We start from the raw sequence: 72,089 nt of genomic DNA on the forward strand, positions 1-72,089 counted from the left end.
TGTCCAATTTGTCCTGAGTACGCTGATACCCCATATGTGGGGGGGAACCACTGTTTGGACGCATGGCAGGGCTCAGAAGGAAAGGAGCGCCCTTTGACATTTTCAAGCTAAAATTGGCTGGAATTGAGATCGGATGCCATGTCGTGTTTGGCGAGCCCCTGATGTGCCTAAACAGTGGAAACCCCCCATAAGTGACCCCATTTTGGAAACTAGACCCCCTAAGGAACTTATCTAGATGTGTCGTGAGCACTTTTATCCCCCAAGTGCTTCACGAAAGTTTATAACGCCTGGACGTGAAAATAAAAAATCCTATTTTTTCCCCACAAAAATGATCTTTCAGTCCCCAATTTTTTATTTTCCCAAGGGTAACAGGAGAAATTGGACCCCAAAAGTTGTTGTCCAATTTGTCCTGGGTACGCTGGTACCACATATGTGGGAGAAAACTACTGTTTGGGCACACTTCGGGGCTCGGAAGGGAAGTAGTGACGTTTTTGGAATCCAGACTTTGATGGAATTGTCTGCGGGCATCATGTTCCATTTGGTGAGCCCCTGATGTGCCTAAACAGTAGAAACTCCCCACAAGTGACCCCATTTTGGAAACTTGACCCCCTAAGGAACTTATCTAGATGTGTCGTGAGCACTTTTATCCCCCAAGTGCTTCACGAAAGTTTATAACGCCTGGACGTGAAAATAAAAAATCCTATTTTTTCCCCACAAAAATGATCTTTCAGTCCCCAATTTTTTATTTTCCCAAGGGTAACAAGAGAAATTGGACCCCAAAAGTTGCTGTCCATTTTGTTCTGAGTACGCTGGTACCCCATATGTGGGAAAAAACTGTTTGGGCACTTCGGGACTCAGAAGGGAAGCAGTGACGATTTGGAATGCAGACTTTGATGGACTGGTTCTGAGGGCGTCATGTTCCGTTTGCAGAGCCCCTGATGTGCCTAAACAGTAAAAAAAAACCACAAGTGACATCATTTTGGAACCTAGACCCCCATGGAACTTACTTAGATGTGCCCCCTCTTTGGAACTAATCTACTGGTTCCTAATTAGTAGTGCATGGAGGTGTGGTACAATTTGAAGCAGTCCTTCATACACAGGCCAGGTTTGTCGGGGCAGGTGTCGCATTGGTAGATGGTGTCCTTGCGTACTCCTCGTTTGTAGCACACTCGGCACCTTTTTTGTGGCTTACCTTTTCTACCAGTTGGCGGGACCACCCCCGGAAAATGCTGACCTGGTACAATACGAGCACCCTCAGTTCCGGAAGTACTGGGGCCCGCTCCTTCCCTCGTGCCAAACATCAGGGCCTTAACCACTACCTCCTGCAACTGAAGGTACGTCGTATCGGTGTGGCGTGCACATCGTGACAGCAGGAAAGCGTTAAGCATTGCCATTTGTACGATGTACACCGACAGCTTTTTGTACCACACCTTGGCCTTCCTCAAAGCACTGTACGGTTGGAGTTGATCGGAGAGATCAACGCCCCCCATGTTTTTGTTGTACCCCAGTACACAGTCCGGTTTGCAGACCTGTGTAGAGGTACCCCGTACAGTGCTGAGGGCGCTGCCATCACCGTGTATGGTGGTCAACAGAAGGACATCCCTCTTGTCCTTGTACTTGACCACCAGCAGGTGGTCGCTACATTGGGCTTTGCTCTCACCTTTTCTGAGCATCTGCCCAAGTAGCGTCTTCGGGAGGCCTCTCTGATTTTTGCGGACAGTACCGCAGGCTGCGGTACCTCGCGCAGAGAGGGATTTGTAGAGTGGGATGCTGGAATAAAAGTTATCGGTGTAGAGGTGATAACCTTTATCCAGCAGTGGGTGCACCAAATCCCACACTATTTTCCCACTCACTCCCAAGACAGGGGGACACTCAGGCGGTTCAATCCTGCTGTCCTTCCCTTCGTAAACTCTAAAGCTGTGGGTGTACCCTGAGGTACTCTCACACAGCTTGTAGAGTTTGATTCCGTACCTGGCCCTTTTGTTGGGCAGGTATTGACGGAATCTGAGCCGCCCCTTAAAATGAACCAAGGACTCATCCACACAGATGTCCCTTTTGGGCACGTACACTTCAGCAAACTTTTTGCTGAAGTGTTCGATGACCGGCCAAACTTTGAACAGACGGTCAAAATTGGGGTCATCTCGTGCGGGACACTGTGCATTATCGGAATAATGCAGGAATTTGTGGATGGCCTCAAAACGCGTCCGAGCCATGACCATTCGGCACACTGGAGTGTTATATAAAATATCCACACTCCAATATTGCCGAAGTTCTGGCTTCTTCACGATCCCCATGTGGAGGACCAGGCCCCAAAACTGCATCATTTCAACTGCGTCTACAGGAGACCAGTTAGAAAATGATGAACCGGGGTTTTGCTCCAAAAATTGCCAAGCATATAAATTAGTTTGCTCCACCATGAGGTTAACAAAATCCAAAGAGAAAAAGACTTTGAAAAAGTCTATTTCTGTGAGGCCGGTGGTGTCAAACCTGATTCCTGATTCTGCCACAAAATCAGGAATCAGTGGCTCGTAATTTTCGGGGGGCGAGGTCCATATGGGGTCCGAAGAAGGGCGCGCTGGTTCATCTTCAGGAGTGGGTGCTGCGTCATCTTCTCTCCTGGGGCATCTGTGAGGCGGTTCCGCAGGACCCGAGGAGGAAGATGAGGAGGAGGAGGAGGAGGATGAAGAATCTGAAGAGTAAAGGAATGTGGGATCCTCTCCCTCGCTATCAGTGTCGGAGGCAAGAAAAGAATATGCCCCCTCTGCTGAATAGCGCTGCTGGGACGAACGGGACATTTTTTGCGTGAGTATGGTGCTTGGGTGCAATTTATTGGAACTATGTGTACGTGTGTGGGGGGGGGGGGGATAGTGTTTGGTGCAAACTTCTGAAAAGTAAAAGCTAAAAGAAAAAAAGCAAATAGGGAAAAAAAATACCTGTGAAAGGAAAAGTCTAAAACAGCAGGCCCTAGCTCTGATAAGTGAACTGCGTCACTTATCAAAGTTCGGCGCCTGCTGGGTGTGTGAATGGGGATGTGGAAAAAACGGCAGGCACGAGAGCTCTGATAAGTGAACCGAGTCACTTATCAAAGTTCGGCGGCGGCGGCTGGGTGCGCGGATGGGGATGTGGAAAAAAAAAAAAGAAACGAAAGGCACGGGTTCAGATGCAGCGGCGGGGTGCGCGCAAGGGGATGTGGAAAAAAAAAAAAAAAGAAACGAAAGGCACGGGCTCAGAAGCAGCGGCGGGGTGCGCGCAAGGGGATGTGGAAAAAAAAAAAGAAACGAAAGGCACGGGCTCAGACGCAGCGGCGGGGTGCGCGCAAGGGGATGTGGAAAAAAAAAAGAAACGAAAGGCACGGGTTCAGACGCAGCGGCGGGGTGCGCGCAAGGGGATGTGGAAAAAAAAAAAAGAAACAAAAGGCACGGGTTCAGACGCAGCGGCGGGGTGCGCGCAAGGGGATGTGAAAAAAAAAAAAGAAACGAAAGGCACGGGTTCAGACGCAGTGGCGGGGTGCGCGCAAGGGGATGTGGAAAAAAAAAAAGAAACGAAAGGCACGGGTTCAGACGCAGCGGCGGGGTGCGCGCAAGGGGATGTGGAAAAAAAAAAAAAGAAACAAAAGGCACGGGTTCAGACGCAGCGGCAGGGTGCGCACAAGGGAATGTGAAAAAAAAAAAAAAGAAACGAAAGGCACGGGTTCAGACGCAGCGGCGGGGTGCGCGCAAGGGGATGTGGAAAAAAAAAAAGAAACGAAAGGCACGGGTTCAGACGCAGCGGCGGGGTGCGTGGACGGGGATGTGGAGGAGAAAAGTGAGCACGAGTGTTGATCGGTGAACTGCGTCACCAATCAACGCTCGGTGGCACTAAGGGGGGTGAAAAAGAAAAGCGAGCACGAGTGTTGATCGGTGAACTGCATCACCAATCAACGCTCGGCGGCTGGTAAATTTGGGCACGGACGGATGTGGCGCAAAGTGAGGGTGGAGGGGGAAGGGGGGATGGGGGGATGGGGGGGGTAAGGGGGGTTGGGCCGGGATCGGGGTATCAACACTTACGGTTGTAGTCTCTCTTCTTTCTTCTGTCTTCTTTCTTCTGTCTTCTGTCTTCTTTCTTTTGTTTTTTTAGCGAGAATTATGGTGTCACAGGCTACTGTGGCACCACAAGTCTCAGCACAGGAGGGGGATCTGACAGCGTGACCGCTCTGCAGGAACCCTCACCAAGTGTGAGGATTCCTGCAGAGCAGTCAGACAGGTCAGGGACAGGTGAGACAGGTCACAGAGCGGTCACACCGCTGCTGTGACCTGTGATTGGTGGGATCGATGATCACATCGATCCCACCAATCAGGGGAGGCCCTGGTGACGCCGGTGTTGCTAGGCACCAGCAAGTGACCGGCAAGTGACCGGCAGGTCACCATCAGGGCACAGCGCGGTCATACCGCTGCTGTGCCCTGTGATTGGCGCGATCGACGATCACATCGATCGCGCCAATCAGCAGGAGCAGGCAGAGGAGGCGAGGCAGGGCACCGGAGCGCAGTTAGAAGCAGGGCACAGCGCGGTAATATCGCCGCTGTGCCCTGCGATTGGCGCGATCGATGTGATCGTCGATCGCGCCAATCCGGGGGGTTTTGGCCGGTGCCTGGCGTTGCCAGGCACCAGCCCCAGGATCGAGTACATCGGTACTCGATCCTAGCCTGGGACCTCACTGTTTCAGCCAATCTGATTGGCTGAAACAGTGAGAAAGGCTGTGATTCGCTGTTCAGAATTGAACAGCCAATCACAGCGATCGGGAGGCCGGGGGGCGGCGCCATACCCCGAAATGCCGAGGCCATCTTCCGTAAGGTAAGATGGCGTCGGAATTTTAATGCGATCACCGCGACTTAAGTCGCGGTGTCGCATTAAAGGGCATGACGTACTATCCCGTCGGTGGTCATACGGGCCCACCCCACCTCGACGGGATAGTACGTCCGATGTCAGGAAGGGGTTAAATACATAAAATCTAAGATTTATGATGGTCAGGAATGATGAGAAATAATTATGGAGTAAATACGGTTTCCACATAACATGACAAAGACGTTTGATCATAATAGTATAGACTTTACAGAGTATAATATTACAATGATGGTATACAGTGGGTACGGAAAGTATTCAGACCACTAAATTTTTCACTCTATGTTTCATTGCAGCCATTTGATAAATTCAAAAAAGTTACTTTTTCTCATTAATGTACACTCTGCACCCCATCTTGAATGAAAAAAACAGAAATGTAGAAAATTAGCAAATTTATTAAAAAAGAAAAACTGAAATATCACATGGTCATAAGTATTCAGACCCTTGGCTCAGACACTCATATTTAAGTCACATGCTGTCCATTTCCTTGTGATGTTCCTTGAGATGGTTCTACTCCTTCATTAGAGTCCAGTTGTGTTTAATTAAACTGATAGGACTTGATTTGGAAAGGCACATACAGTGGGGCAAAAAAGTATTTAGTCAGTCAGCAATAGTGCAAGTTCCACCACTTAAAAAGATGAGAGGCGTCTGTAATTTACATCATAGGTAGACCTCAACTATGGGAGACAAACTGAGAAAAAAAAATCCAGAAAATCACATTGTCTGTTTTTTTATCATTTTATTTGCATATTATGGTGGAAAATAAGTATTTGGTCAGAAACAAACAATCAAGATTTCTGGCTCTCACAGACCTGTAACTTCTTCTTTAAGAGTCTCCTCTTTCCTCCGCTCATTACCTGTAGTAATGGCACCTGTTTAAACTTATTATCAGTATAAAAAGACACCTGTGCACACCCTCAAACAGTCTGACTCCAAACTCCACTATGGTGAAGACCAAAGAGCTGTCTAAGGACACCAGAAACAAAATTGTAGCCCTGCACCAGGCTGGGAAGACTGAATCTGCAATAGCCAACCAGCTTGGAGTGAAGAAATCAACAGTGGGAGCAATAATTAGAAAATGGAAGACATTCAAGACCACTGATAATCTCCCTCGATCTGGGGCTCCACGCAAAATCCCACCCCGTGGGGTCAGAATGATCATCAGAACGGTGAGCAAAAATCCCAGAACCACGCGGGGGGACCTAGTGAATGAACTGCAGAGAGCTGGGACCAATGTAACAAGGCCTACCATAAGTAACACACTACGCCACCATGGACTCAGATCCTGCAGTGCCAGACGTGTCCCACTGCTTAAGCCAGTACATGTCCGAGCCCGTCTGAAGTTTGCTAGAGAGCATTTGGATGATCCAGAGGAGTTTTGGGAGAATGTCCTATGGTCTGATGAAACCAAACTGGAACTGTTTGGTAGAAACACAACTTGTCGTGTTTGGAGGAAAAAGAATACTGAGTTGCATCCATCAAACACCATACCTACTGTAAAGCATGGTGGTGGAAACATCATGCTTTGGGGCTGTTTCTCTGCAAAGGGGCCAGGACGACTGATCCGGGTACATGAAAGAATGAATGGCGCCATGTATCGTGAGATTTTGAGTGCAAACCTCCTTCCATCAGCAAGGGCATTGAAGATGAAACGTGGCTGGGTCTTTCAACATGACAATGATCCAAAGCACACCGCCAGGGCAACGAAGGAGTGGCTTCGTAAGAAGCATTTCAAGGTCCTGGAGTGGCCTAGCCAGTCTCCAGATCTCAACCCTATAGAAAACCTTTGGAGGGAGTTGAAAGTCTGTGTTGCCAAGCGAAAAGCCAAAAACATCACTGCTCTAGAGGAGATCTGCATGGAGGAATGGGCAAACATACCAACAACAGTGTGTGGCAACCTTGTGAAGACTTACAGAAAACGTGTGACCTCTGTCATTGCCAACAAAGGATATATTACAAAGTATTGAGATGAAATTTTGTTTCTGACCAAATACTTATTTTCCACCATAATATGCAAATAAAATGATAAAAAAACAGACAATGTGATTTTCTGGATTTTTTTTTCTCAGTTTGTCTCCCATAGTTGAGGTCTACCTATGATGTAAATTACAGACGCCTCTCATCTTTTTAAGTGGTGGAACTTGCACTATTGCTGACTGACTAAATACTTTTTTGCCCCACTGTACCTGTCTATATAAGACCTCACAGCTCACAGTGCATGTCAGACCAAATGAGAATCGTGAGGTCAAAGGAACTGACCAAGGAGCTCAGAGACAGAATTGTGGCAAGGCACAGATCTGGCCAAGGTTACAACAGAATTTTTGCAGTACTCAAGGTTCCTAATTGCACAGTGACCTCCATAATCCTTAAATGGACAAAGTTTGGGACCACCAGAAGTCTCCCTAGACCTGGCCGTCCAGCCAAACTGAGCAATCGTGGGAGAAGAGCCTTGGTGACAGAGGTAAAGAAGAACCCAAAGATCACTGTGGCTGAGCTCCAGAGATGCAGTGGGGCGATGGGAGAAAGTTCCACAAAGTCAACCATCACTGCAGCCCTTCACCAGCCGGGCTTATATGGCAGAGTGGCCCGACGGAAACCTCTCCTCAGTGCAAGACATACGAAAGCCTGCATAGAGTTTGCTAAAAAACACATGAAGGACTCCCAGACTATGAGAGATAAGATTCTCTGGTCTCATGAGAAGAAGATAGACCTTTTTGGTGATAATTCTAAGCGGTGTGTGTGGAGAAAACCAGGCACTGCTCATCATCTGCCAATACAATCCCAACAGTGAAACATTTTAGCTGCAGGGACAGAATGACTGGTTGTCATTGAAGGAAACATGAATGCGGCCAAGTACAGAGATATCCTGGATGATAACCTCTTCGAGTGCTCTGGACCTCAGACATGGCTGAAGGTTCGCCTTCCTACAAGACAATGACCCTAAGCACACAGTTAAATAACAAAATGAGTAGCTTCAGAACAACTCCATGACTATTCTTGACTGGCCCAGCCAGAGCCCTGACCTAAACCAAATTCAGCATCTCTGGAAAGACCTAAAAATGGCAGTCCACCAATGTTCACCATCCAACCTCATGGAACTGGAGAGGATCTGCAAGGAAGAATGGCATAGGATCCCCAAATCCAGGTGTAAAAAACTTGTTGCATCATTCCCAAGAAGACTCATGGCTGTACTAACTCAAAAGGGTGCTTCTACTCAATACCAAGCAAAGGGTCTGAATACTTATGACCATGTGATATTTCAGTTTTTCTTTTTTAATAAATTTGCAAAAATTACTATATTTCTGTGTTTTTTTCAGTCAAGATGGGTTGCAGAGTGTACATTAATGAGAAAAAAAATGAATGTTTCTGAATTTACCAAATGGCTGCAATGAAACAAAGAGTGAAAAATTTAAAGGAGTATGAATACTTTCCTTACCCACTGTATAGTAAGGTACATGTAATAGCATAGTAGGCTGTCCAGAATATAGTCACAATATTACAGACGGATACCAATATATAAAGTATCTATAGTATCATAAAACATATATATATATATATATATATATATATACACACTCACTGGCCACTTTATTAGGTACACCTGTCCAACTTCTTGTTAACACTTGATTTCTAATCAGCCAATCACATGGCGGCAACTCAGTGCATTTAGGCATGTAGACATGGTCAAGACAATCTCCTGCAGTTCAAACCGAGCATCAGTATGGGGAAGAAAGGTGATTTGAGTGCCTTTGAACGTGGCATGGTTGTTGGTGCCAGAAGGGCTGGTCTGAGTATTTCAGAAACTGCTGATCTACTGGGATTTTCACGCACAACCATCTCTAGGGTTTACAGAGAATGGTCCGAAAAAGAAAAAAAATCCAGTGAGCGGCACTTCTGTGGGTGGAAATGCCTTGTTGATGCCAGAGGTCAGAGGAGAATGGGCAGACTGGTTCGAGATGATAGAAAGGCAACAGTGACTCAAATCGCCACCCGTTACAACCAAGGTAGGCCTAAGAGCATCTCTGAATGCACAGTGCGTTGAACTTTGAGGCAGATGGGCTACAGCAGCAGAAGACCACACCGGGTACCACTCCTTTCAGCTAAGAACAGGAAACTGAGGCTAAAATTTGTACAAGCTCATCGAAATTGGACAGTAGAAGATTGGAAAAACGTTGCTTGGTCTGATGAGTCTCGATTTCTGCTGCGACGTTCGGATGGTAGGGTCAGAATTTGGCGTAAACAACATGAAAGCATGGATCCATCCTGCCTTGTATGGAGCATCTTTGGGATGTGCAGCCGACAAATCTGCGGCAACTGTGTGATGCCATCATGTCAATATGGACCAAAATCTCTGAGGAATGCTTCCAGCACCTTGTTGAATCTATGCCACGAAGAATTGAGGCAGTTCTGAAGGCAAAAGGGGGTCCAACCCGTTACTAGCATGGTGTACCTAATAAAGTGGCCGGTGAGTGTATATATACTATATATACAGTAGGGGAAATAAGTATTTGATCCGTTGCTGATTTTGTAAGTGTGCCCACTAACAAAGACAGGAACAGTCTGTAATTTTAAAGGTAGGGTAATTTTAACACTGAGAAACAGAATATCAAAAATAAAATCTAGAAAATCACATTGTATACATTTATTTGCATTTAGCAGTGAGAATTAAGTACCGTATGTATATACTGGAGTATAAGCCAACCCCAGTATAAGTCAAGGCACCAAACTTTACCACAAAAAACTGGGAAAACTTATTGACTCAAGTATAAGCCTAGGGTGGGAAATGCAGCAGCTACTGGTAAATTTCAAAAATAAAAATAGATACCAATAAATTTAATTAATTGAGACATGGGCGCCATAAGATGCTCAATGCAAAATACGCCCCATATAATGCTGCATAAAAATGATGATGGGCCCCATAAGATGCTCCATACAAAAATATGCCCATATAATGCTCCATAAAGTTGATTGTGGGCCCCATAAGATGCTCATATAATGGTCAATAATGCAGTTTATGCTGATCATATACCCTATATTGCTGCTGCTGCTATAAAAAAATAAAAGACTAGATACTCACCTCTCGTCGCTGGCCGGTGCTCCTCAGTGTTGCTGGCTCTCTGCAGTGACTGTTCAGGCAGAGGGCGTACACTAGTCACGTCATCGTGCCCTCTGACCTGAACGTCACAGCCAAAGGACGCAGAAGACACAGCGCAGCAGTAAAAGGGGACAGGTGAATATCGCAAGTGCCGGGGGCCTGAGCAAGCGGCAGAACAGGCACCTGGCCCCCATAGCGCAGTGTCCCTGCCTGCTCAGGACCCGACACTCGTCTCGGTGCCAACGCCAACTGCCGGCCCTGTTAGCAGTCACCGGAATACTTACCGAGGCTGCTGGGAAGCGCGCAGATGATCTATAGACACCGGGGAACTCTGCACAGCATCGTAGAACAGGGAAGTGGGACCGTAACTCGAGTATAAGCCGAGGGGGTCTTTTTCAGCAAAAAAAGGTGCTAAAAAACTCGGCTTATACACGAGTACTTACAGTATTTGATTCCCTCTGGCAAACAAGACTTAATACTTGTTGGCAAAACCCTTGATGGCAAGCACAGCAGTCAGATTTTTTTTGTAGTTGATGATGTTTGCGCACATGTCAGGAGGAATTTTGTTCCTCTTTGCAGATCATCTCTAAATCATTAAGATTTTGAGGCTGTCGCTTGGCAACTCGGAGCTTCAACTCCCTCCATAAATATTCTATGGGATTAAGGTCTGGAGACTGGCTAGGCCACACCACTCCTTTGTAACCTTGGTTGCATGTTTTGGGTCATTGTCTTGCTGGAAGACTCAGTCATGACCCATTTTTAATATCCTGGCGGAGGGAAGGAGGTTCTCACTCAGGATTTTACGGTACATGGATCCATTCATTCTCCCACTGATGCAGTGAAGTAGTCTTCTGCCTTTAGCAGAGAAACACCCCCAAAACATAATATTTCCACCTCCATTCTTGACAGTGGGGATGGTGTTCTTTGGGTCATAGGCAGCATTTCTCTTCCTCCAAACACGGCGAGTTGAGTTAAAGGGAATCTGTCACCCCCAAAATCGCGGGTGAGGTAAGCCCACCAGCATCACGTCCTCTTCTGGTCTTCACGCTGTGGCTCCTGCGCAGGCGTACTTTGAGTGCCCTGTTGAGGGCAGAGCAAAGTACTGCAGTGTGCAGGTGCCGGGCCTCTCTGACCTTTCCCGGCGCCTGCGCACTGCAGTACTTTGCTCTGCCCTCAACAGGGCAAAGTACGCCTGCGCAGGAGCCGCAGCGTGAAGACAAGAAGAGGAAGTCATCTGATGAAGATTGGAGGCGCCGGACCTGGACCAGCAGCAGGACTGCCCCTGGATGAGTATAATCTAGTGTCTTTTTCTCATCTTTTAAGATACATCGGAGGCTTATCTACAGCATTCCAGAATGCTTTCTGTGCCGAATACTTTCGTAAGGCACTGTACAATGTTGCTATGAAGTAAAAATAATATAGCTTATTTATCTACCACACTATGTCATTTTTTTCTGTGAGTTGGCAATCTTCCTTGCCCTCTCCATGTCTCCAGTGTCTTGACCACCCCACCACGCAATTATCTCTGACGACACAAGGAATAATTCTGTGATAACACAATCTCTAAATGTTAATTTTCACTGATGTCAACAATGCACATACCACAAATCATTCCTTCTTACAGATAGAACTAAATCTGTGGCTACTTGCACTATCCTCCTAATTTAAATTATTTCCGAAAGTTTTAGTGCCCAGCACATGTCCCTGATTTTTTGCCAATGGATATCGGTTGTCTGGAATCCACGGTGTCTCCCACCCAAACAACATTCATTATGTTGGGCCGCCCAAAATATGTATGAGTGCCTTCCACCCATATGGCTGGCCTGTCTGTAAAACAGAGAGTATAAATTAAGTAATACTGGGTGCACATATTGCCAGACCTTCAGCCACTGCTGCGCACAGTAAGGCATCCCTAGCACTGCTCCAAAGCCCCTGAACCCCACCGTATCAGTAGACATCGCAATATCTAAGTTATTCACTTCTGCCTCCTGGCAACATATCCTACCATTGTACACCTGCAAAAAATATTTCCATACTAATAGATCTTCCTTCATAGACTTTGTCAAGTGAACCCTGTGGCCCAGATCCATTATGTCCAGATATCGAAGAAAGACATCAGGAAAAAAATACTGTCCATGGGCATGATCTGACACACAACAACCAACAGGCCAAGCAGCGATTGCATTTGGTGTTGGGTTACTTACTTATTGGCGCAAAAACCACCCACCATAGAAAGCAAATGAGAAAATTTGTCTTAGTTTTTAGACTTTTTCCATCTCTACATCAGTGAACAAAAGGGCCAAAACAGTGGTTGGAAATTAAATTTTTTCCTCCAAAAAAGAAATGCCAAAGTGAGCCACCATGGACGGAATGTATTCAACATGAATCGGCATTGACGCCCTCTCAACAGGACCCACAATTAGGAAATAATCAACATAATGTAATACTGTAGGTAGGACTGCCTCACAACGTACCACCCGCTCAAAGAAGGAACTAAACATGGACAGTCACATATCATAAGAGGGGCATTCAACAACCATGCAACCCAGTAACTGGATGTACCGGTAACAGTCTGAAGACTGATTCAATGTCAGACTTTGCTAGTAGCGATCCAGGCCACAGGCTCAGACAAAGGCTGCGATCACACTATCAATATTTAAGAATTTGTAAGTGAAAATCAGGAGTGGAACAATCAGATGAAAAGTACATTGGAAACACGTCATCACTTCAGAATTTTACAACCACTCCTGATTTTGACTCACAAATACTGAAGTGAAATACTGACCAAATACTGAACTTCTGACTGTAGCCTAACCTTACCACTCTGTGAAAAGACACACAAGAGACTGAGGCCTCGTGTTTTTCAATAACGTCATTTACCAACTGTATATTTGGATAAGACAGTAAAATTTTCATAGTTACTTTTATAGCACAAGATCCAAAAAGGAGACATGGATATCGGAAAGGTGTGGTTCTGAAAAGGCTCGGCAATCCTACCCAATTCAATGTCCTTCATTATTTTTGTTCTTAACATCAAAGGGTTCTCCCTTAAAAATTTCAGTTTTTGTGAGAAACTGGGGGACCACGTCTAGTGAAACGGTATGAGAAATCCACCTGTAAATCCAGAGCTCAGGATTGTGGCCTCCTTTTCCTTAGGATACATTTTGAGCCAAGGCTGCATTGCATGTGTGGCGCCCCTGAGGGTCCAGGTGCCACAGAGGTACTGCAGCTCAGCCAGAGGTGTGGTATCCCACTCTCGGATGAGGAGGGGGCACTACCCAGTACCCGCACACTAGCATCCAACACCACACCACTCCAGGCGATCTGGGCGGATGCTACTTAGGGAGGACCCATCTCAGGCTGGAATGGGAACTAGGTAGAGGGTGTGGGTGGATGAGGTAGAGTGACAGTTGGAAGTGAGTTGTCATGCGAACGGGAGGAAGAGTTAGTTAGTCTCAGAAGAGAGAGGAGTGAAAGAGAAGGGCTCCAGACAGAAGGGGTCCTAGGGGCCAGGGAAGTGAAGAATCCACCCGTGGCGCCCAAATCTACACCGATCATAGTTGGGTGGAAGGACCAGGTTGCAGTGGGGGACCGACCCTAGACTAGTGGAGAGACTGAAAGGCTCAGCTAGCAAACCTGAGGCTGTAGTAACTGTATGTGCGACAGCCAAATCAACACACAATCGCTGAAAAGGCAGCCACATAGGATCAAGGGGACCAGTAGGATGTCGCCTGACAGGATCTGAGGCTGCTGGCTTGAGACACTGTGTGTGAGGTGCAGGGCAGGAGGGCAAGAGCCAATGCAGAGAGACGACCCGGGAAGGTACACATGAAGGGGGTCCCAGAGAAGTGCACCCCAAACTACCCGAGAGCTGGCTGGACCACCGACCCAGAAAACACAGCACCCGGGTAGTAATTGTAACCAACAGACAGTGAGTAAAGTGAAAAAACTGCACCACGCTGTATCCTCAGAATTATTACTGTGTCACCTGTCCGGCAAGACAACAGTTTATCATTGACTTTAACTGCCCTAGGGCCTAGCTCTACCCGTGGAGAGCAGTAACATCTCAGCTGCGTCACCAACCGCCCCACTGGACCTGAATCGCAGCGTCTGCCAATTTCTTATTACCGAACACCACGGATGGCGTCACGACCTAATCCCCTATAAACTATCCCAAATAAATCCCATATAACTTTTCCCCTTGCATCATTTTTATTGCATGCCCAGAGCCAGGGAGTTGTGTCACGGCCCCGCGACTTCCCCAAAAAATTGTCCGACCCGGTTCCCAGTACTTCACGGCCCTGGTGGGCGTCGCAACTGTGTGTTTGTAAGGGACACAAGGAGCTGTCCGTAAATATTACTTGTAATGTCTTTCTAAGTGTCAATGTTGTGCATTTCCTTGCTATGTATAATTACTGTTATAGGTGTAGGGAAAGTGTAGTACCCTAATTTGGCCACTAGATGGGGGCGCAGAGTTATTCAGCTTGTAAATAGTTAAATGGGAGGAGCTAACGGTAGTTAATCTGGGAAACATTTGTAAATTTGAATCAGTTGGGCCGGAGCACCCTGTCAGGGCAGTCAGCTCTGCAGCAGCCCAAGATCCAGTCAGGCAGCATCAGGGCCAGGAAGACCGGTCAAGAGAGAAGGAAGGCATATAAAGGGTCACTGACAGCGTAGTATAAGTGGGACTGTGGCTGTAGGTGCTAGAAAAGAATTAAGCAGTACGGACAGGTCACTCAGAATGTGTCAGCTTGCTAAGTGGATGGATGTACTCGGGACCAGGGCAAAATGGTTTAGAGGAATCCCTACTAAAGTAAGACTGGGCATAGAGCAGTGATTTTCAACCTTTTTTGAGCCGCGGCACACTTTTTATACTTAAAAAATCCCGGGGCACACCACCAACCAAAATGGCACAAAATGACACTAAAACAGTACATATTCTACATATAGTTAATAATATAGATTCTAAATGTATTTATACTCACTCAGTGTGAATATACAGCGTTTCTGCGCTGTATTTTCCGCACCATGTTCACAGCGGATTTGGTTTTCCATAGATTTACGTGGTACTGTAAACGTGATGGAAAACTGATACGAATCCGCAGCGACCAATCCGCTGCGGATCTGCAGCCAAATCCGCACCGTGTGCACATAGCCTAATTCTAACCCTAATTCCAACCCTAACCCTAATTGCAACCCTAATTCTAACCCTAATTCTAACCCTAATTCTAACCCTAGCCCTAAGTGCAACCCTAGCCCTAAGTGCAACCCTAAGTGCAACCCTAGCCCTAAGTGCAACCCTAGCCCTAAGTGCAACCCTAAGTGCAACCCTAGCCCTAAGTGCAACCCTAGCCCTAAGTGCAACCCTAAGTGCAACCCTAGCCCTAAGTGCAACCCTAAGTGCAACCCTAACCCTAAGTGCAACCCTAACCCTACCCCTAACCCTACCCCTAACCCTAATGGAAAAACAAAAATAATTATATTTTCTGTATTTTATTATTGTCCATACCTATGGGGGTGATAAAGGGGGGGGGTTATTTACTATTTTTTTTATTTTGATCGCTGTGATAGAACTTATCACAGCGACCAAAATGTATAGGAACGAATCTGCCGGCCGGCAGATTCGGCGGGCGCACTGCGCATGCGCCCGCCATTTTCCAAGATGGCGGCGCCCATGGAGAAGACGGCCGGACACCGGGAGGGACATCGGAGCTAGGTAAGTATGGGGGGGTGGGATGGGAACACGGGGGGTAATCGGAGGACCGGGGGAGCGGACAGGAGGACCGGGGGAGCGGACAGGAGGGAAGCGGACAGGAGATCGGGGCAGAAAGGAGGGGGCACCATAGTTTGGGGAACTTTCCCCGCGGCACACCCGACCATGTGTCGCGGCACACTAGTGTGCCGCGGAACACTGGTTGAAAATCACTGGCATAGAGGACGCTGGAGGACCGGCAAGCACGGTCCGTTCCAGAAGCAAGCTCAGTAAAGATGAATGAAAGACAGAGAAAGAGGAGAAGCTTTGTAATGCAAAGTCTGATGTAAATGCTGACAAGGAAAGAGAGGAGACAGGGACAGAGAAGAAACTGTGTATTGTAAAGCCTGCTGAAAATGTGCCTGGTTAAAGTAAAGTTCATTGTTCAAGCATTCAACAGGACTATGACTCTGATTATTCTGCTTCGGCTGATGAAAACGTGCAGTGTTGTGAATTTGGATTCTGGGCTACCCCGGTGGCCGCTTGTGGAATTGGACTTGTCATCCTCTTTCCTGTTTCACCTGTTTCCATCAGTAGTGGGTGTCGCTATTTAAGCTCATTTCTCTGGTGGTTTCTTGCCGGTCAACAATGTTATCTGATGCCTCTCAGTGCTTGTTCCTGCTTCTGACAACTACTAGATAAGTTGGACTTTTGTCCATGTTTCGTTTTGCCTATTTGTTCCAGTTCACAGCTGAAGTTTTGTTACTGTGTCTGGAAAGCTCTCGTTGATCAGGGATTGCTACTCTGGTGTTATGAGTTAATGCCAGAGTTTAAGGTAATCTCTGGATGGTGTTTTGTTAGTGTTTTTCTGCTGACCATGAAAGTATACTATCTGTCTTCTGCTATCTAGTAAGCGGACCTCAAATTTGCTAAAGACTATTTTCCTGCTGCGTTTGTTGTTTCATCTGAACTCACCGTCATTATATGTGGGGGGCTACTGTCTTCTTTGGAATATTTCTCTAGAGGTGAGCCAGGTCTTATATTTCCCTCTGCTAGCTATTTAGGTCTTAGGCCAGAGCTGGGCATCTAGCAATAAATAGGAAATGCTACCTGGCTATTTCTAGTTGCGCGGCAGGCTTAGTTCATGGTCAGTATAGTTCCGTCTTCCGAGAGCTTGTCCCTCTATAGGCTTGCTATGATCTCTGCCTGCAGAGATCATGACAGTTTGACCGGCCATTAAAGTGTTAAAGACCCAGGTTGAGAAAGGAGAGTTATAAGAAGTCTGCTGGAATTTTTTTTTTTTTTTTTTTTTTTTTTTTTTTCCTCCAGTTTGCCTTGCTGCAGTCTTTTTTCTCTCTCTCCTCCTAATCTCTGTATGGCTCTGTGTGCACCTGACAATAATGGATCTTCAGAGTGTAACTGCGGGTTTGAATAATCTCATCACGAAAGTACAAAATTTACAAGATTTTGTGGTACATGCTCCAGTATCTGAGCCGAGAATTCCTTTGCCGGAGTTCTTCACAGGGAATAGAGCTAGCTTCCAGAATTTCCGAAATAATTGTAAGCTTTATTTGTCCCTGAAGTCTCGTTCAGCTGGAGACCCTGCTCAGCAGGTTAGGATTGTGATTTCCTTGCTCAGGGGTGACCCTCAAGATTGGGCCTTCTCATTGCCAGCAGGGGATCCTGCGTTGCGCGATGTGGATGCGTTTTTTCTGGCCTTGGGCTTGCTTTATGAGGAACCTCATTTGGAACTTCAGGCAGAAAAAACTTTGATGGCACTATCTCAGGGGCAAGACGAAGCTGAGGTTTACTGCCAAAAATTCCGTAAATGGTCTGTGCTTACTCAGTGGAATGAGTGCGCCTTGGCGGCAACTTTCAGAGAAGGTCTCTCTGATGCCGTTAAGGATGTTATGGTGGGGTTCCCTGTGCCTGCAGGTCTGAATGAGTCCATGACAATGGCTATTCAGATTGATAGGCGTCTGCGGGAGCGCAAACCGGTGCACCATCTGGCGGTGTCTATGGAAAAGACGCCAGAAAGTATGCAGTGTGATAGAATTCTGTCCAGGAGCGAGCGACAGAATTTTAGACGGAAGAATGGATTGTGCTTCTATTGTGGGGATTCTACTCATGTTATATCAGCATGCTCTAGGCGTACAAAGAAGCTTGATAAGTCTGTTTCCATTGGCACCATTCAGTCTAAGTTTATTTTGTCTGTAACCCTGATTTGCTCTTTGTCATCCATTGCCACGGACGCCTATGTTGACTCTGGCGCCGCTCTGAGTCTTATGGATTGGTCCTTTGCCAATCGTTGTGGTTTTGATTTAGAGCCTTTGGAGACTCTTATACCTCTGAAGGGGATTGACTCCACCCCATTGGCTAATAATAAACCACAATACTGGACACAAGTAACCATGCGTATCAATCCGGATCACCAGGAGATTATTCGTTTCCTGGTGCTGTATAATTTACATGACGATTTGGTACTGGGATTGCCATGGTTGCAGTCTCACAATCCAGTCTTGGACTGGAGAGCTATGTCTGTGTTGAGCTGGGGATGTAAGGGTATTCATGGGGACTTACCTTTGGTTTCTATTTCGTCGTCCATTCCCTCTGAAGTCCCTGAGTTCCTCTCTGATTATCAAGACGTCTTTGACGAACCCAAGCTTGGGTCGTTACCTCCGCACCGTGAGTGCGATTGTGCCATAGATTTGATACCGGGTTGCAAATATCCAAAGGGTCGTTTGTTTAATCTGTCTGTGCCGGAACATGCTGCTATGCGGGAATATATAAAGGAGTCTTTGGAAAAGGGACATATTCGTCCATCTTCTTCTCCCTTGGGAGCTGGGTTTTTCTTTGTCTCAAAAAAGGACGGCTCTTTGAGACCATGTATTGATTATCGGCTTCTGAATAAGATCACTGTTAAGTACCAATACCCTTTGCCATTGCTTACTGATTTGTTTGCTCGTATAGAGGGTGCTAAGTGGTTCTCTAAAATTGATCTTCGTGGGGCGTATAATTTGGTGCGGATCAGGCAGGGGGATGAGTGGAAGACCGCATTTAATACGCCCGAGGGCCACTTTGAGTATTTGGTCATGCCTTTTGGTCTTTCTAATGCCCCTTCAGTTTTCCAGTCTTTTATGCATGATATTTTCCGCGATTTTCTGGATAAATTTATGATAATATATCTGGATGATATTCTGATTTTTTCTGATGACTGGGACTCTCATGTCCAGCAGGTCAGGAGAGTTTTTCAGGTTCTGCGGTCTAATTCTTTATGTGTGAAGGGGTCTAAGTGCGTTTTTGGGGTCCAGAAAATTTCCTTTTTGGGGTATATTTTTTCTCCCTCTTCCATTGAGATGGATCCCGTCAAGGTGCAAGCTATTTGTGACTGGACTCAGCCCTCCTCTCTTAAGGGTCTTCAGAGATTTTTGGGCTTTGCCAACTTTTACCGCCGATTTATTGCTGGTTTTTCGGATGTCGTTAAACCACTGACTGATTTGACCAGACATGGCGCTGATGTTGCTAATTGGTCCCCTCATGCTGTAGAGGCCTTTCAGGAGCTTAAGCACCGTTTTGCCTCTGCCCCTGTGTTACGTCAGCCTGATGTGAATCTGCCTTTTCAGGTTGAGGTTGACGCTTCGGAGATCGGAGCTGGGGCAGTGTTGTCGCAGAAAGGTTCCGACTGCTCCGTCATTAGGCCTTGTGCCTTCTTTTCTCGCAAATTTTCGCCCGCAGAGCGGAATTATGATGTTGGGAATAGGGAGCTTTTGGCCATGAAGTGGGCGTTTGAGGAGTGGCGCCATTGGCTAGAGGGGGCTAAGCATCAGGTGGTGGTATTGACTGACCACAAAAATTTGATTTATCTTGAGACTGCCAGGCGCCTGAATCCTAGACAGGCGCGCTGGTCTTTATTTTTTTCTCGCTTTAATTTTGTGGTGTCATACCTACCGGGTTCTAAGAATGTTAAGGCAGATGCCCTTTCTAGGAGTTTTGACCCGGACTCTCCTGGTAATGCTGAACCCACAGGTATCCTTAGGGAGGGAGTAATTTTGTCGGCCGTTTCTCCTGATCTGCGGCGGTCCTTGCAAGAGTTTCAGGCGGATAGACCGGATCGTTGTCCGCCTGATAGACTGTTTGTTCCGGATGATTGGACCAGTAGAGTCATCTCTGAGGTACATTCTTCTGCATTGGCAGGTCATCCCGGAATTTTTGGTACCAGGGATTTGGTGGCAAGATCCTTCTGGTGGCCTTCCCTGTCACGAGATGTGCGAGTCTTTGTGCAGTCATGTGACATTTGTGCTCGGGCCAAGTCTTGTAGTTCTCGGGCTAGCGGACTGCTGTTGCCCTTGCCTATTCCTAAGAGGCCTTGGACACACATCTCGATGGATTTTATTTCAGATCTGCCTGTTTCCCAGAAGATGTCTGTCATCTGGGTGGTCTGTGACCGTTTCTCTAAAATGGTCCATTTGGTTCCTCTGCCCAAGTTGCCTTCTTCTTCTGAGTTGGTTCCTCTGTTTTTTCAGAATGTTGTCCGATTGCACGGTATTCCTGAGAATATTGTTTCTGACAGAGGTACCCAATTTGTGTCTAGATTTTGGCGGGCATTCTGTGCTAGGATGGGCATAGATTTGTCTTTTTCATCTGCTTTTCACCCTCAGACTAATGGCCAGACCGAGCGGACTAATCAGACCCTGGAGACATATCTGAGGTGTTTTGTCTCTGCTGACCAGGATGATTGGGTTGCTTTTTTGCCATTGGCAGAGTTCGCCCTCAATAATCGGGCCAGCTCTTCCACCTTGGTGTCCCCGTTTTTCTGTAATTCGGGGTTTCACCCTCGATTTTCCTCCGGTCAGGTGGAGTCCTCGGATTGTCCTGGAGTGGATGCGGTGGTGGAGAGATTGCATCACATCTGGGGGCAGGTTATGGACAATTTGAAGTTGTCCCAGGAGAAGACTCAGCGTTTTGCCAACCGTCATCGTCGTGTTGGTTCTCGGCTTTGTGTTGGAGATTTGGTGTGGTTGTCTTCTCGTTTTGTCCCTATGAGGGTCTCTTCTCCTAAGTTTAAACCTCGGTTCATCGGCCCTTATAGAATATTGGAGATTCTTAATCCTGTTTCTTTCCGTTTGGACCTCCCTGCGTCCTTTTCCATTCATAACGTTTTTCATCGGTCGTTATTGCGCAGGTATGAGGTACCTGTTGTACCTTCAGTTGAGCCTCCTGCTCCGGTGTTGGTGGAGGGTGAGTTGGAGTACGTTGTGGAGAAAATTTTGGACTCTCGTGTTTCCAGACGGAGACTCCAGTATCTGGTCAATTGGAAGGGTTACGGCCAGGAGGATAATTCTTGGGTCAATGCATCTGATGTTCATGCTTCTGATCTTGTTCGTGCCTTCCATAGGGCTCATCCTGGTCGCCCTGGTGGATCTGGTGAGGGTTCGGTGCCCCCTCCTTGAGGGGGGGGTACTGTTGTGAATTTGGATTCTGGGCTCCCCCGGTGGCCGCTTGTGGAATTGGACTTGTCATCCTCTTTCCTGTTTCACCTGTTTCCATCAGTAGTGGGTGTCGCTATTTAAGCTCATTTCTCTGGTGGTTTCTTGCCGGTCAACAATGTTATCTGATGCCTCTCAGTGCTTGTTCCTGCTTCTGACAACTACTAGATAAGTTGGACTTTTGTCCATGTTTCGTTTTGCCTATTTGTTCCAGTTCACAGCTGAAGTTTTGTTACTGTGTCTGGAAAGCTCTCGTTGATCAGGGATTGCTACTCTGGTGTTATGAGTTAATGCCAGAGTTTAAGGTAATCTCTGGATGGTGTTTTGTTAGTGTTTTTCTGCTGACCATGAAAGTATACTATCTGTCTTCTGCTATCTAGTAAGCGGACCTCAAATTTGCTAAAGACTATTTTCCTGCTGCGTTTGTTGTTTCATCTGAACTCACCGTCATTATATGTGGGGGGCTACTGTCTTCTTTGGAATATTTCTCTAGAGGTGAGCCAGGTCTTATATTTCCCTCTGCTAGCTATTTAGGTCTTAGGCCAGAGCTGGGCATCTAGCAATAAATAGGAAATGCTACCTGGCTATTTCTAGTTGCGCGGCAGGCTTAGTTCATGGTCAGTATAGTTCCGTCTTCCGAGAGCTTGTCCCTCTATAGGCTTGCTATGATCTCTGCCTGCAGAGATCATGACAGTGCAGATCTTTATAGGAAGCCCCAAGGGAAAAGGAGCTGCAGGTATGCTGACTGAGAGTCGTGGAGTGTATGTGAGGGGAGGTCAGGGTGTGCAAGAGACTTTTACCTCAGTCATGACTACCACCCTGTCTGACCCTTACATGTTCACTAGAGCTGGGTATCTGCTGGTGCTTGTGGTGTGTTAGCTGGTTTTAGGGGCTAGAAACATTTCAAGGCTGAATAGTTTCTGCCACTCATGGTTCATTCATGTTTAAATCAGTAGATCCTTCTTGACTAAGCCACCAAGTCCCTTAAAGGGAACCTGTCACCCCCAAAATTGAAGGTGAGCTAAGCCCACCGGCATCGGGGGCTTATCTACAGCATTCCAGAAAAAGAGGTTAGATTATAGTCACCCAGGGGCGTTCCCGCTGCGGTCCGGTCCAATGGGTGTCGTGGTCCGGTCTGGGGCCTCCCATCTTCATAGGATGACGTACTCTTCTTGTCTTCACGCTGCGGCTCCGGCGCAGGCGTACTTTGTCTGCCTTGTTGAGGACAGAGCAAAGTACTGCAGTTTGCAGGTGCAGGGAAAGGTCAGAGAGGCTCGGCGCCTGCGCACTGCAGTACTTTACTCTGCCCTCAACAGGGCAGGCAAAGTACGCCTGCGCCGGAGCCGCAGCACGAAGACCAGAAAAGGACATCATCCTATGAAGATAGGAGGCCCCGCACCGGACCGCGACGCCCATCAGAGTTGAGTATAATATAACCTCTTTTTCTCATCTTTCAAGATACATCGGGGGCTTAGGCCTCTTTCACACTTGCGTCGGTACGGGGCCGTCACAATGTGTCGGCGCGACGTACGCTGTGAAAATTCGGCACAACGTGGCCAGCGGATGCAGTTTTTCATCGCATCCGCTGCCCATTCTAAGTCACGGGGAGGAGGGGGCAGAGTTCCAGCCACCCATGCGCGGTAGGAAATGGCGGATGCGATGTACAAAAAAATGTTACATTGAAGATTTTTTCGTGACGACAGTCCGCCAAAACACGACGCATCCAGTGCACGACGGACGCGACATATGGCCATACGTCGTGATCCGTCAGCAATACAAGTCTATGGGGAAAAACGCATCCTGCAGGCACATTTGCAGGATGCGTTTTTTTCCTAAAATGACGCATTGCGACGGATCTAAAACGACGCAAGTGTGAAAGTAGCCTTATCTACAGCATTACAGAATGCTGTAGATAAGCCCCTGATGCCGGTGGGCTTAGCTCACCTTCGATTTTGGGGGTGACAGGTTCCCTTTAACTGCCACTGAAGCTCCTGGAGCCAATGCTCATAAAGTTTCACCCCCTGGAAAGATGGAAGCTGCAGAACCATCCTGAGTCGCAACCATACGTTGGTAGCCTCAACGTTCCAAACCACTTGAGGCTGCAAGGCCAATCAGCCATGAGATTCCTCCAAATATTTCCATCATGCCAATCCTCCATGCATTGTACAGTACATCCATGTAAATAAACTACCTGGAGCCGCTTTCGGGATGTTTTTGCCCTGTTAAGTAACTCAGGACCGCAAAGGCATGCATCCAATTGTCAACAGGAAACCAAAAGTGTCAAGAACGATTTAATGGTTTCTGCGTTTTCAATTCCTTATCAATGGACTCCTGATTCGTGTGACTAAGGACCAAATATCCACATAATCATTAACACAAATCTTTTTTGGCCACATGCACCGCTTAATGACTCACACCACAAAAGAACATCTGCTGGGATCGGGGGCATGGGGCGAGAGGGGGGATGGGAGGCATGAGTCTCTAATTTTTCAACCAAGGATTTTATCATAGCAAGTAGACCACTGTCATCTGAGCCACTAGATCCCCAAACCCCAGCATAATTTTGCTCACATTTTCCAGTAGGGGTAGGTGCTGAACTGATGATGGGGGAAGAAATGATGGTCCTACCAATGGTACCGTTTCTTCTCACCACGCCTCTGTGGGCTGTCATTCATCTAGCCTCCACTGTTTGAAGGAATGTCTGAGTGTAATGAAGTGACAAACCAACTGGGACTGAAATTGTTGGCAAGGATTTAGGGACATCATGGAAAAGCTGATCTTTATCGGCTAAAGCTGGAACATCAATAGTTCGGAGTAAAACTTTCTCTTTGCACTTGGGCTGCAGCCATTAGGAGCAGCAGAAGCCTCACTATGGCCAATCGGAGCAGTTGCCGGCCTTACTATGGCCAGTGGAAGCAGTAACAGGTCTCACTATGGCCAGTGGGCACAGTAACCAGCCTAACTATAGCCAGTGGGAGCAGTAGCCGACCTCACTATAGCCTGGCCACTCACTATGCCAATGGGAGCAGTAGCCGACCTCACTGTGGCCAGTGGGAGCAGTAGCTGACCTCACTATGGCCAGTGGGAGCAGTAGCCGACCTCACTACGGCCAGTGAGAGTAGGAGCCGGCTCACCACAGCCAGTGGAAGCAGTTTACGGCTCACTATGGCCAGTGGGAGCAGTAGACGGCTCACAACGACCAATAGGAGCAGTAGCCGGCTCACTATGGCCAGTTAGAGCAGTAGCAGGCCTCACTACGGCCAGTGGGAGCAGTAGTCGGCCTCACTGCGACCAGTGGGAGCAGTTTCCGGCTCACTATGGCCAGCGGGAGAAGTAGCCGGCCTCACTGCGGCCAGTGGGATCAGTAGCCGCCCTCACTACGGCCAGTGAGAGTAGTAGCTGGCTCACTACAGCCAATGGAAGCAGTAGCCAGCTCACTACGACCAGTTAGAGCAGTAGCTGGCCTCACTAAAGCCAGTGGGAGCAGTAGTCGGCCTCACTAAAGCCAGTGGGAACCTCACTAAAGCAGTAGCCAACTTACTGTGGCCAGTGAGAGCAGTAGCCAACTCACTAGGGCTAGAGGGAGCAGTAGCCGGCCTCACTAGGGCCAGTGGGAGCAGTAGCCGGCCTCACTATGGCCAGTGGGAGCAGTAGCTGGCCTCACTAGGGCTAGTGGGAGTAGTAGCAGGTCTCACTAGGGCCAGTGGGAGCAGTAGCCAGCCTCACTAAGGCCAGTGGGAGCAGTAGCCAGATCACTATGGCAAGTGGGAGCAGGAGTTGACCTCATTATGGCCAGTGGGAGCAGTAGCCAGATCACTATGGCAAGTGGTAGCAGGAGTTGACCTCATTATGGCCAGTGGGAGCAGTAGTCAGATCACTATGGCAAGTGGGAGCAGGATTTGACCTCATTATCGCCAGCGGGAGCAGTAGCCAGCTCACTATGGCCAGTGGGAGCAGTAGCTGGCTTACTATGACCAGTGGGAACAGTAGCCGGCTCACTATGGCCAGTGAGAGCAGTAGCCGGCTCACTATGGCCAGTGAGAGCAGTAGCCGGCTCACTATGGCCAGTGGGATCAGTAGCCGCCCTCACTACGGCCAGTGAGAGTAGTAGCTGGCTCACTACAGCCAATGGAAGCAGTAGCCAGCTCACTACGACCAGTTAGAGCAGTAGCTGGCCTCACTAAAGCCAGTGGGAGCAGTAGTCGGCCTCACTAAAGCCAGTGGGAACCTCACTAAAGCAGTAGCCAACTTACTGTGGCCAGTGAGAGCAGTAGCCAACTCACTAGGGCTAGAGGGAGCAGTAGCCGGCCTCACTAGGGCCAGTGGGAGCAGTAGCCGGCCTCACTATGGCCAGTGGGAGCAGTAGCTGGCCTCACTAGGGCTAGTGGGAGTAGTAGCAGGTCTCACTAGGGCCAGTGGGAGCAGTAGCCAGCCTCACTAAGGCCAGTGGGAGCAGTAGCCAGATCACTATGGCAAGTGGGAGCAGGAGTTGACCTCATTATGGCCAGTGGGAGCAGTAGCCAGATCACTATGGCAAGTGGTAGCAGGAGTTGACCTCATTATGGCCAGTGGGAGCAGTAGTCAGATCACTATGGCAAGTGGGAGCAGGATTTGACCTCATTATCGCCAGCGGGAGCAGTAGCCAGCTCACTATGGCCAGTGGGAGCAGTAGCTGGCTTACTATGACCAGTGGGAACAGTAGCCGGCTCACTATGGCCAGTGAGAGCAGTAGCCGGCTCACTATGGCCAGTGGGAACAGTAGCCGACTCACTATGGCCAGTGGGATTAGCAGCCGGCTCACTATGGCCAGTGAGAGTAGTAGCCGGCTCACTATGGCCAGTTAGAGCAGTAGCAGGCCTCACTACGGCCAGTGGGAGCAGTAGTCGGCCTCACTACGACCAGTGGGAGCAGTTTCCGGCTCACTATGGCCAGCGGGAGAAGTAGCCGGCCTCACTGCGGCCAGTGGGATCAGTAGCCGCCCTCACTACGGCCAGTGAGAGTAGTAGCTGGCTCACTACAGCCAATGGAAGCAGTAGCCAGCTCACTACGACCAGTTAGAGCAGTAGCTGGCCTCACTAAAGCCAGTGGGAGCAGTAGTCGGCCTCACTAAAGCCAGTGGGAACCTCACTAAAGCAGTAGCCAACTTACTATGGCCAGTGAGAGCAGTAGCCAACTCACTAGGGCTAGAGGGAGCAGTAGCCGGCCTCACTAGGGCCAGTGGGAGCAGTAGCCGGCCTCACTATGGCCAGTGGGAGCAGTAGCTGGCCTCACTAGGGCTAGTGGGAGTAGTAGCAGGTCTCACTAGGGCCAGTGGGAGCAGTAGCCGGCCTCACTAAGGCCAGTGGGAGCAGTAGCCAGATCACTATGGCAAGTGGGAGCAGGAGTTGACCTCATTATGGCCAGTGGGAGCAGTAGCCAGATCACTATGGCAAGTGGTAGCAGGAGTTGACCTCATTATGGCCAGTGGGAGCAGTAGTCAGATCACTATGGCAAGTGGGAGCAGGAGTTGACCTCATTATCGCCAGCGGGAGCAGTAGCCAGCTCACTATGGCCAGTGGGAGCAGTAGCTGGCTCACTATGACCAGTGGGAACAGTAGCTGGCTCACTATGGCCAGTGAGAGCAGTAGCCGGCTCACTATGGCCAGTGGGAACAGTAGCCGACTCACTATGGCCAGTGGGATTAGCAGCCGGCTCACTATGGCCAATGAGAGCAGTAGCCGGCTCACTATGGCCAGTGGGAACAGTAGCCAACTCACTATGGCCAGTGGGATTAGCAGACGGCTCACTATGGCCAGTGAGAGCAGTAGCCGGCTCACTATGGCCAGTGGGATTAGCAGACGGCTCACTATGGCCAGTGAGAGCAGTAGCCGGCTTACTATGGCCAGTGGGATTAGCAGCCGGCTCACTATGGCCAGTGAGAGCAGTAGCCGGCTTACTATGGCCAGTGGGATTAGCAACCGGCTCACTATGGCCAGTGAGAGCAGTAGCCGGCTCACTATGGACAGTGGGATTAGCAGCCGGCTCACTATGGCCAGTGGGAGCAGTAGCCAGCTCACTATGGCCAGTGGGAGCAGTAGCTGGCTCACTACGACCAGTGGGATTAGCAGCCGGCTCACTATGGCCAGTGGGATTAGCAGCCGGCTCACTATGGCCAGTGAGAGCAGTAGCCGGCTCACTATGGCCAGTGGGAACAGTAGGCAACTCACTATGGCCAGTGGGATTAGCAGACGGCTCACTATGGCCAGTGGGATTAGCAGACGGCTCACTATGGCCAGTGGGATTAGCAGACGGCTCACTATGGCCAGTGAGAGCAGTAGCCGGCTCACTATGGACAGTGGGATTAGCAGCCGGCTCACTATGGCCAGTGAGAGCAGTAGCCGGCTCACTATGGCCAGTGAGAGCAGTAGCCGGCTCACTATGGCCAGTGGGATTAGCAGACGGCTCACTATGGCCAGTGAGAGCAGTAGCCGGCTCACTATGGACAGTGGGATTAGCAGCCGGCTCACTATGGCCAGTGAGAGCAGTAGCCGGCTCACTATGGCCAGTGAGAGCAGTAGCCGGCTCACTATGGCCAGTGGGATTAGCAGACGGCTCACTATGGCCAGTGAGAGCAGTAGCCGGCTCACTATGGCCAGTGGGATTAGCAGACGGCTCACTATGGCCAGTGAGAGCAGTAGCCGGCTCACTATGGACAGTGGGATTCGCAGCCGGCTCACTATGGCCAGTGAGAGCAGTAGCCGGCTCACTATGGCCAGTGAGAGCAGTAGCCGGCTCACTACACACCTGTGCTCCCATTATAACACTTTCACTCTGTGCCCTGGAATCTGGCACTAATGAATTCCTTCCCGCGCTCCCTACAGTGGGGGCAGGGCAGCTCCTAGCTCTTCTGCACACACACACTCTGCACTCTAGCGTGGTGGCTGAGCAAGTCTTTACTAACCGATGTCTGAACGAAGAGACACATTGCTCAGTGCCCCAGAGAAGAAGCAGCTGCTGCCGGTGACTGGGGAGACCAGGACGTAGGTGTCCTCCCACGTGTCCCAGGTACCGAACCGCTGCCACCAATGAACCAGAGGAGGATGGAGCAGCAGCGCCCCGGAGGGCCCTGGTAAGACCCCTGTGCCCGCTCACTGTCACTCTGCAGCAACTTCATCTGGGCAAGCACTGCACTGTAACGCCCCCTACACATGGTAGCATAGGCAATAACCTGACCCATCATACTCACACCACTGATAGGAGCCCATGTCTGACAGTAACCCCTCATCTCCTACAGTCAGCACTGACCTATTTATGCCCAGTAACAATATAGCATGTACTTGTACTATTCCTCCTGGCAGAGCTGATGGACCAGTAATAATATATAATGCATTTGTAGTACCGTCCCTCCTGTCAGTGACAATATAACGCACCGTGTGTACTGTCCCTCCTGTCAGTGACAATATAACGCACCGTGTACTGTCCCTCCTGTCAGTGACAATATAACGCACCGTGTGTACTGTCCCTCCTGTCAGTGACAATATAACGCACCGTGTGCACTGTCCCTACTGTCAGTAATAATATAACGCACCGTGTGTACTGTCCCTCCTGTCGGTGACAATATAACGCACCGTGTGTACTGTCCCTCCTGTCAATGACAATATAACGCACCGTGTGTACTGTCCCTCCTGTCAGTGACAATATAACGCACCGTGTGTACTGTCCCTACTGTCAGTAATAATATAACGCACCGTGTGTACTGTCCCTCCTGTCGGTGACAATATAACGCACCGTGTGTACTGTCCCTCCTGTCAATGACAATATAACGCACCGTGTGTACTGTCCCTCCTGTCAGTGATAATTATTATTATTATTATTATTATTTATATAGCACCATTGAATCCATGGTGCTGTACATGAGAAGGGGTTGCATACAGGTTACAGATATCACTTACAGTAAACAAACTTACAATGACAGACTGATACAGAGGGGCGAGGACCCTGCCCTTGCGGCTTACACTCTACAGGATGGTGGGGAAGGAGACAGTAGGTTGGGGGTTGCAGGAGCTCCAGTGTTGGTGAGGCGGTAGCTTCAGTAGTGATGAGGAGGCAGCGGGGTCAGTGCAGGCTGTAGGCTTTCCTGAAGAGATGAGTTTTCAGGTTCCGTCTGAAGGATCCGAATGTGGATGATAGTCGGACGTGTTGGTGATAATATAATGCACCGTGTACTGTCCCTACTGTCAGTAATAATATAACGCACCGTGTGTACTGTCCCTACTCTCAGTAATAATATAACGCACCATGTGTACTGTCCCCCCAGTAAGTAATAATATAACGCACCGTGTGTACTCTCCCTCCTGTCAGTGACAATATAGTGATGGCTCAGTAATAATAATGTACTTCTAGTACTGTTCTTCCTGGCAAAGCTGATGGCACAGTAATAATTTATAATGTGCTTGTAGTAGTAGTGACAATATAACACACCATGTGCACTGTCGTTACTGTCAGTGATAATATAACGCACCATGTGTACTGTCCCTACTGTCAGTAATAATATAACGCACCATGTGTACTGTCCCTACTGTCAGTAATATAACGCACCATGTGTACTGTCCCTACTGTCAGTAATAATATAACGCACCATGTGTACTGTCCCCCACAGTAAGTAATAATATAACGCACCATGTGTACTGTCCCCCACAGTAAGTAATAATATAACGCACCATGTGTACTGTCCCCTCAGTAAGTAATAATATAACGCACCGTGTGTACTGTCTCTCCTGTCAGTGACAATATAGTGATGGCTCAGTAATAATATTGTACTTGTAGTACTGTTCTTCCTGGCAAAGCTGATGGCACAGTAATAATTTATAATGTGCTTGTAGTAGTAGTGACAATATAACACACCATGTGCACTGTCGTTACTGTCAGTGACAATATAACGCACCGTGTGTACTGTCCCTCCTGTCAGTGACAATATAACGCACCGTGTGCACTGTCCCTCCTGTTGGTGACAATATAACGCACCGTGTGCACTGTCCCTCCTGTCGGTGACAATATAACGCACCGTGTGCACTGTCCCTCCTGTCGGTGACAATATAATGCACTGTGTGTACTGTCCCTCCTAATATAACGCACCGTGTGCACTGTCCCTTCTGTCAGTGATAATATAATGCACCGTGTGTACCGTCCCTCCGGTCAGTGACAATATAACGCACCGTGTGTACTGTCCCTCCTAATATAACGCACCGTGTGCACTGTCCCTTCTGTCGGTGACAATATAACGCACCGTGTGCACTGTCCCTCCTGTCGGTGATAATATAACGCACCATGTGCACTGTCCCTCCTGTCGGTGACAATATAACGCACCGTGTGCACTGTCCCTCCTGTCGGTGACAGTATAACGCACTGTGTGCACTGTCCCTCCTGTCGGTGACAATATAACGCACCGTGTGCACTGTCCCTCCTGTCGGTGACAATATAACGCACCGTGTGTACTGTCCCTCCTGTCGGTGACAATATAACGCTCCGTGTGCACTGTCCCTCCTGTTGGTGACAACATAACGCACCGTGTGCACTGTCCCTCCTGTCGGTGACAATATAACGCACCGTGTGTACTGTCCCTCCTGTCGGTGACAATATAACGCTCCGTGTGCACTGTCCCTCCTGTCGGTGACAACATAACGCACCGTGTGCACTGTCCCTCCTGTCGGTGACAACATAACGCTCCGTGTGCACTGTCCCTCCTGTCGGTGACAACATAACGCACCGTGTGCACTGTCCCTCCTGTCGGTGACAACATAACGCACCGTGTGCACTGTCCCTCCTGTCGGTGACAACATAACGCACCGTGTGCACTGTCCCTCCTGTCGGTGACAATATAACGCACCGTGTGCACTGTCCCTCCTGTCGGTGACAATATAACGTACCGTGTGCACTGTCCCTCCTGTCGGTGACAATATAACGCACCGTGTGCACTGTCCCTCCTGTCGGTGACAATATAACGCACCGTGTGCACTGTCCCTCCTGTCGGTGACAATATAACGCACCGTGTGCACTGTCCCTCCTGTCGGTGACAACATAACGCTCCGTGTGCACTGTCCCTCCTGTCGGTGACAACATAACGCACCGTGTGCACTGTCCCTCCTGTCGGTGACAATATAACGCACCGTGTGTACTGTCCCTCCTGTCGGTGACAATATAACGCACCGTGTGTACTGTCCCTCCTGTCGGTGACAATATAACGCTCCGTGTGCACTGTCCCTCCTGTCGGTGACAACATAACGCTCCGTGTGCACTGTCCCTCCTGTCGGTGACAACATAACGCACCGTGTGCACTGTCCCTCCTAATATAACGCACCGTGTGCACTGTCCCTCCTGTCAGTGATAAGATAACGCACCGTGTGCACTGTCCCTCCTGTCGGTGACAATATAACGCTCCGTGTGCACTGTCCCTCCTGTCGGTGACAATATAACGCTCCGTGTGCACTGTCCCTCCTGTCGGTGACAATATAACGCTCCGTGTGCACTGTCCCTCCTAATATAACGCACCGTGTGCACTGTCCCTCCTGTCAGTGATAAGATAACGCACCGTGTGCACTAGTGACAGTACAGGGGCAGGCACAGCCGGTTCCTCCCCTGCACTGTGGTGCTGGAGCAGAGGCCATTGCCCCGTGAGCTCCCTCCTGCGGCTCAGTGCTGGGAGTGTGAGTGAATGTTTCCCTGCAGAGCCAATGAGCAGGCACCGGATGCGATATATCCTCTGGGACAACAACTGCTCTGTTCCTCCTCAGTTCCACATGACGCCATTTACTGCCCTACCTCCTCCTCCTCCTCGCCCAGAGCACAACAACGCTGAGGCGGCGGCGGCGCCCTGTCACACCGCTGTGCCGGATCTCCTGTGACTGGCCCTCACGTCTCCGGTCCCGGCCACTGTGTGGACTCTGCGGCCGGACTCGGATGTTCCCTTGGAACCTATTTAGACTTTGCCTCATGTGGGGACTTTTTCCCGGACTGTGCGACTCTGAGCGGATTATTTAGCAGAACTTCCAGAGTTGCAGACCATGCGAGTCTCGGGGCAGCTGCGGTGAGTGTGGGGGGCTTCATGCCTGGTTAACCCTTGCAGGCGAGAGGTGGAATAGCCCCTGTGCTGCCTGCGGGGAGGCCCTGGACATGGGGGACCCCCGGTCAGTGCAGGAGCGGAAACGTGGCTTGTTGTGGAAAGTTCAGGGCTTTATCCGAGCACACATGTCAGCTGCTGCTCTCTGGTGTCTGCAGCCTGTGGCCTCCGAGTTTCCACTTGTGGTTTGCCTTGAGCCCTGTTTAGAATGCAGGGGAGGACACATCTGATGGTGTTGAGCAGCTTCGGAAATGTTGTGGTCTAGTTTAAAGAGCTATTCCTGTCTGTCCCCACAGTCCACTCCTTCCCCCTCCTCTAATCCTCAGTCTGATCACACACTCTGCTCCTAATGGGGTTTCCAGGGAAGGGGGAGAGGAAACCTAGAGACACACTAGATCTCACCCAGCAGATCCCAGGACACAGTCCAGCCTGTCCTCCTCTTCTGCAGCCTCTGCAATGGAGGCTGGCACTTGGAGAAAGTTTCCTGTAAGTTTGGGATGTGGCTGAAGGAGCCCTTCTGCAGTCTTCATCCTGGAAGTGTTTACGGATTGTTCACCTTTATTTGTTTACTTGTATTGTTACATTGTATCATCACCATAGACCGGATCCACTTCTTTCTGACAGTGCTTTTTTTGATACTTTGGGTAGAGGCCTGTGCACAAACTGAGAAAGCTGGATTTATCTGTTACCTGGATTATCGCAATCTGCTGGTTGATTCTTCTTGAGAAATGTAACTGCATTGCTTGTATTCAGTTGGCTTTGGAGACGTGTATCGTTGTCCTGTATATGACAGCATCGGCAAGTTTATAACGAGTGAATTAATAGCAATAATATAAACCTTAGTGTGCGTCATATATGAGGAAGGAACCACATTTCCGATTTTAGGAAATATTTTGCTTTCAATGTTAGACATGAAAACTTTAGTGAAAAGTAAAAGAACTAGACATCAGTAGTAAATGTCGGGGCTTTCGCTGCCTGGAAAATGTGGATGTGTAACGCTTATGTATATGTGTAATTTGTATCTACATATGCAGTGTACAAAATACCCCAAAAATGTATCCCTTCATATTTCTGCATGTATGTCTTCACTGCAACTGTTGATATAACTTATAAAAAGTTCTTTATCGGTTAGCATCAATTTCTCCTTTTTTTTTTTTCTTTTTTTTATTGATCTTGTTGCATTGTTTTATTATTCTTAAGTTCCATTTTGCTTTTGTAACTGTGTAATCTGTACTTTTCTCAAGTTGACACAACAGTAGTTTCTATATTGAACCACAGTGAAAAGAGAGAATGATCTCTGACAGTAGATTCCATCTGCTCCCGTGAAGATGGATATCAATTTACTTTTCAATTCCAGTTTTGGAGTAAAGCTTTGCTTGACTAGTCTGCAGCGAGGACGGTTTTGTCATAAATGGTGCACAGAGGATTGTTGCGTTTGGTTCCTGGGTTGTACAATTTCTTTGAGACTTTTGATAAATGGGGATTGTCTGCCGTGATGACAGGCTTTACATGATTTGACGTTTCATTGGGTTGAGACTTCTACAGTGATTGTTATGAATTATTAGGCCTAAGATCAGAGTTTGATTTTTATTTTTTTTTGCATAAGTTAAAGAAGAACTTTCCACACATGAGAAAAGTAACTATACTGAGAAGTCATCTTGTCTGTATATTGCATTGATGAGCATTGACTTGCGTCCCATTGCTTAGGTTTTCTTACTAGATGCCTGTGCGCTATTTACATTGGGAATACGTAGGGAAGATGACATCTTCAGTTTAGACATTCTGAGAGGTACAGTTGTGTAACTTGGGCGTGAAACACTGCTGACTTTAGGGAGACCAGGTAATTCCCAGTAGAGTCATGGAAAGAAATTTCCGATTTGGTTGAAACAAACATTTCCGTTAAAGAAAAGCTAATTTGGGAGGGATGTATCTCCAGCCATTACATCAGTGTTGTTGAGTAACTTGTGCTCTTATGCCTTAGGGTACTGTCACACAGTACCATTTTGATCGCTACGACGGTACGATTCGTGACGTTCTAGCGATATCGTTACGATATCGCAGTGTCTGACACGCAGCAGCGATCAGGGATCCTGCTGAGAATCGTACGTCGTAGCAGATCGTGTGGAACTTTCTTTCGTCGCTTGATCACCCGCTGACATCGCTGGATCGTTGTGTGTGACAGCGATCCAGCGATGTGTTCGCTTGTAACCAGGGTAAACATCGGGTAACTAAGCGCAGGGCCGCGCTTAGTAACCCGATGTTTACCCTGGTTACCAGCGTTAACGTAAAAAAAACAAACAGTACATACTTACATTCCGGTGTCTGTCCTCCAGCGTCTCAGCTTCTCTCCACTGTGTGAGCGTCTGCCAGCCGGAAAGCGAGCACAGCGGTGACGTCTGACGTCACCGCTGTGCTTGCCGGCTATGGCGCTTACACAGTGGAGAGAAGGAGAACGCCGGGGACAGACACCGGAATGTAAGTATGTACTGTTTGTTTTTTTTACGTTTACGCTGGTAACCACGGTAAACATCGGGTTACTAAGCGCGGCCCTGCGCTTAGTTACCCGATGTTTACCCTGGTTACCGGGGACTTCGGCATCGCTCCAGCGCCGTGATTGCAACGTGTGACCGCAGTCTACGACGCTGGAGCGATAATCATACGATCGCTGCGACGTCACGGATCGTGCCGTCGTAGCGATCAAAATGGTACTGTGTGACAGTACCTTTAGCGTTCCCCCATAAGGTGCGTATGAGCAGAAGCCTTTGTGAGATACTTCTGTACAATGGTGTAGATATAGCAAAGAGGAGATTGTCACAATGTGCTGTTTGCACTGCAGGGTTATCAAGGGGCACAAACATTGTAGTCCCTCATATTATTGGACATGTTTATTGCTCAAGTTCTCAAATTGTCGAGATTGTGATCTGTCAAGTGGCTTTTTTAACCAGTAGTTAGTCCGAACCCCAAGTTTATGGTGTAAGGTTGTGTGCTTGTTTTTGTTCTATTTTCTACTGCATCTAACACTTTTTTTTTTTTCTTGGCATATCTGTAAATGTTTGCAATGCTATCCATCATAGATACAGTCAGAGGACTGATTAGTTGTTCATCCAAAAACCAGTTTGTCTAAGGTCAGTTTCACACATCCCTTTTTTCTTTTTAATCATGCAGGTTTTTGGGGTTTTTTTTCAGTTTGCTGGACTCATTTTTGGTTTGTATGTCAGTGTTTACAATCATTGTCGCATCCATTTTTAAGGAAAAAAAAGAATCTTACCTTATTCTACTCATTAAACAGTAAAACACGGACCGCAGATTAACAAAATCCGTGTTTCTTTTTTCACTGGGCCATGGACTTGCATCGGTGTGTTTGATCTACAACATGGATCAAAGTAGGACGTTTCAGTTGTTTACGTTTTTTTAGGACCAAAAAAAATCATTGATCTGGAACAGTCAATCTGTAAAAATAATGAATATGGAATACACATCCCAAAAAACTGGGTTTTGAAATCTGCCTGATGTGATGAGCTTTATCAGGCAGATGGGGCTCTGCCGTATCCGAATCTACTTTGACGGTTTTCTAGATTATAAGTGTCCGATCTTGCAGCAAGTTATGAAATGTTGATGTAACAACGCACTCCTTGTGAGAAAGATATACATTTTCCATTAATTATCGGATAAAGTTATATGGGTGAATAAGCTGCACAAGGTACCATAACCGTGGCCATTATCTGTTCACCTTTAGTTTCAGATAGGCCCGGGATAGTGTTTACACAGCAATGATCTCAATCCCCTCATTGTCAAGAAAGTTAACAGAGAATGTGCTGTTTGTGGGGAAGCTGTGGAGTTAAGCAGACCTGATTCAGTAGATCTCAGCAATTAAAAGGGCTCCACATCCAGAAATGCTGTAAGGGTGATTGCATCCTGTTTCTGAGACTTGCAGTAAATTCCATGAATAATGTGCATTATTCGGCCCATCCTCATGGAGTTTAGTTAACAGCTCTTTTGGCAAATGTATCAAAGCCATCAGGCTTTAAAAAGGGAGGCTGTAAAATGCAGGTAGTGTTTGTTATGCGAATAGCAGTGTTTGGGGCATTGTCATTCACATTGGGGTGACCAGAGGAGAGAGGAGACTGTCTCCATAATGGCAGCTGGTTTCCTGTTACTTGAATAGCTTTTACTGTGGTAAGAGGAACCTGATTTCCCTACACCTGTTGTGACACGTTCACAATGAGAGGAAGTAATAAGCCACTGTTCCATTACATGCGAGTTGTGCAGCAGCGTCTGGTGCGTCCTGTGATCAGCGTACCTATATACAGAGCGAGAAATGTTTGTCCTTAGCTGCATTTCCTAGTGATGCCTTAATGTGGTGTCTGCTGGCAGAAACTCTGCATATCTATAAGATTTTGCAAGGTTCCATCACCAAATGACAGTATTGGCCCTGCTACAACTACTTTTGTATTACTGCCCCAGATACAGAATTTTATAGTGGTTTCCTTCTATTTTTGGAGTGTTCTGGTTTGGTCGAGATGTAGCTAATGGCTTTCTTCTTCTGTTGCTGCCTGTGGCATTTTAAAGGAAATACTAGAAATAGAATGTGTGGCTTGCTTTTCTTAGAAGTACAGCAGAGGAAATTGTAGATGAGAAGATTAGCTTACAACTTATTGTCCAGCCTGGACTTGGTAGACATTTTTTTTCATAAGTGTCTGGGCATGCAGCTTAACATTGGGCTGAGATTTGTTTTCCTAGTATGCATACGCTCACTTTCTGATTATAGTAAGCTAGTATAATTGACAGCTTTGTCCCAGCTATCTCTGGCTTCTTTTTATGTTGTGTAGGATGTAATTTTCATTTCTTTTTTTTCTTGAAGACTGTCCTTTCTTTTTTTTTTTTGCAAACAATAATGGTTGTTCTTTTCTTTCTCCGCTTGCAGGATTTCAGATGTGTTCTCGGCCTACTGGAGTGAAAACTCTTCAGAGTACTGATGGAGGCCAGAGTACAAAATGGCAGTGGATCCCAGCCTTTACTCCAGACTCGGCGTGACAGCGGGAGACCACATGGTGATATTGACCCAAGGGATATTTTAACGCAACAAGTTCATGTTTTGTCATTGGAACAGATAAGATCCATAAGGAACACTAATGAGTATACTGAAGGGCCTACTGTGGCTCCCCGACCTTGGGTTAAACCTGCTCCTCGTCAAACTCTCCAGCACAAAAATGAAAGAATACATATGGTAACTGACCAGAGGCAATTTAGCCGGAGCCCTCTTCCACCAATGCATCCCTCATCGCGGGCATCGTTGTCTCGGTCCATTAGTACAGTGAGTACTGGATCACGAAGTAGCACGAGGACAAGCACAAGTAGCAGCTCATCAGAGCAGAGACTTTTAGATCCTTCTTATTCATCTTCGGGGCTGGGTGCTGACAGGATAATTTGCGTACAACCCAAAGGTGAGCTGAAACCAGAGGAGTTAAAGCCTTCCAGTAAAGAAGACTTGGGCTTACATGCGTACAGGTGTGAGAGCTGCGGGAAATGTAAGTGCCAAGAATGCACTTATCCAAGAACTCTTCCCTCCTGCTGGATATGTGACAAGCAGTGCCTTTGCTCAGCACAGGAGGTGATCGACTATGGAACTTGTGTTTGCTGTGTGAAGTGCCTATTCTATCACTGCTCAAACGACGATGAGGACAATTGTGCCGATAACCCCTGTTCCTGTAGCCAGTCACATTGCTGCACTCGCTGGTCTGCCATTGGTGTTATGTCAGTGTTTTTGCCTTGTTTATGGTGTTACCTTCCAGCCAAGGGTTGCCTTAAATTATGCCAAGGCTGCTATGACCGGGCAAAGAGGCCAGGATGCCGGTGTAAAAGGTCAAATACAGTATGTTGTAAAGCTCCACAGTTACAGCCCAGAAGTTTGGGGAAGCCAACATAGCACCGGTTGACTTCAACGAAAGCTAAAGTAATTGGACTTACTTTTAACACACTTATGCAATCATGTAAACTAATTTGGTACAGTTGGTAGAAAGCAGAAGGATTTTTTTTTTTTCTGTTTGCAGTGGATTTTTTTTTTTCCCCTAAGTGCCATCTTAATTAATGTGCTTGTTAGAAAACCTTTAATCAAGCTGCAATTAGGACCCAGTGTTCTGTGCCACATACAATATAAGCTAAAGCAACACAGACACTCCTACGTAAATGTGCATCATTTTGTGACGAATACTTGCAGAATTTGTAAACTAGCAAATTACTTTTTCAGTCTTTTTATTTTTTTTTTCTGCCAGAGATAATGTGCTATATTTTTGTACATAAAGAATAATATTTACAACTGTGAATTTGGCGTCACTGTAATGGCGCAATCACGAAATGTACTAATATACATTCAGAGGAATGTGAATCTATCCACATGGTTAGATTGTACTTCAACTTATTGAAAATTAATATTTCTACTCTTGGACTTTTTCTGTATATTGTACAGTTACAGTCAGCCTTTATTTTCTAATTTTTCAACATATTGTTTAGTGTAAAGTATATTTATTTGAAGTTTTATTATTTTATAAAAGATAAATATTTATTTTAAGAGGCATCTTACAAATGTTTCCCCTTTTTTTATGTCAGTTTCTGCAGATGGGGGTAACTGATGCATATGTTCACTATAAAATAGAAAATATATTAACGTTTGAAATTAAACCTGGCAAGTGTGGATTCTCTTCTTTGTAGGAGTAAGCAGTGGTATCGAGTGGTGAAAGTGTGTGATTGAGTTTTCCATATGTACAGTCATGGCCAAAAGTATTGACACCCCTGCAATTCTGTCAGATAATACTCAGTTTCTTCCTGAAAATGATTGCAAACACAAATTCTTCGGTATTATTATCTTCATTTAATTTGTCTTAAATGAAAAAACACAAAAGAGAATGAAGCAAAAAGCAAAACATTGATCATTTCACACAAAACTCCAAAAATGGGCCAGACAAAAGTATTGGCACCCTCAGCCTAATACTTGGTTGCACAACCTTCAGCCAAATTAACTGCGACCAACCGCTTCCGGTAACCATCAATTAGTTTCTTACAATGCTCTGCTGGAATTTTAGACCATTCTTCTTTGGCAAACTGCTCCAGGTCCCTGATATTTGAAGGGTGCCTTCTCCAAACTGCCATTTTTAGATCTCTCCACAGGTGTTCTATGGGATTCAGGTCGGGATTCAGGTCTGGACTCATTGCTGGCCACCTTAGAAGTCTCCAGTGCTTTCTCTCAAACCATTTTCTAGTGCTTTTTGAAGTGTGTTTTGGGTCATTGTCCTGCTGGAAGACCCATGACCTCTGAGGGAGACCCAGCTTTCTCACACTGGGCCCTACATTATGCTGAAAAATTTGTTGGTAGTCCTCAGACTTCATAATGCCATGCGCACAGTCAAGCAATCCAGTGCCAGAGGCAGCAAAGCAACCCCAAAACATCAGGGAACCTCCGCCATGTTTGACTGTAGGGACCGTGTTCTTTTCTTTGAATGCCTCTTTTTTTCTCCTGTAAACTCTATGTTAATGCCTTTGCCCAAAAAGCTCTACTTTTGTCTCATCTGACAGAGAACATTCTTTCAAAACGTTGTAGGCTTTTTCAGGTAAGTTTTGGCAAATTCCAGCCTGTCTTTTTTATGTCTCGGGGTAAGAAGTGGGGTCTTCCTGGGTCTCCTACCATACAATGCCTTTTCATTCAGATGCCGACGGATAGTGCGGGTTGACACTGTTGTACCCTCGGACTGCAGGGCAGCTTGAACTTGTTTGGATGTTAGTCGAGGTTCTTTATCCAACATCCGCACAATCTTGCATTGAAATCTCTTGTCAATTTTTCTTTTCCGTCCACATCTAGGGAGGTTAGCCACAGTGCCATGGGCTTTAAACTTCTTGATGACACTGCGCACCGTAGACACAGGAACATTCAGGTCTTTGGAGATGGACTTGTAGCCTTGAGATTGCTCATGGTTCCTCACAATTTGGTTTCTCAAGTCCTCAGACAGTTCTTTGGTCTTCTTTCTTTTCTCCATGCTCAATGTGGTACACACAAGGACACAGGACAGAGGTTGAGTCAACTGTAATCCATGTCAACTGGCTGCAAGTGTGATTTAGTTATTGCCAACACCTGTTAGGTGCCACAGGTAAGTTACAGGTGCTGTTAATAACACAAATTAGAGAAACATCACATGATTTTTCAAACGGTGCCAATACTTTTGTCCACCCCGTTTTTTATGTTTGGTGTGGAATTATATCCAATTTGGCTTTAGGACAATTCTTTTTGTGTTTTTTCATTTAAGACAAATTATATGAAGGTAATAATACCAAAGAATTTGTGTTTGCAATCATTTTCAGGAAGAAACTGAGTATTATCTGACAGAATTGCAGGGGTGTCAATACTTTTGGCCATGACTGTATATGCGCCTGGCATAAAGAGTAATTTGCAGTTATAGAGGTTGCTTCCTTTAGGGTGGGGCTAGATGGCGGCTTTAATCACGGCCCAAATCCTGCGGTCAGTGATTGCTATAAGTCCCTGCTATATCGCAGCACAGTGTTGGTCCATGGGGTTGCATAACCAACCAATAGGGTACTGCTTTTCTGACAAGCGAGTTCCAAAAAGTTGGAACCAATTGGATTTTTTGGCAACTTGCTTGTTGCAATTCTTTGCTTGTTGTATTGTGACCACATTCATCTGTGTAAGGCTGCCGTCACACTATCAGTATTTGGTCAGTATTTTACATCAGTATTTGCAAGCCAAAACCAGGAGTGGGTGATAAATGCAGAAGTGGTGCAAATGTTTATATTATACTTTTTCTCTAATTGTTCCACTCCTGGTTTTGGCTAATAAATACTGATGTATAATACTAACCAAATACTGCTAGTGTGACGGCAGCCTTAGGCTGAGATGTAGCAGCAGTATATATCGATCTTTGGCCACAGAACAAATGTTTGACTTCTTATTGGGTTAACATGAAAGGCGTGTTCAGTTTGGCTTTCTTTCTATGGAGGACTGCATATCTGTCATGAGAAACCCATTTTAATCCCTTGTTGAATTGTGATTTTATGTAAAAGGACATCATGAAAACATCTGGTCATTGGAAGCTCTTAAAATTTAGGTAAATGCAACCTTAGATGAACAAGGACACCTAACAAATTACCCTGTGCCCTTATAATATGCAAATTGCCTCTTCAGGGAAAAAGATGACTTAAAGGGAACCTGTCACCCCCAAAATCAAAGATGAGCTAAGCCCACCGGCATCAGGGGCTTATCTACAGCATTCTGGAATGCTGTAGATAAGCCCCCAATGTATCCTGAAAGATGAGAAAAAGAGGTTAGATTATACTCCCCCAGGGGCGTTCCTGCTGCGGTCCGGTCCGATGGGCGTTGCGGTCCGGGGCTTCCTATCTTCATAGGATGACGTCCTCATCTTCACTCTGCGGCTCTGGTGCAGGCGTACTTTTTCTGCCCTGTTGAGGGCAGAGCAAGTACTGCAGTGTGCAGGCGCCGGGCCTCTGACCTTTCCTGCCGGAGCCACAGCGTGAAGACAAGAAGAGGACACCATAGGAGACCACGGCGCCCATCGAATCGGACCGCCCCCCCCCCCCCCAGGTGAGTATAATCTAACCTCTTTTTCTCATCTTTCATGTTACATCAGGGGCTTATCTACAGCATTCCAGAATGCTGTAGATAAGCCCCTGATGCCGGTGGGCTTAGCTCAACTTCGATTTTGGGGGTGACAGGTTCCCTTTATACTCCATAGCGCCACCTGTTGGAAGTAGCGATCCTACAAGTCACAATCAAACCTTTAACGAGTCGTGCAATATGACTTGGGATAAAAGCCAAATCAGTATCTCAATTCGCAGACATGGTGTTTCGGGCTGTTGGCCCTCGTCAGTGCGAAGCATGAAAACTAATGTGGCTAGATGAGAGGCTCTGGACTGGGGTCTAAGGGGCAACGTTTCTCCTTACCTTGACAAGCCAGAGCTGGTATGTCACTCTCCATAAGGAGAAACGTTGCTCCATAGACCCCTGTGCCCTTACTAATTTAACAAAATCTAGGATAAAAGACAGAAGCAGTGTGTGAAAAACTAAGTACTCACTTACCGCTTGCATAGTCATTGAGAGGGTAAGAAGTTGACAAATGCTGTTAATCAGATGCCCTTGAGCTAACATTCATCATCAAGTGTGGCCATCTTTGTAAAAGCAGAGGTTTTGTCATTTTCTGGTCTGGAGAGTTCAGGCATGTATTAACGCAATACCAAGAAGCATAGGCATAAGTAATCTTAGTAGACAAATTATTGCTGCTCGTCATTCAGGCAAAGGTTATAATGCCATTTCCCGAGAGTGGATATTCAGAAAATTCCACCCCAATGTCAGTTGTGCAATGCTCGGATAAATTGCAAATTGAAAAAAAAAAAAGTCACAGCTCAGTCTCTAAAGGCCTCATTTAGCATGTTAAATGTTCAAGTTCATAACAGTAAAATTAGAGAAGGACTGAAGGCTCACTCGGAGAAAGGTTCTCTCTAAAAAGAACATGCCAGTATAGCTAAAGTTCGCCAAGTTATATCTGAATAAACCATAAGACTTCTGGAACATTGTCCTTGTAGAGTGGAGAAGTTTGACCAAAATGCCTTGTGCCATATGTGGCAAAAAGCAACCGCAAGAAATTGACAAACGCCTCATATCACTGCCATGCACTCTGCTGAAAGGGTATTGATTTAGACTTGTTTTGCAGTCACTGAATCTGGACACTTTGCAGTCATTTAACAGACTCCCATGAACTCCTTTGTAAAAACTCCTTTCCAAAGCATTCTAAAGTCAAATGTGTAAGGACTTCTACCGAAAAGCTAAAGCTTGGCCTAAAATAGATCATGCAAAAAGACAAGGATCCCAAGTACATGAAAAAAAAATCGGTATTTGACTGGGCCACTTAATTCTTTTTTAGTTTAAACATCAACTCAATTAGAAATATGGCGAGGCCTTAAGAGAACTTTGCATAAACTACTGCCCACAAACCTCGAAGAACTTCAGCAACCTTGTAAAGAAGAGTGTGCAAAAATTCTTCCAGAACGATGTGGAAGATACAGAATACAATTGCTTTCAAGTTACTGCTGCGAAAGGGGGTTCTACAAGCTGTTGATTCATGGGGTGAACTTAATTTTTCAAATACTGTTTCTCCATTTAGGCCTAGTTTTTGTTAAATAAGGACAGGGTGTAACTTGTCATATGCTGTTGATCATCTTGGGTTTTTCTTGCCTAATTCCAAGACCTTCTAAGATGTTTCTTTTTATTATGATTCTGTCCTGATATTTAAAACCATATAATTCAATGAAAGTGTACTTAGTTGTTTTTCTCTTGACTGTATATATTGAAAAGGATGGAGGACAATTGCAATACTAGGCAACTCCTTTAATTCTAAATAGTTTTCACATTTTCTGTTTGTGTGGAAACCGCATAGATCCCAAACCAGGACTGTGTTCCACAGTGATAAGAGGAAGCCTTTCCCAGCATAACACGAGTAAATGTTATCTTGCATTCTACCTAGTGGGCTTGATCCAAGGACATGTATGAACTGAGCCGTGATACCATCATGTGAATAAGGCCATACATGCAGTAATTGTGGTGTTGGATTCCTTTAAACCTTCCGTCTATAGCATGAGAAGTGTCGGCATTATGAGGCAAAGCTTTCACCCAAACACTTGAGCTGAAATAATCTCACGAAAAAAAGGAAAAAATAATTTTGGAGCAATTACAGGCACAAATGTTGTAGAGTGAGTATAGGATGTGGTTTTACAGCATCCGCATTCCCTCCTGATGACCACTTTACTGCTGACATTATTACTGTGACCCATTTTATAATATCAGTCCGATTTAGGAAGAAGCTTAGTGTAAATCTGTCCGAGGCTATGCTGGGTCAATTACAGAGAAAAATCAATGTGTTTTAAAAAATGTATCAAGGGGTATGAAAAATAATCGAATATGAATGAAATATTACCTATAAGAATACATACATGACATGATAAGCAAATGGAGAAATAACATCGTTATAAGATGTTTTAAATGATTGGAAATTAGGTACCAAGATCTTAATATTAAAGATTGCTAGTCCTCAGTGGTTGATACATTTTAATGGCTAACTGAAAAGATGGTAACAGCAAGCTTTCGAGACTATTCAGGTCTCTTCATCTAGTCTTGAAAGCTTGCGATTTGTTACCATCTTTTCAGTTATTAAAATGTATCAACCACTGAGGCCTCTCAGATGTTAATATTTTTCTATCAACTGGATAATATGGTACAAAGATATAGGTAGATTTTTTCCATTTTCAGTTGTACATCAGGAATTCATCCAATTGCTGTAGACACTTAAGTGTGTCATGAATGGCTCCTAGGATGTTAAGATATTCCATTTACAAGTATTAATAAGAAAGCACCATTGGAAAGTAAGTGATGCTATCCACAATTTGACATATATTTTTTTAATCTAAAATCCGTGACTACCATTTCTGGTATACTATACTTTCTGTAGTTGCTTGTACCAGTATATTATTAAGTTTAGCACTTGACGCACCATCACTTTCGCATGCAGGAACTGTGGAACTGCCTTAAATGCATATTGTCACCCTAGAAGTAAACACTGTGGGTATTTGTAATAAATATATAATATATATATTGCCAATAGCAAGAACTCTCCTGCTTCTCCAGAGCCATTTTCATCTATTAGAAAATATAATAGGGGAGTGACCCCCACAAATCAGACTCTCCGAGTCTGTATCTGCTTTTGTGCATTTAGTGGATATTTTTGCAGATATTTCTGTGACTAAATCCATTCCGCAAGTGAAATGATCTCTTCTGCAGCATGTGCATGGATTTCTGAATGTTCATTCAAATCAAAGGTACAGAAAATGTTCTCTATTCTACACATATTCCTGCAGAGGCCCCAAGTAGTAGTTTTTAACGAAGCTCTTAATAGGAGGGGGTAACCCCATTTGTTTAGTTGTCCATGGTAGGATATATAGGAGCGAGATTAGCTATAGCAGCAGATACCCAAAAAAATTAATCATATAGACTGCATGTCATATTTCTAATTTCCTTTTAAATATATTTTATTTTTTACCATTTTTCATAAACTTTGTCAAATTCACTTATCACATTCATCTATCTGTGTACATAGCTTGATTGATGTAAAATCTTCATATGAATGTCGACATATTTTTTCTTTCCCCTTCCTGACGGAGTGAACCACTTGACTTGCTAGCTAAAAAGTATAGCAGACCTTTGCAAATGACACGCAGGAATGCGGTGGAGCCATTTGTGTCAAAGTGTTGATGTGCCTCACTTGAAACAAATAGCCTGCTTTCAGGATATGTCTGTTCTGGAAAGTTACCTTCCACTGAGGTCAAAAACTTGCCACTGCCAAGTTTCCCACCAGAAGTCTAGGAAATTATTTACCTGGCTTATTAACAAACCATCGTTTCCTGTTCTGAACATTTGTCTCAAGTCTTAAAGCAGACCTACAAAAAGTAAAGGTCAGCAACTCCACGACACTCTCCTAAATCTCTGACAGTATTATATGAAGTGTTTTACGCTTATTCCGAATGCCATCCAGCCAAAACAAAGCGAGATCAATAAATCTAGCAGGAAGCTAATTTTTAAGGCTTCTGAATAATTCAGACTTGCACAGGATTAATAGTATCCTGGTCTGTGTGTGGCCTTATGGCGTTGAAAGCTTTGTACCTGAGTTTTTATATCTAACTAGCTATTGAACCCGTTCTACCCACGGGTGGCGAGCATTTATATTGGTATATGGTCTCCATCCTGGTATGTGCTGCTCCCATCTTGCTCTCCCATCCTGTCATGTGCTGCTCCATCCTGCATCCCCATCCTGTCATGTGCTGTTCCATCCTGCGCCCCCATCCTGTCATGTGCTGCTCCATCCTGCATCCCCATTCTGTCATGTGCTCCCATCCTGCACCCCCATCCTGTCATATGCTGCTCCATCCTACACCCCCATCCTGTCATGTGTGTGCCCCCATTCTGTCATGTGCTGCTCCCATCCTGTGCCCCTATTCTGTCATGTGCTGCTCCCATCCTGCGCCCCATCCTGTCATGTGCTCCCATCCTGCACCCCCATCCTGTCATGTGCTGCTCCCATCGTGCGCAATCATTCTGTCATGTGCTGCTCCCATCCTGCGCCCCCATTCTGTCATGTGCTGCTCCCATCCTGCGCCCCCATTCTGTCATGTGCTGCTCCCATCCTGTGCCCCCATTCTGTTGTAATGTGCTGCACCCATTCTGCCTGTTCCTGTTTCCATTCTGCCATATGTTGCTCCCATCTTTCTCCGGCTCTACTGCCCGAGTGCGGCTGTGCTGAGTGTGGGTGGCTGTGGTGAGTGCGGGCGGCTGTGCGTGGCTGTGGTGAGTGCGGGTGGCTGTGCTGGGCGCCGAGTGCTGGGGGCCTGAGCAGGCGGGGACACCGGCGCGCTGTGGGGGTCAGGTGTCGGAGTCGCCGCTTGCTCAGGCCCCCGGCACTTGCTATAGTCACCTGTCCCCCGTTCCACCGATGCGCGCCACTCCTTCTTCCGGGTCCTCTGGCTGTGACTGTTCAGTCAGAGGGCGGCGCGCATTAAGCGCGTCATCGCGCCCTCTGAACTGAGCGTCGCAGGCAGAAGATGTGGAGGACGGAGCAGCGCGCATCGGTGGAACGGGACAGGTAAATATTGCATACTCGCCCTCCTGGCACGTCCCTGCTTCTCCGTTGGAGATCGCGGTGTGCGTTCAGTGCTTACGCATACCGCGATCTCCTGGGAGCGTCACTCTGTGGGGACCAGACTGCGGCGGCGCTTGCGCAGTCTATAAAGGCTTCGGACAGAGTGATGCTCCCAGCGTTATATTATAGATTATTTGCTTCTGTTCTCAGAAACAAAACAAATAAATGTCTCGTGCCATAAGCCCTATTTGTGTGTTGTTGTTTTTTTTTTTTTTTTTTTTTTTTTTAAGTATTATGGAAGCCTCAATCACTTATCACAGAATGGGAGTTGTTTTTTTTTTTAAACCCCTTTCTGTCATCGGACGTACTATTCCGTCCATGTGGGGTGGGCCCTACTTCCCAAGGATGGAATAGTACATCCAGCGCGATCGGCGGAGCTCACGGGGGGAGCGCGGCCGGGGCACTATGTGCCAGGAGCGGTCACGGACCGCCCCCGGCACATTAACCCCTGGCACACTGCGATCAAACATGATCGCAGTGTGCCGGTGGTATAGGGAAGCATCGCGCAGGGAGGGGGCTCCCTGCGGGCTTCCCTGAGACGATCGGTACAAGGCGATGTGCTCACCTTGTACAGAGCGTCTCCTCCCTGCAGTCCCCGGATCCAAAATGGCCGCGGGGCTGCATCCGGGTCTTGCAGGGAGGTGGCTTCACAGCGCCTGCTCAGAGCAGGAGCCGGGAAGCCTCCCTGCTGTGCTGTGTGATCGCCGATCTGACACAGTGCACAGCAAAGTGTCAGATCGGCGATCTGTCACTTTACTGTGATGCCCCCCCTCTGGGGCAAAGTAAAAAAAAAATAAAAAAATTCCTAAATAAATAATAATAAAAAATATTGTTCCAATAAATACATTCCTTTAGCTAAATAAAAATAAAAAAAACAATAAAAGTACACATATTTAGTATCGCCGCGTCCGTAACGACCCGACCTATAAAACTGTCCCACTAGTTAACCCCTTCAGTGAACAGCGTAAAAAAAAAAAAAAAGCAAAAAACAACGCTTTATTATCATACCGCCGAACAAAAAGTGGAATAACATGCGATCAAAAAGACAGAAATAAAAAAACCATGGTACCGCTGAAAACGTCATCTTTTCCCGCAAAAAACAAGCCGCCATACAGCATCATCAGCGAAAAAATAAAAAAGTTATAGTCCTCAGAATAAAGCGATGCAAAAATAATTATTTTTTCTATAAAATAGTTTTTATCGTATAAAAGCGCCAAAACATAAAGTATAAATGAGGTATCTCTATAATCGTACTGACCCGAAGAATAAAACTGCTTTATCAATTTTACCAAACGCAGAACGGTATAAACGCCTCCCCGAAAAGAAATTCATGTATAGCTGTTTTTTGGTCATTCTGCCTCACAAAAATCGGAATAAAAAGCGATCAAAAAATGTCACGTGCCCAAAAATGTTACCAATAAAAACGTCAACTCGTCCCGCAAAAAACAAGACCTCACATGCCTCTGGACCAAAATATGGAAAAATTATAGCACTCAAAATGTGGTAACGCAAAAATACATTTTTTGCAATAAAAAGCGTCTTTTAGTCTGACGGCTGCCAATCATAAAAATCCGCTAGAAAACCCGCTATAAATAGTAAATCAAACCCCCCCTTCATCACCCCCTTAGTTACGAAAAATTTAAAAAATGTATTTATTTCCATTTTCCCGTTAGGGTTAGGGCTACAGTTAGGGTTGGGGCTAAAGTTAGGGTTATGGTTTGGATTACCTTTACAGTTGGGAATAGGGTTGGGATTAGGGTTAGGGGTATGTCAGGGTTAGGGGTGTGGTTAGGGTTACAGTTGAGATTAGGGTTAGGGGTGTGTTTGGATTAGGGTTTCAGTTATAATTGGGGGGTTTCCACTGTTTAGGCACATCAGGGGCTCTCCAAATGCGACGTTGCGTCTGATCTCAATTCCAGCCAATTCTTCGTTAAAAAAGTAAAACCGTGCTCCTTCCCTTCCGAGCTCTCCCGTGCGCACAAACGGGTTTGCCCCAACATATGGGGAATCAGCGTACTCAGGACACATTGGACAACAGCTTTTGCGGTCCAATTTCTCCTTTTACTCTTGGGAAAATACAAAACAGGGGGCTAAAAAATAATTTTTGTGTAAAAAAAAAAAAAAAAAAAAAAAAAAATACATATATTTTTTATTTTCACGGCTCTGCGTTATACACTTGGGGGTTCAAGGTTCTCATAACACATCTAGATAAGTTCCTTGGGGGGTCTAGTTTCCAATATGGGGTCACTTATGGGGGGTTTCTACTGTTTAGTTACATCAGGGGCTCTGCAAATGCAACGTGACGCCTGCAGACCAATCCATCTAAGTCTGCATTCCAAATGGCGCTCCTTCCCTTCCGAGCTCTGCCATGCGCCCAAACGGTGGTTCCCCCCCACATATTCGGTATCGGCGTACTCCGGACAAATTGGACAACAACTTTTGGGGTCCAATTTCTCCTGTTACCCTTGGGAAAATACAAAACTGGGGGCTAAAAAAATAATTTTTGTGGAAAAAAAAAAAAAAAGTTTTTTTTTTTTTTTCACGGCTCTGCGTTATAAACTGTAGTGATACACTTGATGAGTTCCTTAGGGGGTCTACTTTCCAAAATGGTGTCACTTGTGGGAGGGTTTCAATGTTTAGGCACATCAGCGGCTCTCCAAATGCAACATGGCGTCCCATCTCAATTCCAGTTAATTTTGCATTGAAAAGTCAAACGGCGCTCCTTCCCTTCCGAGCTCTCCCTTGCGCCCAAACAGTGGATTACCCCCACATATGGGGTATCGGCGTACTCAGGACAAATTGTACAACAACTTTTGGGGTCCAATTTCTTCTCTTACCCTTGGGAAAATAAAAAATTGGGTGCGAAAAGATCATTTTTGTGAAAAAATATGATTTTTTATTTTTACGGCTCTGCATTATAAACTTATGTGAAGCACTTGGTGGGTCAAAGTGCTCACCGCACATCTAGATAAGTTCCTTAGGGGGTCTACTTCCCAAAATGGTTTCACTTGTGGGGGGTTTCAATGTTTAGGCACATCAGGGGCTTTCCAAACGCAACATGGCGTCCCATTTGAATTTCAATCAATTTTGCATTGAAAAGTCAAATAGCGCTCCTTCGCTTCTGAGCTCTGCCATGCGCCCAAACAGTGGTTTACCCCCACATATGGGGTATCGGCGTACTCAGGACAAATTGTACAACAACCTTTGGGGTCCATTTTCTCCTGTTACCCGTGGTAAAATATAACAAATTGGAGCTGAAGTAAATTTTGTGTGTAAAAAAGTTAAATGTTCATTTTTATTTAAACATTTCAAAAATTCCTGTGAAACACCTGAAGGGTTAATAAACTTCTTGAATGTGGTTTTGAGCACCTTGAGGGGTGCAGTTTTTAGAATGGTGTCACACTTGGGTATTTTCCATCGTATAGACCCCTCAAAATGACTTCAAATGAGATGTGGTCCCTAAAAAAAAAAAAAAAATGGTGTTGTAAAAATGAGAAATTGCTGGTCAACTTTTAACCCTTATAACTCCTAAACAAAAAAAAATTTTGGTTCCAAAATTGTGCTGATGTAAAGTAGATATGTGGGAAATGTTACTTATTAAGTATTTTATGTGACATATCTGTGATTTAATTACGGTATATAAAAATTCAAAGTTGGAAAATTGCTAAATTTTCAAAATGTTTGCCAAATTTCCGTTTTTTTTCACATATAAACGCAGGTAATATCAAAGAAATGTTACCACTATAATGAAGTACAATATGTCATGAGAAAACAATATCAGAATCACTGGGATCCGTTGAAGCATTCCAGAGTTATAACCTCATAAAGGGACAGTGGTCAGAATTGTAAAACTTGGCCCGGTCATTAATGTGCAAACAACCCTTGGGGGTAAAGGGGTTAAACACCAAGACCTGAAACAGCGTTAAAAATGCAGTACAATTGATAAAAAAAAAAATTACTGATTTCAATCACAATGATGGTTTAAGAAAACATGTTTATTTTTAGAATGGACAGCATAACGGTGCATGTTGAGCGCTAGTATGTTAATCAAATAAATAGACCTTAGACATTTTTGTAAAATATATATATATATATATATATATATATATATATATATATATATATATATATATATATATATATACACACACACACAGTACAGACCAAAAGTTTGGACACACATTCTGATTTAAAGATTTTTCTGTATTTTCATGCCTATGAAAATTGTAAATTCAGACTGAAGGCATCAAAACTATGAATTAACACATGTGGAATTATATACTTAACAAAAAAAAGTGTTAAACAACTGAATATATGTCTTATATTCTACGTTCTTCAAAGTAGCCACCTTTTGCTTTGATGACTGCTTTGCACACTCTTGGCATTCCCTTGATGAGCTTCAAGAGGTAGTCACCGGAAATAGTTTTCTCTTCACAGGTGTGCCCTGTCAGGTTTAATAAGTGGGATTTCTTGCCTTATAAATGGTGTTGGGACCATCAGTTGTGTTGTGCAGAAGTCTGGTGGATACACAGCTGATAGTCCTACTGAATAGACTGTTAGCTGCTTTTGTTTTGCCATAATACAAATTCTAAGTAAAGAAAAACGAGTGACATCATTACTTTAACCCCTTTCTGTCATTAGACGTACTATTCCGTCCATGTGGGGTGGGCCCTACTTCCCAAGGACGGAATAGTACGTCATACGCGATCGGCCGCGCTCACGGGGGGAGCGCGGCCGATCGCGGCCGGGTGTCAGCTGCATATCGCAGCTGACATCCGGCACTATGTGCCAGGAGCGGTCACGGACCGCCCCCGGCACATTAACCCCCGGCACACCGCGATCAAACATGATCGCGATGTGCCGGCGGTGCAGGGAAGCATCGCGCAGGGAGGGGGCTCCCTGCGGGCTTCCCTGAGCCCCCCGCAGCAACGCGATGTGATCGCGTTGCTGCGAGGGTCTTACCTCCCTCCCTGCCTGCTCCAGACCCGGATCCAAGATGGCCGCGGATCCGGGTCCTGCAGGGAGGGAGGTGGCTTCACAGAAGCCTGCTCAGAGCAGGCACTGTGAAGCAGCCTGCACTTCTCTCAGATCGGTGATCTGTCAGAGTGCTATGCAAACTGGCAGATCACCGATCTGTATTGTCCCCCCCTGGGGCAAAGTAAAAAAGTAAAAAAAAAATTTCCAAATGTGTAAAAAAAAATAAATAAAAATATTCCAAAATAATGAAAAAAAAATATAATATTATTCCCATAAATACATTTCTTTATCTAAATAAAATAAAAAAAACAATAAAAGTACACATATTTAGTATCGCCGCGTCCGTAACGACCCGACCTATAAAACTGGCCCACTAGTTAACCCCTTCAGTAAACACCGTAAGAAAAAAAAAAAAAACGAGGCAAAAAACAACGCTTTATTATCATACCGCCGAACAAAAAGTGGAATAACACGCGATCAAAAAGACTGATATAAATAACCATGGTACCGCTGAAAACGTCATCTTGTCCCGCAAAAAACGAGCCGCCATACAGCATCATCAGCAAAAAAATAAAAAAGTTATAGTCCTGAGAATAAAGCGATACCAAAATAATTATTTTTTCTATAAAATAGTTTTTATCGTATAAAAGCGCCAAAACATAAAAAAATGATATAAATGAGATATCGCTGTAATCGTACTGACCCGACGAATAAAACTGCTTTATCAATTTTACCAAACGCGGAACGGTATAAACGCCTCCCCAAAAAGAAATTCATGAATAGCTGGTTTTTGATCACTCTGCCTCACAAAAATCGGAATAAAAAGCGATCAAAAAATGTCACGTGTCCGAAAATGTTACCAATAAAAACGTCAACGCATCCCGCAAAAAACAAGATCTCACATGACTCTGTGGACTCAAATATGGAAAAATTACAGCTCTCAAAATGTGGTAACGCAAAAAATATTTTTTGCAATGAAAAGCGTCTTTCAGTGTGTGACGGCTGCCAATCATAAAAATCCGCTAAAAAACCCGCTATAAAAGTAAATCAAACCCCCCTTCATCACCCCCTTAGTTAGGGAAAAATAAAAAAATTAAAAAAATGTATTTATTTCCATTTTCCCATTAGGGTTAGGGTTAGGGCTAGAGTTAGGACTAGAGTTAGGGCTAGGGTTAGGGCTAGGGTTGGGGCTAGGGTTGGGGCTACAGTTAGGGTTGGGTCTAAAGATAGGGTTAGGGTTTGGATTACATTTACGGTTGGGAATAGGGTTGGGTGTGTCTGGGTTAGAGGAGTGGTTAGGGTTATTGTTGGGATTAGGGTAAGGGGTGTGTTTGGATTAGGGTTTCAGTTATAATTGGGGGGTTTCCACTGTTCGGGCACATCAGGGGCTTTCCAAACGGGATATGGCATCCGATCTGAATTCCAGCCAATTCTGCGTTGAAAAAGGGAAAACAGTGCTCCTTCCCTTCCGAGCTCTCCCGTGTGCCCAAACAGGGGTTTACCCCAACATATGGGGTATCAGCGTACTCAGGACAAATTGGACATCATCTTTTGGGGTCCAATTTCTCCTGCTACCCTTGGGAAAATACAAAACTGGGGGCCAAAAAATAAGTTTTGTGGGAAAAAAAAGATTTTTTATTTTCACGGCTCTGCGTTGTAAACTGTAGTGAAACACTTGGGGGTTCAAAGTTCTCACAACACATCTAGATAAGTTCCTTGGGGGGTCTAGTTTCCAATATGGGGTCACTTGTGGGGGGTTTGTACTGTTTGGGTACATCAGGGGCTCTGCAAATGCAACGTGACGCCTGCAGACCAATCCATTTAAGTCTGCATTCCAAATGGCGCTCCTTCCCTTCCGAGCTCTGTCATGCGCCCAAACAGTGGTTCCCCCCCACATATCGGGTATCAGCATACTCAGGACAAATTGGACAACAAATTTTGGGGTCCAATTTATCCTGTTACCCTTGTGAAAATACAAAACTGGGGGCTAAAAAATCATTTTTGTGAAAAAAAAAAAAGAATTTATTTTCACAGCTCTGCGTTATAAACTGTAGTGAAACACTTGGGGGTTCAAAGCTCTCAAAACACATCTAGATAAGTTCCTTAGGGGGTCTACTTTCCAAAATGGTGTCACTTGTGGGGGTTTTTAATGTTTAGGCACATCAGGGGCTCTGCAAACGCAACATGGCATCCCATCTTAATTCCAGTCAATTTTGCATTGAAAAGTAAAATAGCGCTCCTTCCCTTCCGAGCTCTGCTATGCGCCCAAACAGTGGTTTACCCCCACATATGGGGTATCGTCGTACTCAGGACAAATTGCACAACAACTTTTGTGCTCTAATTTCTTCTCTTACCCTTGGGGAAATAAAAAAATGGGGGCAAAAAGATCATTTTTGTGAAAAAATATGATTTTTTATTTTTACGGCTCTGCATTATAAACTTCTGTGAAGCACTTGTTGGGTTAAAGTGCTCACCACACATCTAGATAAGTTCCTTAGGGGGTCTACTTTCCAAAATGGTGTCACTTGTGGGGGGTTTCAATGTTTAGGCACATCAGGGGCTCTCCAAATGCAACATGGCGTCCCATCTCAATTCCAGTCAATTTTGCATTGAAAAGTCAAATGGCGCTCCTTTCCTTCCGAGCTCTGCCATGCGCCCAAACAGTGGATTACCCCCACATATGGGGTATCAGCATACTCAGGACAAATTGTACAACAAATTTTGGGGTCTGTTTTCTCCTGTTACCCTTGGTAAAATAAAACGAATTGGATCTGAAATAAATTTTGTGGGAAAAAAAGTTAAATGTTCATTTTTATTTAAACATTCCAAAAATTCCTGTGAAACACCTGAAGGGTTAATAAACTTCTTGAAAGTGGTTTTGAGTACCTTGAGGGGTGCAGTTTTTAGAATGGTGTCACACTTGGGTATTTTCTATCATATAGACCCCTCAAAATGACTTCAAATGAGATGTGGTCCCTAAAACAAAATGGTGTTGTAAAAATGAGAAATTGCTGGTCAACTTTTAACCCTTATAACTCCGTCACAAAAAAAAATTTTGGTTCCAAAATTGTGCTGATGTAAAGTAGACATGTGGGAAATGTTACTTATTAAGTATTTTGCATGACATATGTCTGTGATTTAAGGGTATAAAAATTAAAAGTTGGAAAATTGCGAAATTTTCAAAATTTTCGCCAAATATTCGTTTTTTTCACAAATAAACGCAACTTATATCGAAGAAATTTTTCCTCTATCATGAAGTACAATATGTCACGAGAAAACAATGTCAGAATCGCCAAGATCCGTTGAAGCGTTCCAGAGTTATAACCTCATAAAGGGACAGTGGTCAGAATTGTAAAAATTGGCCCGGTCATTAACGTGCAAACCACCCTTGGGGGTGAAGGGGTTAAGAAAGGAAGGTCAGTCAGTCTGAAAAATTGGGCAAACTTTGAAAGTGTCTCCAAGTGCAGTGGCAAAAATCATCAAGCGCTACAAAGAAACTGGCACACATGAGGACCGCCCCAGGAAAGGAAGACCAAGAGTCACCTCTGCTTCTGAGGATAAGTTTATCCGAGTCACCAGCCTCAGAAATCGCAGGTTAACAGCAGCTCAGATTAGAGACTAGGTCAATGCCACACAGAGTTCTAGCAGCAGACACATCTCTACAACAACTGTTAAGAGGAGACTTTGTGCAGCAGGCCTTCATGGTAAAATAGCTGCTAGGAAACCACTACTAAGGACAGGCAACAAGCAGAAGAGACTTGTTTGGGCTAAAGAACACAAGGAATGGGCATTAGACCAGTGGAAATCTGTGCTTTGGTCTGATGAGTCTAAATTTGAGATCTTTGGTTCCAACCACTGTGTCTTTGTGCGACGCAGAAAAGGTGAACGGATGGACTCTACATGCCTGGTTCCCACCGTGAAGCATGGAGGATGAGGTGTGATGGTGTGGGGGTGCTTTGCTGGTTACACTGTTGGGGATTTATTCAAAATTGAAGGCATACTGAACCAGCATGGCTACCACAGCATCAGTACAGCGGCATGTTATTCCATCCGGTTTGCGTTTAGTTGGACCATCAATTATTTTTCAACAGGACAATGACCCCAAACACCCCTCCAGGCTGTGTAAGGGCTATTTGACCAAGAAGGAGAGTGATGGGGTGCTACGCCAGATGACCTGGCCTCCACAGTCACCAATTGAGATGGTTTGGGGTGAGCTGGACCACAGAGTAAAGGCAAAAGGGCCAACAAGTGCTAAGCATCTCTGGGAACTCCTTTAAGATTGTTGGAAGACCATTCCCAGTGACTACCTCTTGAAGATCATCAAGAGAATGCCTAGAGTGTGCAAAGCAGTCATCAAAGCAAAAGGTGGCTACTTTTGAAGAACCTAGAATATAAGACATAATTTCAGTTGTTTCACACTTTTTTTGTTAAGGATATAATTCCAAATGTGTTAATTCATAGTTTTGATGCCTTCAGTGTGAATGTACTATTTTCAAAGTCATGAAAATACAGAAAAATCTTTAAATGAGAAGGTGTGTCCAAACTTTTGGTCTGTACTATATATATATATATATATATATATATATATATATATATATATATATATATATATATATATATATATATATATGTATATATATATTCTCTTTCATTTTCCTTGTTACACAAGAAATAACAGTTCTGATAGACGCTGTGGTTCTTAGATCTCATGCACCCACCAGAGCCATCTGCGCTACAGATTACCGAATTATGTACTAGTAGTGATGCTAGAAATTTCCGTGTCTTATCACAACTGTGCAGCCAGTGAAATTTTTGTTTATGAACCTACACTGTATGGAAGAAACTATTGGGACTCTACACATCACACCTACAAGAGCATTTATGACATCCCATTCGAAATCCATTGGCATTAACATGGAATTGATTTCCTCTATGGTAATAACATGAACCACACTTTGGAATTTTTACAAAAAAAGTGTTTGTGGGAATGTTTGCCCATTCATTGAGAAGAACAAGAGGGCCAGGCTTAAAATCTCCATTCTTGTTTTTCTCGAAGGTGTTTGAGGAGGTTGAGCTCAGAAGTCTGTGTGGGGCCAGTCAAGTTCTTCCACACCTTTCTTTGTGTACTGGGGCACAGTCATGCTAGAATAAAATAGGACTGTTCCCACAAAGTTGGAAGCACACGATTATCCAAAATGTCTTATTATGCTAAAGCATTAAGATTTCCTTTTACAAGAACTAAGGCTCCTAGGACAGCCCACGAAAAACGACATTGTAACATAATTCATTCTCCAAGCTTCACAGTTGGCACAATGCCATCAGGCAAGCAACATTCTCCTGGCATTCGTCAAACCCAGACTCATCCATCAGACTGGCAGATAGAAAAATGGGATTTGTCACTCCACAGCCACGTTTCCACTTCCCTAGAGTACAATGGTGATGTGCTGTACACTACTCTTTTTGATGCTTACCGTTGTGTTTGGTGATTTAACATATTTATGTTGATCTTTGCAGAGAATCTGCAAGAGAATGTGCAACTCGTATGCCTTATGTTCTTCAGTACTGGGTGACTCTACTCTAACTTTACATCATCTGCCTCTTCATGGCCGAGTTTCTGTGGTTCCACAACTCTTCCATTTTCAATAACACTACTCATAATTGATGATGGAATATTTGTAAGGAAGACATTTCTTGAACTGATTGTTACAACATTGGCGTCCTATTACTCTACATGCTCAAATTAGTTAGTAGAAGCAGACTGCATTGTGGAGGTTGAAATTTATACCCCTGTGACTGAATGAAGAACCTGGATTCACAGATATAGGCTACATTCACAGTATTTGGTCAGTAGTTTAGAATGTGTAGGCCAAAGTCAGAAGGGGAACAATCAGGAAAAGTATAGAAACACGTCACCACTTCTGCATTTATCACCCACTCCTGGTTTTGGCTTACAAATACTGAGGTAAAATACTGACCAAATGCTGAACATGTGAATGTGGCCTAAGAATTGTGTCCCAATATTTTTGTTTGTACCTACAGTGTATGGAGGGGTAGATGGAACAAAGAGGGTTTTTGTGTCTTCATTCTCGGGAACGGTGATTAGCTATATATACAGTACAGATCAAAATTTTGGACACACCTCATTTATAAAGATTTTTCTGTATTTTTCATGACTGAAAATTGTGCATTCACACTGAAGGCATCAAAACTATGGTTTAACACATGTGGAATTATATACTTAACAAAAAAGTGTGAAACAACAGAAATTATGTCTTATATTCTAGGTTCTTCAAAGTAGCCACCTTTTGCTTTGATGACTGCTTTGCACACTCTTGGCATTCTCTTGATGAGCTTCAAGAGGTAGTCACCGGGAATGGTTTTCAATTCACAGGTGTGCTGTCATGATCTCTGCAGGCAGAGATCATAGCAAGCCTATAGAGGGACAAGCTCTCGGAAGATGGAACTATACTGACCATGAACTAAGCCTGCCGCGCAACTAGAAATAGCCAGGTAGCATTTCCTATTTATTGCTAGATGCCCAGCTCTGGCCTAAGACCTAAATAGCTAGCAGAGGGAAATATAAGACCTGGCTCACCTCTAGAGAAATATTCCAAAGAAGACAATAGCCCCCCACATATAATGACGGTGAGTTCAGATGAAACAACAAACGCAGCAGGAAAATAGTCTTAGCAAATTTGAGGTCCGCTTACTAGATAGCAGAAGACAGATAGTATACTTTCATGGTCAGCAGAAAAACACTAACAAAACACCATCCAGAGATTACCTTAAACTCTGGCATTAACTCATAACGCCAGAGTAGCAATCCCTGATCAACGAGAGCTTTCCAGACACAGTAACAAAACTTCAGCTGTGAACTGGAACAAATAGGCAAAACGAAAAATGGACAAAAGTCCAACTTATCTAGTAGTTGTCAGAAGCAGGAACAAGCACTGAGAGGCATCAGATAACATTGTTGACCGGCAAGAAACCACCAGAGAAATGAGCTTAAATAGCGACACCCACTACTGATGGAACCAGGTGAAACAGGAAAGAGGATGACAAGTCCAATTCCACAAGCGGCCACCGGGGGAGCCCAGAATCCAAATTCACAACAGTACCCCCCCCTCAAGGAGGGGGCACCGAACCCTCACCAGATCCACCAGGGCGACCAGGATGAGCCCTATGGAAGGCACGAACAAGATCAGAAGCATGAACATCAGATGCATTGACCCAAGAATTATCCTCCTGGCCGTAACCCTTCCAGTTGACCAGATACTGGAGTCTCCGTCTGGAAACACGAGAGTCCAAAATTTTCTCCACAACGTACTCCAACTCACCCTCAACCAACACCGGAGCAGGAGGCTCAACTGAAGGTACAACAGGTACCTCATACCTGCGCAATAACGACCGATGAAAAACGTTATGAATGGAAAAGGACGCAGGGAGGTCCAAACGGAAAGAAACAGGATTAAGAATCTCCAATATTCTATAAGGGCCGATGAACCGAGGTTTAAACTTAGGAGAAGAGACCCTCATAGGGACAAAACGAGAAGACAACCACACCAAATCTCCAACACAAAGCCGAGAACCAACACGACGATGACGGTTGGCAAAACGCTGAGTCTTCTCCTGGGACAACTTCAAATTGTCCATAACCTGCCCCCAGATGTGATGCAATCTCTCCACCACCGCATCCACTCCAGGACAATCCGAGGATTCCACCTGACCGGAGGAAAATCGAGGGTGAAACCCCGAATTACAGAAAAACGGGGACACCAAGGTGGAAGAGCTGGCCCGATTATTGAGGGCGAACTCTGCCAATGGCAAAAAAGCAACCCAATCATCCTGGTCAGCAGAGACAAAACACCTCAGATATGTCTCCAGGGTCTGATTAGTCCGCTCGGTCTGGCCATTAGTCTGAGGGTGAAAAGCAGATGAAAAAGACAAATCTATGCCCATCCTAGCACAGAATGCCCGCCAAAATCTAGACACAAATTGGGTACCTCTGTCAGAAACAATATTCTCAGGAATACCGTGCAATCGGACAACATTCTGAAAAAACAGAGGAACCAACTCAGAAGAAGAAGGCAACTTGGGCAGAGGAACCAAATGGACCATTTTAGAGAAACGGTCACAGACCACCCAGATGACAGACATCTTCTGGGAAACAGGCAGATCTGAAATAAAATCCATCGAGATGTGTGTCCAAGGCCTCTTAGGAATAGGCAAGGGCAACAGCAGTCCGCTAGCCCGAGAACTACAAGACTTGGCCCGAGCACAAATGTCACATGACTGCACAAAGACTCGCACATCTCGTGACAGGGAAGGCCACCAGAAGGATCTTGCCACCAAATCCCTGGTACCAAAAATTCCGGGATGACCTGCCAATGCAGAAGAATGTACCTCAGAGATGACTCTACTGGTCCAATCATCCGGAACAAACAGTCTATCAGGCGGACAACGATCCGGTCTATCCGCCTGAAACTCTTGCAAGGACCGCCGCAGATCAGGAGAAACGGCCGACAAAATTACTCCCTCCCTAAGGATACCTGTGGGTTCAGCATTACCAGGAGAGTCCGGGTCAAAACTCCTAGAAAGGGCATCTGCCTTAACATTCTTAGAACCCGGTAGGTATGACACCACAAAATTAAAGCGAGAAAAAAATAAAGACCAGCGCGCCTGTCTAGGATTCAGGCGCCTGGCAGTCTCAAGATAAATCAAATTTTTGTGGTCAGTCAATACCACCACCTGATGCTTAGCCCCCTCTAGCCAATGGCGCCACTCCTCAAACGCCCACTTCATGGCCAAAAGCTCCCTATTCCCAACATCATAATTCCGCTCTGCGGGCGAAAATTTACGAGAAAAGAAGGCACAAGGCCTAATGACGGAGCAGTCGGAACCTTTCTGCGACAACACTGCCCCAGCTCCGATCTCCGAAGCGTCAACCTCAACCTGAAAAGGCAGATTCACATCAGGCTGACGTAACACAGGGGCAGAGGCAAAACGGTGCTTAAGCTCCTGAAAGGCCTCTACAGCATGAGGGGACCAATTAGCAACATCAGCGCCATGTCTGGTCAAATCAGTCAGTGGTTTAACGACATCCGAAAAACCAGCAATAAATCGGCGGTAAAAGTTGGCAAAGCCCAAAAATCTCTGAAGACCCTTAAGAGAGGAGGGCTGAGTCCAGTCACAAATAGCTTGCACCTTGACGGGATCCATCTCAATGGAAGAGGGAGAAAAAATATACCCCAAAAAGGAAATTTTCTGGACCCCAAAAACGCACTTAGACCCCTTCACACATAAAGAATTAGACCGCAGAACCTGAAAAACTCTCCTGACCTGCTGGACATGAGAGTCCCAGTCATCAGAAAAAATCAGAATATCATCCAGATATATTATCATAAATTTATCCAGAAAATCGCGGAAAATATCATGCATAAAAGACTGGAAAACTGAAGGGGCATTAGAAAGACCAAAAGGCATGACCAAATACTCAAAGTGGCCCTCGGGCGTATTAAATGCGGTCTTCCACTCATCCCCCTGCCTGATCCGCACCAAATTATACGCCCCACGAAGATCAATTTTAGAGAACCACTTAGCACCCTCTATACGAGCAAACAAATCAGTAAGCAATGGCAATGGGTATTGATACTTAACAGTGATCTTATTCAGAAGCCGATAATCAATACATGGTCTCAAAGAGCCGTCCTTTTTTGAGACAAAGAAAAACCCAGCTCCCAAGGGAGAAGAAGATGGACGAATATGTCCCTTTTCCAAAGACTCCTTTATATATTCCCGCATAGCAGCATGTTCCGGCACAGACAGATTAAACAAACGACCCTTTGGATATTTGCAACCCGGTATCAAATCTATGGCACAATCGCACTCACGGTGCGGAGGTAACGACTCAAGCTTGGGTTCGTCAAAGACGTCTTGATAATCAGAGAGGAACTCAGGGACTTCAGAGGGAATGGACGACGAAATAGAAACCAAAGGTAAGTCCCCATGAATACCCTTACATCCCCAGCTCAACACAGACATTGCTCTCCAGTCCAAGACTGGATTGTGAGACTGCAACCATGGCAATCCCAGTACCAAATCGTCATGTAAATTATACAGCACCAGGAAACGAATAATCTCCTGGTGATCCGGATTGATACGCATGGTTACTTGTGTCCAGTATTGTGGTTTATTATTAGCCAATGGGGTGGAGTCAATCCCCTTCAGAGGAATAAGAGTCTCCAAAGGCTCTAAATCAAAACCACAACGATTGGCAAAGGACCAATCCATAAGACTCAGAGCGGCGCCAGAGTCAACATAGGCGTCCGTGGCAATGGATGACAAAGAGCAAATCAGGGTTACAGACAAAATAAACTTAGACTGAATGGTGCCAATGGAAACAGGCTTATCAAGCTTCTTTGTACGCCTAGAGCATGCTGATATAACATGAGTAGAATCCCCACAATAGAAGCACAATCCATTCTTCCGTCTAAAATTCTGTCGCTCGCTCCTGGACAGAATTCTATCACACTGCATACTTTCTGGCGTCTTTTCCATAGACACCGCCAGATGGTGCACCGGTTTGCGCTCCCGCAGACGCCTATCAATCTGAATAGCCATAGTCATGGACTCATTCAGACCTGCAGGCACAGGGAACCCCACCATAACATCCTTAACGGCATCAGAGAGACCTTCTCTGAAAGTTGCCGCCAAGGCGCACTCATTCCACTGAGTAAGCACAGACCATTTACGGAATTTTTGGCAGTAAACCTCAGCTTCGTCTTGCCCCTGAGATAGTGCCATCAAAGTTTTTTCTGCCTGAAGTTCCAAATGAGGTTCCTCATAAAGCAAGCCCAAGGCCAGAAAAAACGCATCCACATCGCGCAACGCAGGATCCCCTGCTGGCAATGAGAAGGCCCAATCTTGAGGGTCACCCCTGAGCAAGGAAATCACAATCCTAACCTGCTGAGCAGGGTCTCCAGCTGAACGAGACTTCAGGGACAAATAAAGCTTACAATTATTTCGGAAATTCTGGAAGCTAGCTCTATTCCCTGTGAAGAACTCCGGCAAAGGAATTCTCGGCTCAGATACTGGAGCATGTACCACAAAATCTTGTAAATTTTGTACTTTCGTGATGAGATTATTCAAACCCGCAGTTACACTCTGAAGATCCATTATTGTCAGGTGCACACAGAGCCATACAGAGATTAGGAGGAGAGAGAGAAAAAAGACTGCAGCAAGGCAAACTGGAGGAAAAAAAAAAAAAAAAAAAAAAAATTCCAGCAGACTTCTTATAACTCTCCTTTATCAACCTGGGTCTTTAACACTTTACCGGCCGGTCAAACTGTCATGATCTCTGCAGGCAGAGATCATAGCAAGCCTATAGAGGGACAAGCTCTCGGAAGATGGAACTATACTGACCATGAACTAAGCCTGCCGCGCAACTAGAAATAGCCAGGTAGCATTTCCTATTTATTGCTAGATGCCCAGCTCTGGCCTAAGACCTAAATAGCTAGCAGAGGGAAATATAAGACCTGGCTCACCTCTAGAGAAATATTCCAAAGAAGACAATAGCCCCCCACATATAATGACGGTGAGTTCAGATGAAACAACAAACGCAGCAGGAAAATAGTCTTAGCAAATTTGAGGTCCGCTTACTAGATAGCAGAAGACAGATAGTATACTTTCATGGTCAGCAGAAAAACACTAACAAAACACCATCCAGAGATTACCTTAAACTCTGGCATTAACTCATAACGCCAGAGTAGCAATCCCTGATCAACGAGAGCTTTCCAGACACAGTAACAAAACTTCAGCTGTGAACTGGAACAAATAGGCAAAACGAAAAATGGACAAAAGTCCAACTTATCTAGTAGTTGTCAGAAGCAGGAACAAGCACTGAGAGGCATCAGATAACATTGTTGACCGGCAAGAAACCACCAGAGAAATGAGCTTAAATAGCGACACCCACTACTGATGGAACCAGGTGAAACAGGAAAGAGGATGACAAGTCCAATTCCACAAGCGGCCACCGGGGGAGCCCAGAATCCAAATTCACAACAGTGTGCCCTGTCAGGTTTAATAAGTGTGATTTCTTGCCTTATAAATGGGGTTGGGACCATCAGTTGTGTTGTGCAGAAGTCTGGTGGATACACAGCTGATAGTCCTACTGAATAGACTGTTAGCTGCTTTTTTCTTGCCATAATACAAATTCTAAGTAAAGAAAAACGAGTGGCATCATTACTTTAAGAAATGAAGGTCAGTCAGTCTGAAAAATTGGGCAAACTTTGAAAGTGTCCCCAAGTGCAGTGGCAAAAATCATCAAGCGCTACAAAGAAACTGGCACACATGAGGACCGCCCCAGGAAAGGAAGACCAAGAGTCACCTCTGCTTCTGAGGATAAGTTTATCCGAGTCACCAGCCTCAGAAATCGCAGGTTAACAGCAGCTCAGATTAGAGACTAGGTCAATGCCACACAGAGTTCTAGCAGCAGACACATCTCTACAACAACTGTTAAGAGGAGACTTTGTGCAGCAGGCCTTCATGGTAAAATAGCTGCTAGGAAACCACTACTAAGGACAGGCAACAAGCAGAAGAGACTTGTTTGGGCTAAAGAACACAAGGAATGGGCATTAGACCAGTGGAAATCTGTGCTTTGGTCTGATGAGTCTAAATTTGAGATCTTTGGTTCCAACCACCGTGTCTTTGTGCGACGCAGAAAAGGTGAACGGATGGACTCTACATGCCTGGTTCCCACCGTGAAGCATGGAGGAGGAGGTGTGATGGTGTGGGGGTGCTTTGCTGGTTACACTGTTGGGGATTTATTCAAAATTGAAGGCATACTGAACCAGCATGGCTACCACAGCATCAGCACAGCGGCATGCTATTCCATCCGGTTTGCGTTTAGCTGGACCATCATTTATTTTTCAACAGGACAATGACCCCAAACACACCTCCAGGCTGTGTAAGGTCTATTTGACCAAGAAGGAGAGTGATGGGGTGCTACGCCAGATGACCTGGCCTCCACAGTCACCAGACCTGAACCCAATCAAGATGGTTTGGGGTGAGCTGGACCACAGAGTAAAGGCAAAAGGGCCAACAAGTGCTAAGCATCTCTGGGAACTCCTTTAAGATTGTTGGAAAACCATTCCCGGTGACTACCTCTTGAAGCTCATCAAGAGAATGCCAAGAGTGTGCAAAGCAGTCATCAAAGCAAAAGTTGGCTACTTTGAAGAACCTAGAATAATAAGACATAATTTCAGTTGTTTCACACTGTTTTGTTTTGATGCCTTCAATATGAATTTGAATTTACAATTTTCGTAGTCATGAAAATACAGAAAAATCTTTAAATAAGGTGTGTCCAAACTTTTGGTCTGTACTGTATATTACAGGGTGGGCAATTTATATGGATACATCTAAATAAAAACAGGAATGGTTGGTGATATCAACTTCCTGTTTGTGGCACATTACTATATGGGAGGAGGAAACTTCAAGATGGGTGGTGACCATGGTGGCCATTTTGAAGTCGGCCATTTTGGATTCAACTTTATTTTTTTTCAATGGGAAGAGGGTCATGTGACACATCAAACTTATTGAGAATTTCACAAGAAAAACAATGGTGTGCTTGGTTTTAACATAACTTTTTTCTTTCATTAGTTATTTACAAGTTTCTGTTTGTTTACAGCCATTGAGATTTTGCAGAGGTTAACATGTGAAATTGTGTTGATGTCTGGTGAACGCAGTACCCGGGTCATTGCAGCAGATTTCAATGCAAGACACCTTATGCAAGAAATCTGTCACCATTCCCATTTTATTTAGGTGTATCCATATAAATGACCCACCCGAAAAAGTTTGCCTCATCACTGAACATAATGTTCTGTGTAAACTGAGGGTCCTGTTTCAATTTTTGTTTTGCCCATTCTGTAAATTGAGAGTGCCGATCTGGGTCACCAACCATTCCCATTTCATTTAGGTGTATCCATATAAATGGCCCACCTTGTATATGTATGTACACTGTGTTCCAGATTATTATGCAAATAATATTTCCTCATATTTTCTCTAAATTACCTATCTGAATTGCAGTCATTGTTATTTTCCAGTCATCTACTATTCTAGTATAATTGCAATGTTTTGGAACAAACTGCCTATGAAAACAGTATCTTTAAAAAAAAAAATAAACACTCAAAATGCATGTTCCAAATTATTATGCACAGCAGAGTTTTCAACCTTTTTTTTTTATTTTGAACAAAAAAATGGTCAATTGTTAAGTTATAGCAAAGAAAAGAAAAAAAGATTGGACTACAAACAGGCCAGCACAACCACAAGGAATAGAAAAATACCAAATAGTTTATTAAACACCACAGCAAAGAACATCTAAAAACATTAAAAATACAAGTGTGTACAAAACACCCCTAATCACACATGATATGTCTGCAAGAAATATTTTAACATAATATAGTAAGATAAATAGGGCTGGCAGTATAAATCACCACATGTTTGCAAAGAAGCATATATATATATATATATATATAATAGCTGAAAAGGGAGAGGTCTCTATAATGTGCAAAAGACCTGTAGATAAGGAAAACCAAACCCTATGTGCTGCACTCCCTATAGATGTATCAGCATAGTGAGCCTAAGGAAAAAAAAAAAAAAAATTATATATATGTCCAAAAGCTCACCAAAAGACCATCAACCAGGGTAGAAAACAGTCAACAAGATTGATAGCCCATGCAAACAATGAAAGAGATATAATGCCGTATACACTCAGCTGAATGTGGAAGAAAATAAGCCGAAGCCCACAGATAAACTGGCTCTAAAATGCCATGCAGCTATCCATGCCCTAAGTGACTGGCATGGAATCAGAAAAGGGTGTGTGGAGAGAACCCCACGCGTATCGCCGCCGCAGCGGCTTCGTCAGGGGAAGTGGGTGCTGGGATGAATAACTCACTAGGGTTGAGCGAAACGGGTCGATCATTTTCAAAAGTCGCCGACTTTTGGCTAAGTCGGCGTCTCATGAAACCCGATCCGACCCCTGTGCTTGTCGGCCATGCGGTACGCGACTTTCGCGCCAAAGTCGCGTTTCAATGACGCGAAAAGCGCCATTTCTCAGCCAATGAAGGTGAACGCAGAGTGTGGGCAGCGTGATGACATAGATCCTGGTCCCCACCATCTTAGAGAAGGGCATTGCAGTGATTGGCTTGCTGTCTGCGGCGTCACAGGGGCTATAAAGGGGCGTTCCCGCCGACCGCCATCTTACTGCTGCTGATCTGAGCTTAGGGAGAGGTTGCTGCCGCTTCGTCAGAAGCAGGGAGAGCGTTAGGCAGGGTCCACTAACCACCAAACCGCTTGTGCTGTAGCGATTTCCACTGTCCAACACCACCTTCGGTGTGCAGGAACAGTGGAAGCTATTTTTTTTTTTTTTTCCTCAGCGTTGTAGCTCATTGGGCTGCCCTAGAAGGCTCCGTGATAGCTGTATTGCTGTGTGTACGCCACTGTGCAAACCAACTGCTTTTTTCAAAGCACATATCCTCTTGTTCCTTTCTGCACAGCTATCTTTTTTGTTTGTCCACACTTTTTATTTAATTTGTGCATCAGTCCACTCCTATTGCTGCCTGCCATACCTGGCTTAGATTACTGCAGGGAGATAGTAATTGTAGGACAGTCCCTGTTTTTTTTTTTTTTTGTGGGAGATTAAGATTGGCATTTCTGCTACAGTGCCATCCCTGTGTGTGCCATCTCTCACTGAGTGGGCCATAGAAAGCCTATTTATTTTTTCCGTGATTTGTGTTCTAAATTCTACCTCAACACAAAAACACTACATCAATCAGTGGTAGAAAAATATTGGCCTCAGTCAGGGCTTGTGTGCCACTGCTGTGTGTGCTATCTCTCATTCAGTGGGCTATAGAAAGCCTATTTATTTATTTATTTTTTTTCTTATTATTTGGTTTCTAAAGTCTCCCTGAAAAAAAAAAAAAAAAAAAAAAACAGTGGGAGAGTAATATTGCCCTTTCAGCTTGTGTGCCAGTCTTGACTCCTGGGTGTGCCACCTCTCTCTCATTCAGTGGGCCATAGAAAGCCTATTTATTTTTTTGGTTTTTTTAATATTATTTGGTTTCTAAAGTCTCCCTGAAAATAAAAGAAAAAAACTTAAAAAAACAGTGGGAGAGTAATATTGCCCTTTCAGCTTGTGTGCCAGTCTTGACTCCTGGGTGTGCCACCTCTCTCATTCAGTGGGCCATAGAAAGCCTATTTATTTTTGTAAAAAAATATTATTGGGTTTCTAAAGTCTCCCTTAAAAAACAAAAAATACATAAAAAAACAGTGGGAGAGTAATATTGCCCTTTCAGCTTGTGTGCCAGTCTTGACTCCTGGGTGTGCCACCTCTCTCATTCAGTGGGCCATAGAAAGCATTTTTTTTTTCCTTGATTTGTGTTCTAAAATCTACCTCAACACAAAAACACTACATCAATCAGTGGGAGAAAAATATTGGCCTCAGTCAGGGCTTGTGTGCCACTGCTGTGTGTGCTATCTCTCATTCAGTGGGCTATAGAAAGCCTATTTATTTATTTATTTTTTTTCTTATTATTTGGTTTCTAAAGTCTCCCTGAAAAAAAAAAAAAAAAAAAAACAGTGGGAGAGTAATATTGCCCTTTCAGCTTGTGTGCCAGTCTTGACTCCTGGGTGTGCCACCTCTCTCTCATTCAGTGGGCCATAGAAAGCCTATTTATTTTTTTGGTTTTTTTAATATTATTTGGTTTCTAAAGTCTCCCTGAAAATAATAAAAAAAAAACTTAAAAAAACAGTGGGAGAGTAATATTGCCCTTTCAGCTTGTGTGCCAGTCTTGACTCCTGGGTGTGCCACCTCTCTCATTCAGTGGGCCATAGAAAGCATTTTTTTTTTCCTTGATTTGTGTTCTAAAATCTACCTCAACACAAAAACACTACATCAATCAGTGGGAGAAAAATATTGGCCTCAGTCAGGGCTTGTGTGCCACTGCTGTGTGTGCTATCTCTCATTCAGTGGGCTATAGAAAGCCTATTTATTTATTTATTTTTTTTCTTATTATTTGGTTTCTAAAGTCTCCCTGAAAAAAAAAAAAAAAAAAAAAACAGTGGGAGAGTAATATTGCCCTTTCAGCTTGTGTGCCAGTCTTGACTCCTGGGTGTGCCACCTCTCTCTCATTCAGTGGGCCATAGAAAGCCTATTTATTTTTTTGGTTTTTTTAATATTATTTGGTTTCTAAAGTCTCCCTGAAAATAAAAAAAAAAAAACTTAAAAAACAGTGGGAGAGTAATATTGCCCTTTCAGCTTGTGTGCCAGTCTTGACTCCTGGGTGTGCCACCTCTCTCATTCAGTGGGCCATAGAAAGGCTATTTATTTTTTTGGTTTTTTTAATATTATTTGGTTTCTAAAGTCTCCCTGAAAAAAAAAAAATAATAAATTAGGTGGGAGATTAATATTGACATTAGTGCTTGAGTGACAGTCCTGCGTGTGTGTCATCTCTGTGATTTTGTGCCACAGAAAACAGAGTGTGTAACATTGTGCCTGATTTTCCTTGTGGTCTCACCAACCTGTTAAGGGATATTGAAATCATACTGAAGTTATAGCTCACCGTGTAAGTTGTTTGACAGCAACAAATAAAGTTACTTTGGTTAAGATTTTAAAACAATGAGGAAGTCTGGTGCAAGAGGTCGTCGTGGGCGTTCATTGTCAGCTGGTAATGATGGTAGTGGTAGTGGAGCATCAGGTGGTCGTGGGGATAAAAATATTCCACCTAAGTCTGGAGCTGTGGAGCCAGTTTCGTCGTCAGGCTACACAAGGCCTCGAACGCTCTCTTTTCTGGGAGTAGGAAAACCGCTTTTAAAGGCGGAGCAGCAACAGCAAGTTTTGGCTTACATTGCAGACTCAGCCTCTAGCTCTTTTGCCTCCTCTTCCAAAACTGGTAAATGTAAAAGCAGCGCGTCGCTTGTGGATGTTCACGGTCAGGGACAAGTCGCTTCCTTGTCCTCCTCAGCAAAAACTACAACAAGAGAGAAGGATGCAGCAGGCGACACAACGGGTCACTCCATGGAGCTCTTTACACATACCGTCCCTGGCTTAGAAAGTGAAACATTTAACAGGCCATGCCCATTACAAGTATATTCTGACATGGAGTGCACTGATGCACAGCCACAGCCAGAGTACTATGCTGCTCCTTTGACTCAGACCACCACATTGCCCTCTCAGGGTACAGATCCACAATCAGACCCTGATGAGACTATGTTGCCCCGCCACGAACGCTATACCACCGACCGACACAGTGACACAGACGAAGTTGCACACGAGCTCGAAGAGGAGGTAATAGATGACCCAGTTATTGACCCCGATTGGCAGCCATTGGGGGAACAGGGTGCAGGCGGCAGTAGTTCAGAAGCGGAGGTGGAGGAGGGGCCGCAGCAGGCATCAACATCGCAACAGGTTCCATCTGCCGGGCCCGTATCTGGCCCAAAACGCGTGTCAAAGCCAAAACCTGTTGGAGGACAGCGTGGCCATCCGGTTAAAGCTCAGTCTGCAATCCCTGAAAAGGGATCCGAGTCTAGGAAGAGTGCAGTCTGGCATTTTTTTAAACAACATCCAACTGATCAGCGCAAAGTCATCTGTCAAAAATGTTCAACTAGCTTAAGCAGAGGTCAGAATCTGAAAAGTCTAAATACTAGTTGCATGCATAGACACTTAACCACCATGCATTTTCAAGCCTGGACTAACTACCAAACGTCCCTTAAGGTTGTAGCACCCTCGGCCAATGAAGCTAGTCAGCAACGCAACATCCCTTCCGTCACTGTAAGGCCACCATTTTCCGCACCACCGGCAGTATCTGTGCAGGTTTCTTTGCCAGCCAAAAGCAGTCAGGGTCAGGGAACCACCAGTTTTGTAGGAGGAAATATTGCATCTAGGGCACCGGCGGAAACAATACCATCTCCAACCGTCTCTCAGTCTGCCATGTACACCGGCACACCCGAAAGTTCCACGATCTCCAGCTCTCCAGTCCAGCTCACCCTACATGAGACTCTGGTTAGAAAAAGGAAGTACTTATCCTCGCATCCGCGTACACAGGGTTTTAACGCCCACATAGCTAGACTAATCTCGTTAGAGATGATGCCCTACCGGTTAGTTGAAAGCGAAGCTTTCAAAGCCCTGATGGAGTACGCTGAACCACGATACGAGCTACCCAGTCGACACTTTTTTTCCAGAAAAGCCATCCCAGCCCTGCACCAGCATGTTAAACAGCGCATCGTCCATGCACTCAGGCAATCTGTGAGTACAAAGGTGCACCTGACTACAGATGCATGGACCAGTAGGCATGGCCAGGGACGTTATGTGTCCATCACGGCACACTGGGTGAATGTGGTGGATGCAGGGTCCACAGGCGACATCAATTTAGGGACAGTTGTGCCTAGCCCACGGTCTAGGAAACAGTTGGCTGTAGGCGTTCGCACCCCCTCCTCCTCCTCCTCCTCGTCCTCCTGCAGAAGCTACAGCTCTTCCACAGAACGCAGTCTGCCAACCACTCCATCGGCAGATGACACTGTTGCACACCAGTTGTCCCATTATGGGCCAGCTACTGCCAAGCGTCAGCAGGCTGTATTGGCTATGAAGTGTTTGGGCGACAACAGACACACCGCGGAAGTTCTGTCCGAGTTCTTGCAACAAGAAACGCAGTCGTGGCTGGGCACAGTAGATCTTGAGGCAGGCAAGGTAGTGAGTGATAACGGAAGGAATTTCATGGCTGCCATCTCCCTTTCCCAACTGAAACACATTCCTTGCCTGGCTCACACCTTAAACCTGGTGGTGCAGTGCTTATTGAAAACTTATCCTGGGTTCTCCGACCTGCTCCTCAAAGTGCGTGCACTTTGCTCACATATCCGACGTTCGCCTGTACACGCCAGCCGTATGCAGACCTATCAGCGGTCTTTGAACCTTCCCCAGCATCGCCTCATCATAGACGTTGCAACAAGGTGGAACTCAACACTGCACATGCTTCAGAGACTGTGCGAACAGAGGCGTGCTGTTATTTATTTGTGGGAGGATACACGGGCAGGCAGTAGGATGGCAGACATGGAG

General features: G+C 45.5%; 1 protein-coding gene across 3 annotated transcripts; it reads left to right on the forward strand.

Moving 5' to 3' along the window:
* Positions 1-28,121: 28,121 nt before the first annotated feature.
* On the forward strand, positions 28,122-38,915 carry SPRY2 (sprouty RTK signaling antagonist 2). Of its 3 annotated transcripts, none has more exons than XM_077297181.1 (2): positions 28,122-28,259; positions 37,171-38,915. In XM_077297181.1, the coding sequence occupies exon 2, from the start codon at positions 37,222-37,224 to the stop codon at positions 38,170-38,172; it is 951 nt and encodes a 316-aa protein (XP_077153296.1). In that variant the 5' UTR covers positions 28,122-28,259; positions 37,171-37,221; the 3' UTR covers positions 38,173-38,915. The 3 variants fall into 3 exon arrangements, with proteins under 3 accessions (XP_077153296.1, XP_077153295.1, XP_077153297.1); XM_077297180.1 differs by lacking the exon at positions 28,122-28,259 and adding an exon at positions 32,076-32,213; XM_077297182.1 differs by lacking the exon at positions 28,122-28,259 and adding an exon at positions 32,614-32,732.
* The last annotated feature ends 33,174 nt before the right edge of the window (positions 38,916-72,089 follow it).

This window comes from Ranitomeya variabilis, chromosome 3 (genome assembly GCF_051348905.1).
Source record: "Ranitomeya variabilis isolate aRanVar5 chromosome 3, aRanVar5.hap1, whole genome shotgun sequence".
Taxonomy (NCBI): Eukaryota; Metazoa; Chordata; class Amphibia; order Anura; family Dendrobatidae; genus Ranitomeya; species Ranitomeya variabilis.

Bases quoted from the DNA above. Each gene is read 5' to 3' on its own strand.
- SPRY2 (XM_077297181.1), top strand. From the start codon at position 37,222: ATGGAGGCCAGAGTACAAAATGGCAGTGGATCCCAGCCTTTACTCCAG.